The sequence below is a fragment of the Aotus nancymaae genome, unplaced genomic scaffold (assembly GCF_030222135.1).
Source record: "Aotus nancymaae isolate 86718 unplaced genomic scaffold, 86718_ANA_hifiasm-v0.15.2.pri h1tg000003l, whole genome shotgun sequence".
In the NCBI taxonomy this organism is placed as follows: domain Eukaryota; kingdom Metazoa; phylum Chordata; class Mammalia; order Primates; family Aotidae; genus Aotus; species Aotus nancymaae.
This window is the reverse complement of record NW_026988414.1, coordinates 32,437,397-32,509,485: the sequence shown is the minus strand read 5'-3', so window position 1 is coordinate 32,509,485 and position 72,089 is coordinate 32,437,397. Positions and strand designations below refer to the sequence as shown.

The following is a 72,089-nucleotide window of genomic DNA, read 5'->3' as shown; positions in this document are numbered from 1 at the left end:
GATCAACAAATAATATCCAACTTGAAGGGGACAGCATGCCCATTGTCCCTTCTTCTAGGGACCTCCTGCTTTATGCCTGTTCTCTGGAGTCTCCCCAATAGTTGGCTTAGCGGGGAGGAGTCACTTCTCATTATAAACATGGCACTTTCCACAAGACAGATGCTTCTGACCCTAACTCCCCTCTTTCTCCCTTCGCGGTCATCTCATGAAGATTGAGAAGGAGGGCTGGGGGAAGCCTGGTAGGGATAGATCTGATAGGGATAGCCACCTCCCAGGATGAGCCCTGGGAGAGGAATCTGGCACCATGGTGGACAGCTGTCTTGAGAGGGTGGCATGCTTAGAGCCTGTTTGTTATCACATCTGGGCTTTAGTTGGAATTCCCAAACAGGAAAATCCTCATCAAACATCCTGTTGCATTTGAACAATGGAAAGGAGGTGGGCTTGCAAAGATCTCGGAGAAGAGTGTCCCTGAAGGAGGAACAGCAAATGTCAAAGCCTTGACTGCAAAGTAGTTTGCTGTGGCTGAGGGGCAGAAGGGCGCTGGTGGATGCCGGAGCAAGAGTATGCATGGGAGGAGATAGAAAAATAAGGGAGGATGGGTAGGCAGCTGTGGATACCTAGGATCTCATAGACTGTGGTAAGGGCTTAGATTTTTATGTCTGGTTGCTCTGAGAAGCTACTGGGTGTAGCTTATATAACTGGACAGATTTTATTTTTTCAAGGCAGCAAATTCTTAAGTGGAGGGATCATTATGACATTTTCCACTGTCAGAAAAAATAAAACCAACATTGACTACTTACACAAAGAGAGTCTGACGAATGCATATTCACTTCTTCTGGCTAACATTCATTTCATTGTTGAGATGGATACAATGATCTAGAGTTTTGCTCTCTATAGAACTGTCAGGTTAATAGTGTATGAACTGATCATTATTTTGGAGCGACCACTGTGACTGTTCTGTGTGTGGAGTAGAATGCAGGGACAATGCTACAGGCAAGTAGACCAGTTAATAAACTGATGCAGTGATTTAGCTGACAGAGGATCATGTCCTGGGTGCTGGTTGAAGCAGTAGAGGTGGTGAGAAGTGGGCAGATTTGGGATGAATTTAGGAGGAGGAGCCTTGCTGAAAGGTCTCAGCTATGAAAGAATGATTCCTGGGATTTGGACCTGGCTGGCCAACTCCCTGGAGGGTGAGGCTACCTCCTGGGATGAGAATGACTCTGTAAAGGCGAGATTCATTTGTGGTTATTGTGCTTTGTTTCTTAACAATTATAGCCCCAGGGTCTATAAGAGCGTCTGCCACCTTGTAGGTACCCCACAAATATGTGTTGAATAAATGCAAAAGCAAACATTTGATCAGGTTATCACTGAGAAGCCTAGACTCACGCTCTTGCCACCAAGACTAAATAATGCGTGCAACCGCTGTATACAGACGGTCCAACTTATGATGGTTTGAGTTATGATTTTTGACTTTATGATGGTGCAAACATGACACACATTAAGTAGAAAATGTATTTCAGATTTTGAATTTTGACCTTGCTTCAGGCTAGTGATAAGCAGTATGATACTCTCTTGTAATGCTGGGCAGCCGTAGTTGCCACAGCTCCCAGTCAGCCACACAATCACAATGGCAAACCACCATGAGATATTTAATACTTCATTCTAAAATAAGCTCTGTGTTAGATGATTTTGCTCAACTGTAGGCTAACAGAAGCATTCTGAGCACATTTAAAGTAGGCTAGGCTAAGCCATGTTATCTTAGTTGAGGAACACCTATATATGTTTGCAAGATTTCCACTTAAAAAGGAGGAATGCACTGGGCACAGTGGCTCACGTCTGTAATCCCAGCACTTTGGGAGGCTGAGGTAGGTGGATCATCTGAAGTCAGAAGTTCAAGACCAGCCTGACCAACATGGTGAAACCCTGTCTCTACTAATAGAAAAAATTAGCGGAGCATGGTGGTGCAGGCCTGTAATCCCAGCCACTTGGGAGGCTGAGGCAGGAAAATCCCTTCAACCTGGGAGGCGAAGGTTGCAGTGAGCTGAGATTGCGCCATTGCACTCCAGCCTGGGCATCAAGAGCAAAATTCTGTCTCAATAAATAAAATAAAATAAGGAGGAACAGGGAAGCAGTTCCAGTTGCCTTCTGGATAGGGACAGCACAAACTCACTTTGCTGTCAGAGGAGCAAGTTCTTTCTGCCCTCCTATTTGTCCCGCCCCTTGGAGAACTTGGGAGAATGTCACTGAGCAGCAGTAAAATTGCCACCATCCTAGAAGGATTTCTGCTCAGGCCTAGAGAAGTGTTCATTCTCCAGGGACTCCGCTTCCTGGCCTCAGCTGCCTGGGCTCAGCTGCCTTGAAGCTCTGCGTGATGAACACAGCCCTGAGCAGTGTTCCCATCAATGTTGCTTCAAGATGAGGAGCTCCTCTTTACTCCAGCTCCCACAGGGATCCCCCTTCCCAGTCACAGAGTTTTCATCTGCAGTTCTTTAAGGAAGAAGACCATCAAATGCTCTACAGTCTTGGAATCTTGCCGCAGGTAGCAGGAGCCTCTCTTTTATCTGCCTGCTGTTCCTCTTCTGCTTTCAAACAGCCCAGCTTGGATGGAAACATCCTTTTTGGCAGTGACTCCTTAAAGGGCATAAGAAATAGTCAACCTATTCTGACATATTTTGACCTTAGGCCTCTTGAAGCAGCTCCTCACTACCTTGCCTCAACCAGTTCCACATTTCAGGGACCATTCCTACAAGTCCTCATTTGCAGGTATCAGTTTCTGTATTATTCAGGCCTCTTTAGTTATGGAACAGAAATCCAAGTAAAATTAGCTTACTAATAAAGCACAGTTAATGGCTCTAGTAAAAAGAACCAGTTGGGTCTGGCATCTGGATCACTGTGTCTAGATAAACAAATAATATTGTCAAGTCTTTCTCCTCCCTTCTCCCATCCTTTTCCTTCCATAACTAGTCTCAACTTTTCTCTGTGCTTGGGCCTCATTTTATCTGACCGCAGATGGCTTCATCTTGGCAAGGGCAGAGCTTAATCTCCTGGTTCATCTTATGTAGCTCAGCTCTGCCAAAGCAAGAAGAGGGTTTCTCTCTCCTCCTCATGCTTTACTGAATGTAAGTTCCAGCCGATTGGCCCAGCTTTGATCAGTTTCTTCATTCAATCTTGGCTGGGGGATGATCACGCGTAGGTCAAGTCATTGTCTTTGTGGCCAGGTGCTAAGAATCTGTGATTGGCAGTCCCGCCAGAATCAACCACCTGGTTGGAGTAGGGGAGAAACAGGTATCAAAGGGAAGAAGGGGAGGGCTGTTGTCTGCATTAAGAAAGGAGAGAGAAGCTGGTCAGGCAGAGACAACAGATCCCTCTTATAGTGAGTCAGATTTAATGCGAAGACCCAAAAAAAGAGCGAGCATTCAAAGAATTGTTTTTGTTTTCTTTCCTAACTTACACAAGAAATGAAGTTGGTGGACAGGAATCGTAATGAGGAAGTGAGCATTTCTTCCTTTGCAGAAAAGTATACTAAGGCAGGAGTTTGTAAGAGCATGCCCTGCCTTTGCTCGTTGGGCTCTTGGAGGCTCTTGAAGAGGGAAGCCATTTTAGGTGATGATTCAGTGTGGTGGATCAGGCCTTCCTCAATTCTGCTCTGTCCAATTCTCCAAAGCCAAATAAATAGGAAGCGTGGCAGACGGATTCTTTTTAGTAGCAGTACACTTGGGTTTGTTTACATGGGCATAAGTCCACGGGAAAGCCAATTATTTTCTCTTGCTTCTTTGCTGTATCAGAGAAAAGGAGCAATTTTAACGAGGAATTTCAAAGAAACAACATTGTAGTTTACAAAAAAGTGGGACTATGTAGTGACTGCCAAATCTGCTTTGCTGAAATATCATGATTGTTCTGAACATAGTGTCCGTTAGAATCTTACTATGCCAGAATCAGAAGGGATCAGAAGAGATCACAGCTAACCCTCTCACACCATAGAGAAGGAAACAGACCCAAAGTGGAAAATGGAGTGACTTAAAGGACCCAGTGAGTGAGAGGAAGCACAAAACCTAATACTGAGGTCTTTTAAATCCCTGCAGAAGGATCTTTCCATTAAGTCATTCAACGATGCTTAATAAAGTAAATAATGGAGTGCCTGCTACAGATTTGCTTCTAAATGTCCTTGAAAGCAGTTGATGGGAAAATTCAACCTGGTGCTGCAAGTGAAATTGCTAAATGAATTTGATTTTTGCATGTCAAGAATCTCTCTACAAAAATATGACTTTGTCTTGGTTTAAACACCACGGGCAACTGAATTCAGACATCAAGGTCATGGCTTTGCTGATCGTGCCTTTGCCTTCCAGTGGCCTTTTTGGTCTCTGAATTCCGTGGTCTGAAGTTTGTCTTACCAAGGAGACTTGACCGTATTTTTGTCATCTCTGGTACCGTCCCAGTTTCCCATCTGTGCTACTCAAGTCCGATCATCCTTGTGGACCCTCGTCATCACAGCAAGGCTGTGTGGGGTCATTTGCTCTTCCACATTCCCCTTGCTCTGTGTCCTGCAACCCGGCCTATCTGGAATATAACCCTGCAGCTTCCAGTTGGGCCCAGCCAACTGACCAGAGGTGGAAAAGAAGAGGGTGAAGTTGAGGTACTTATTGCCTAGTTCCCTCTCTGTGAGATCTCCAAGGGCTGGCTGCATCTCTCCATTAAAAATCTCAGCCTCCGCCAAGTGGCTCCTCCCATCACAGGATTCTCTCTCCAGGTACCAGTAGCTCTCCTTCCACTCCCTGGAGGCCTGGGCAGGTAACAGCACCTGCTGTTACTTGTGTTTTGATGAGCCCTTTGGGGTTCCGCACTGTCTCTTATGGTTTCTCCATACCCTGCCATCCCTTTCAAAAATAATCTCTTTATTAAACTCATCTCAGGTTACCCCATTTGAGTGTGCCAGCTGTTCATCTGGGACTCTGATATACTACCTGACTCCAACCTGAGACTCCATCTGTCCCAGTCTCTGGAACATACTCTGTCCCAAGAGGGAGAATGTTTGGCGCCTACTTCCAGGAGTCAGTGTGTCTGCAGGTTCCTTGAACCTGAACTCCTAAGTCTGAATTGCAAATTCTCACCTTACTTCTGAGAACAAGCCCCCAAGAACTTACAGTAGGACCGCTCACATGGAGATGGCAAGAGGCCAGGAAACGAGGACCTTGAGTGAAGAGGCTGCGGAGCTGTGCTGGCTGGCTGGGGTGGCATTAGGTGTCTCATATAGCAGAGGGGCAAGAAGAGGGGGTCTGGGGCAAGAGAGAGCCCACTGTGGCAACATCGGAAGCCAGAGCGTTCCTTACATTTGGCCTGATGAGAACTAGGGGGAGGGATTTGTGTCATGCTTAGGCCAGAGTGCTAGGAGGGGAGCACCTGCCAGGGTCCAGCATGATGATGGCAGTGAGGCTCTGCTAACTGGACTGAGAGAGGCACCAGGAATGTGAAGCAGAGTACTCTCCTCTCAGCATTAACCACTGCCCCGCCCCCTGCAGATTGCCCACTGGTTCAAACTCCTACATCCCCCAGCTGAGCCATCTCACGGGTCTCTTAAGCTCCAAGTCCCTGTTCTGACAATCACAAGCTATTCAATAATAGCCAGTGTCTTCTTTATTTCTATCCCTCATTGTGCTAGACACAAAATATGTTTGCTTAAGAAAAGTTTACAGTCACTTACAACCTGCTTGCTGCAGGCTGCCACTTGAGCCCAAAACTGTGTGGGATGGCAGTTTCACAGAAGAAATAGTTGCAAAGATGCTCAAAGTGTTCATATCATCTCACATTTTTTCAAAGTGCTTCACAGTTTGTCAGATGTTTTCTCATGTATTGTATATCAGTTAATTCTCACAATAAACCTGTTACACATATGTACATATACATGTACGCCTATTAGATATCATATACATATTTAACAGATAAAATTTTTATATCTCTATATATAATGTATCAGAAGTTCAAGGCTTCAAGAAATCAAATGACTTACCCAAGGTGTTACAACAATTCAGAATGAGTGGCCTCTTTAGATTTCGTATGACCTCATTGCGTAACATTTTCTTTGTGACTGTGTCTACCTTCCACCTGAGTCTCTTAGCTCATTAAACAGAATCTATGGCTTATATTTTTTGTCCTACATTCCAACAAACCTGTGCACGTGTATATGAGTGTACACAATGCATCTTTACCATTAGCTGAATACCAAAACAACCAGCCATGTATCCACCAATTAGATTAGGAAATCAAACTTCACTATTACTGTCCAAGGCTTCTCTGTGCCCCTTCCTTGTATCTTAACCTCTAACCACTATTCTGAATTTCATCTTTATCATATGAATGTATCTGTATTATTTAATTGTGTATGTAGTTTAAGTTTAAATAAATGGGTAAATGGCTTATTTATCCTCACAACCATCCTCTGTCCCCACACACCCTCCACGTACATGCACAGTGTCCTACCCACAGTAGGCCCTTGGCCTGGCCTGGCTCTAGCATGACCAGAAAGCATCTGGCTGCCCACCATCATTTCCAAGGGCTTGAAGAAGTCTGGTCAAAGGTTGGCAGTGGGTTCAGGGTACAAAAATCATGGGAACACTGTATCTTGGAGCACCTAGCTACATTACGTGCCCATGCTGCTACTCCGGTGGAGTCTTTTTGTAATCGTTCAACAGGTTCTTCTTGCCTGCTGCACAGACAAAGCCAGTTCACGGAGACAGTATTATGGCAGTAAAGGTTTTCAAGGATAATTTTGTGGGCAGGGGGCTAGGGAATGGTTGCTGCTGATTGGTTGGGGTTGAAACCCTAGGGGTATGAAAATAGTCCTCATGCATGGAATCCTCCTCTGGGTGGAGGCCATAGGACCCCATCAAGTTTACTCATGAGTCACAGGTCAAGGTGGGATCAGTTGGTTGCCAGAATCAAAAAGTCTAAAAAACATCTCAAAATACCAATTTTTGATTCTGCAATAGGGATGTTACCTATAGGAGCAAGTTTGGAGCTCACATATCTTGTGAGCTCTGGCCCCATGACTCTTGAGCAGTAAAGGATTGTAGAAAATACACCCACATTTTAGCAGAATTCAGGCCCCTCCCATAATCCTAATCTTGTGGCTTTTCATTCATTTTACAAAAGAGTCTTTGGTCCCTCAGCAAGGAGGAGGTTAGTTTTAGGGAGGGATGATTATCATTCTTGTTTCCAAGTTAAACTAGAAACCAATTATTCCCTGGTTAGCTTGGCCTACACACAGGAATGAGTGCGAACAGCCAGGTTGTAAGGCAAGAAGCAAGATGGAGTTGACCATGTTAGACTTCTCTTGCTGTCATGATTTTTGCAAATGCAGTTTTACTTTGTAGCCACAAATCACGTCTATTGAGGGGGAAGTCCTAGTGACTGCCTTGCTTGTGGAGCTAAAAAATCTTTTCTCTGTGGGCCTTGCTTCTGAGTCGCTGGTGACAAGCACCCCCGACCCCCTTGATGATCCACCAGTAACCGAATTTTCATTTCCTTACGCGCGTCCCTGTCAAATTCTTGGAGAATTTATGCCACATTTTAACAATGATTTCAACAATGCAAGTGGTTTATGCAAACCTTAAGAATGACATTTTTCCATCTGTAGGTCATGACCCATTAATAAATTGTAAAGTCAACTTAGTGGGTTCAGGCCAGGATTTTTAAAAAATGAAATAGAACTGGGCATTACCTCATCAAGCAGCCAGGATTACAAAAAGATCAGAATGTGCTCCCAGTAGCAAGGTAGCAAATGGTAAATGTTATTTTGTGAAAAGTGTGTGTGTGTGTGTGTGTGTGTGTGTCCTGGGTCACAATGTAAAATGTATTTCTTTCTATAAATTGTGTCCAAAAAATGTTTTTAAGCCACTGCTCTAGAGGAACCTTGCCAGGGACATTGGTTGCTTGCTCATCTACCCCCTATTCCACCTCTCCTTATGGTAGGATAATCCTGTGGTTTGGATGGGCTGTAGGAGTGGCCATGAACGGCCTGAGCCAATTACCGTAATTTCAACCCAGTTGCTACCAAGATTGGTTCAGGGATGGTCAGCAATCCAATGCCTAGACCAACTAGGACATGTCATTCCCTGGCCATAGTCAAGGGACACATGACCCAATTAATGCAGGGATCCATCTTCCAGGAAATCCAACCACATCCTTTGATGGGCCTGGAAATCTTACAAAGACATGCTTTGGAGAGGCCCTGTCTTGCCTGAAACACAAAAGGGCTATTCACTGTCCACCCCACCCCACCCCCAGACCAGAGCCGGCTAGGGAGGGAGAAGAAAAGACCAAAAAACAAACAAGTAAGACACAGGATAATTTTAAGTGACACCATTAATAACCTACTTATAAAAGTCATGGTTTTGCTACCTTAAAGAGAGCTTTGTAGGTGACCACAGGTCCTTCTCAAGCACTGGGTTCCCTCAAGGAGTAGTTTACACATGGAAAAGACTGGGTACTTAGGAGGCTGAATACCTAGGGAAACAGATTTGAGAATCATCAGCATGTCCATGCCAGGAAAAGCCAGGGACGCATTTGAGGCTGTCCAGGGAGAGGTTCTAGCCAAAGGGAGAAGACCTGGGGCAGACCCTGGGGAGCAATAGTGCCTGGAGTGGATAGAGAAAAAGTGGTCAGAGAGAAGACAGATACTACAGCACTCGTCCTGTTGCAGTGTGGTGGACACAAATGAGAACCTCATTCCCTCCTGTTCTCCTCTGTTAGTCTATCAAGACCTGGTCTACACTGACCTCCAGACTCCCAGGGCTCTTGTGATGGAACTCTGGGCAACGGGAGCAGTGGAGGGAGAAGGCTAACAACTGGATACACTTTCGAATGGTCAGAGAGCCTCTTGAAGGAAAGAAGACATCCAGGAAAGAGGATGCGGTGGCATAAACCACATTTTGAAAGAAGGTTTAACTGTAAACCCCCTGGCATCATTAAAAATGTTCTGACTGGGCATCATCGCTCAGGCCTGTAATCCCAGCACTTTGGGAGGCCAAGGTGGGTATATCACCTAAGGTCAGGAGTTTGAGACCAGCCTGGCCAACATGGTGAGGATAAAAACACAAAAATTAGCCAGGTGCAGTGGCACTCGTCTATAGTCCCAGCTACTTAGGAGGCTGAGGCAGGAGAATCGCTTGAACCTGGAAGGTGAAGGTTGCAGTAAGCCAAGATCTCACCAGCCTGGGCGAAAGAGTGAGACTCCATCTAAAAAAAAAAGTTCTTTTCAATAAAAACTTAAATGACTTTTTCATGTGTAGGGGAGGAGTCAGACTGTTGTTTCTTTTGATGAAGCATTACGATGAGAGGGCTCAGGGATGATCAGCTATACTGGAGTTACTAATACAAGGCTAGAGTAGGTAATTAATTGTATGTAGCCATCTCCCTCACTCAACCGTGAACTCCTAGAAAAAAACACAGTTGAGCTGAGAGCAGACGATCTAGCAATGCTTGAGGGAGGAAGGAAGAAAGGATGAGTGGTAAGATCTCCTCCTTTATTTAGTCCACTTCCCTGAGGTGTACCTGCCCTTCCCAGCCAACCCTACTTAGAAGGGCTGGGAGAGAGACAACAGTGCAGTCCCCCGGCCTGAAGAATCGAGAGGCAGGAACCACCTCAGAAATAACATGGAGTTCTCTGTAAATGAAACACTAAGATCAGGTGTGGGGCCGAACCTAGAACCTACCAGGAGCTCAGCCATACATTCTATAAGGATGACGGATTTCCAGCATTTTCTTCTTTTGTTTCTCTTAGCTTCACAGCGAAGTTCCTTTGAAAAGTACCTCATTGTCTCACTATCTTACTGGAAGTGAGAAAGGGGTTCTGGTTTCATTCTAGGGCCTGAAGGAGGAGTCAGGAGCTGTACTTTGGGGGCACTGGGTATGATGACTCCGGGGCAGAGTTGGAGATGCTGGAATGGTCTGCCCCATCTGAGCACTGCTCAGCCTATGCCCAGGATCTCTGAAATCTCTCCTGAAAATTCACCCTGGCCTCTGCTTTTGACTTAGGTGAGATGTTTTCCAGAGTCCCACTCCTGCAGCCACATTCCTCCTCAGCTTGGTTCAGCTCAACTCAGCTGTTGTGCCAGGAAGACACGAGCCTCTTCAAGAAGAAACGTCACCTTCTTTTCTCAGAATGCGGAGATGGCCGGGGCTCTGGGCCTCTCCGGTCTTTCCTGGAAATACCATATGGCCTAGTTCCAACGGGCTCATGTGGAAAATGGCATTTGCCTTGGATGTGATGAATCCACAGAACCTCCCTTCTGGCTCTCGTTTGGTCCAGCATTTCTGAGCTGACCGCACTGCCACCCCACTCCTGGTGCTGAGCACTGGTGACATAGGGGGCCTCAACCATCTTGGAGATTGTAGGCCAGGGAACATGTGGAGGGGTCAAAAACAAAAGTGATCAGGAGGGCCTCAAATGCCTCAGTAAGGAGGCATGGTTTTGAGCTGGAGTCCTGGGATTTGGCATGTGGAGTGGCTGAGGCGTGGAGGATGGCTGATAAGAGGAGGGTGATCATCCCTCCCTCCTTGCGGGAGCACTCACTTTTCCCCTTGGGGATGGGGCAATCAACAGCTGCTGGTCTTTGTGTAGCATCCCTTCTGGTAACAGAAACCTGGTGAGGGTTCCTTTGGGAAATGACTCCAGTTCAACCACCGACGCCATATGGCTCAGGAGCACTGCAACTGGCTGTTGTTCTTAGGGCATTTATTAAGTTTCTGTTGCCTGGTCTCACAGAGCACAGGAAATGGGAGGCAAAGATCAGGGGTCATCCAAGGCCCCTGGACAAACTAAAGCTGCCAAACACAGTGGCATGTCCAACCTGATTTCCACCACGGTAGAAAACAGAAGACCCAGGTTCAGCCAATCACAGTGCCTCAAGACCCTGGCTTCAGTGATTGATGTAAGGCAGTGGTTCTCAGCATAAGGCTGTACTGAACCCCACACCTCTGGTGCTGAAAAAGCAGGGTGGCAGTTTTATTTTTGTTATTATTAGATCGGGGAGCATGTCTGACATTTAGTGACCAGGGTGCCGAACATCAGCAGCACCCAGGACAGTGTCTTATAACAAAGAACTGTCTTACTCCAAAGGCCAATACACTTTGTTGAAAAACCCTGACCTAAAGGATGGGGCCCTGGTCCCAACTGGACCAGTTAGTCTATTCCTGGGGTTTTGTCTAAGAATGTCTGGCAAGAAAGGGTGTCTTTCTCTGGGTTCCCCAGCTCAAGGTGAGCCTGAAGCACCTTGGCCGTTCCCTCTATCCTATAATGCACACAAGAAGATGTCTGAAGGAGAGAACAAGGCCAACAGAGAGAAAGGCTGGGATGAGAGATGGAGACGAGAGTGTGAGGCAGCCAGTGACATCATCTGATCATCTGCCCTTGTCCTTTTCTGTTATGATGGCCAAAACATTTTTTTTTTTTTTCTCTTTCGAGTCAGGTTTTTTCTATTGTAACCTAAAGAATGGGTTAGTCCAATCCCATGGCTGGGTGCGATGGCTCACACCTGTAATCCCAGCACTTTGGGAGGCCAAGGTGGGCGGATCACTTGAGCCAAATGGGGTATTAAGTTCAAGACCAGCCTGAGAAACATGGTGAAACTCCATCTCTACAAAGAATATTAAAAAATTATAAAAAAGAATCCTAACCATTCTGAGGCTTCAGGAAGCAATGTTCCTTCTCTCTGGTGATGAATGTAGGAAATACAAATTTTGGAAGGCAGCTTTAGCTCTCTCTATTCTCCCAACCCTCTCTCCACACTTTCTACAAGCAGGAAACAGCTCCAGAGAAGGATTACACAGCAAACTAGTGGCAGAGACCATATTGGAAGTCAAGTCTCTTGCCTCAGAGCTCGGAACAAACAGTCTACTCTTGTTTAATAAAATCAAATGTAAGCTCCTGTCATTGGGGTCGGGGTGTAACTGTGTCCTTAATACCTCATTTGGCATTCAGGGGAAGATACACAAAAGGAAACTTTGTCTGGGTCCACTAGGAACTTTCAAGCTGGTTGAGGCCACCATTGCTGCTGAGGTCCTGTTGATTTGGCTTAAAAAGTGGGATATTCAGATGAAACTGGGAACACAGGACACTCAAACTAAAGGGCAGGGAATTTCAAGCCTGCTGCGGTTCACCCTCCTTCCTCCTGGGTTTTCCAGGTGAGGCAGTGAAATTGCTCCTTGGGACCTCCCATTTCCTCTGCAGAAGACCATCAGGTGATAGTTAGCATCCCTCTTTGGCCCAGAGCGTTCTTAGAGATGCCTTGTGGCCAGGAGTCTATTTTATTGATTTATTTATTTGGAGATGGAGTCTCACTCTATTGCCCAGGCTGGAGTACAGTGGTGCGATCTCAGCTCACTGCAACCTCTGCCTCCCAGGTTCAAGTGATTCTCCTGCCTCAGCCTCCTGAGTAGCTGGGATTACAGGCATGTGCCACAATGCCTGGCTAATTTTTTCTGTGTTTTTAGTAGAGACAAAGTTCCACCATGTTGGCCAGGCTGGTCTTAATGGCCAGGACTCTATAATTAGATGAAGATGGATCTTCTGCCCTTACCCTTAAGTTGGAAGGATTTATGCAAGGCCTGATTTAGATGGGGGGAGACTACTCTGCAGAAAGTGGGGAACCTGCTCACTTTTAAGTGCTTTTCTGATACTGAACTGTCAGGGCTCCTAGATCCTCTGGCATGCCCACTATTCACCACCCCTGCCTGCCTTCCCCCCCCATTACACAGACAAAAGTCACTGTTGGGTATTTGCTGCAGCAGAATAAAGTCTTAACTGTGATAGGTATGGAAGGGATTCAAACTAAAGCTGTTCGACAACACAGCCCAAAGAAATTCAGCTTCTGACATTATCTCTTGTCTCTAATTCCAAAATACACTCGCAGGCTCTCTCTCCTCCCCTTTCTTTCAAGTTGATTTCTCCAAATGCTTGGGTTTCTGCAGGAATTTTTTTTAGTGTTTCTGAATATTTTGTTTTGCTTTGGTTTCACTTGAACTTTTGTTATGAATGTCCAGCTTTCTATGCAGTAGGAATCATGGATTTATCCTCTATTCTCTGTCTCAGAGGGACTTCTTGAGGTTTCTTAGCTTACGATCGAGTTTTGTAAGTGTCCCATGGATATTGGAAAAAGGAAGGAGATTCTGGTTTTTTGTGCATGTGAATTTGTGTGTGGAGAGTTGGGTATATGTGTGTGCACATTTAATCTTGGTAGTTATTCTTCCTTACTATTTTAGTGCTTGAGTTGCCAAATAGAGTTGGATTAAGCTCTCTGCAGTACTGCTGTACTTCTGTTGAATTCTCTCATCCAGTGTGAATGCTGTTTGGATGTAGGTTTTAAATGTGCAAGTGAATGTGTGTGTGTATGTGTGTGTGTGTTTGTAGAATTGAACGTGTTCAGGTCTCCTACAAAGAGGCCACATGGGCATGTGCCCCATGTCTTATGGCACTTTTTTTTCTTTCTTTCTTTCTTTACACTTTTTCAGAACATGTGATTAAACGGAAATTTGAGCCAAGAGGAAGGCGTAGTGGCAACCTACTGAAAATCCTCAATTTGTCTTGACCACAAGGGAATTTTCCTGATTGACCAAGGGAAAAGCCAGCCTCTCCCTGAGACAATGCAACTGAATAGGGCAGACTGACAGGGAGGAAGAGTGGAGAACAATAGCGAAGCAATGCACCTAGCCAGGCAGGCAGCAAACAAGGGCATACATGACACGTAGGCCATCAGCTCCGAAACTCTACCAAGAAAGCAAGAAGTTTCAACAGACAAAAAGAGTGGCAGTGGGTACTTGAAAAGCAGGGACAACTACATTAGGGAGGTTGGTCTGCATGGAGCAAAAACTCCCCCACTGGGCACAATTCGGGCCTAGGATTCCAGTCTTGGAGGGGGAATGGTAAGAGGGAGGTTGGGCCAGACTTGGCGGAATTGTGGATAACGCAAGGGATCACTGCAGAAGCGTAGATGTGCACACTGGCAGAAGCCTAGTGGAAGCTGTATCGCAGGAAGGCAGGCAGAGACTGCTTAATGTTCACGTGTCTGAGGACAGGAGTAGTGCTGAGAACTGCTGCAAACAGAGCCACAGCCTGCAGCTGTGGCACTGCCTCTCAGGACAAGAGAGAAGATGCTCAAGCCCGCTGGTCCTCCCCAGCCCTAACTCAGAGGGGCCAGGAAGTCTGAATCCCATTTTATTTCTCTAATGAGGAAGGGAGGGCACTGAAGGCCAGAGGATGTGTCTCAAGGGAAACAGGGAAAGCAGTGGGGAGTGGGGAGAGCTTAGTGCACCTCTTTCTGTCTTTGGCAGATTACGCAGTCAAAAATAAACAAGGATTAGCTACAAGGATGAAATAAACATACACATACACATTCACACACAAATTAAATATACAAACACATACAAGTTAATGTACACAAAAAACAGAGTCCACTTCTGTTTTCTAGTATCCATAGGGCATTTATAAAAATTAATCCTAAAATAAGAAATACATTTCCCAAAGGCAAATAAAAAGTGTTTATCCACAGGTCAAATTCTATATCCATAGTGTATTTAAAATTAGACATTCACAACAAATGTCTGTATGAAAACAAAACAACACAAAACACAAAACAAAATAAAACATTTTCCTAAAGTAACGCAAGCATTTGGGGAAACCAGCTTGAAAGACGGGGGTGGGGATAGACAGCCTGTGAGCATATTTTTAATGTTAGAGAAGCTGCAGAGACAATGCCAGAAGTTGAATTTCTCTTGTACCGTATTGGCAAAATAGCTTTTGTTTCAATCCTCGTTGATACCTATGCCAGTTACAATTGTGTTCTGCTATAGCAGAGAACTTGGTAATGATTTTTAAGTTTATCTGTGTAATGGAGGAGGTTAGGTAGTAGTAGTTTTGTTCCTGGTTATTAGTTGATTGACCTTTCCTTGGACAAAAAGTAAAAATACAGGGAAAATGTATCTTCCTAAATGCATTTATGGGATGGCAGGAAAGTAGGAGACTCTCAGGCCAAAATACTAAGTGAAAGAAAGAACTCAGGAGCACTACAACTGGCTGTTGTTCTTAGGGCATTTATTAAGCTTCTGTTGCCTGGTCTCACAGAGCACAGGAAATGGGAGGCAAAGATCAGGGGTCATCCAAGGCCCCTGGACACTTCCCCCATAAAGATAAGACCCCCAAAGTTTACACTTCCAATGAAAGGGTAAACCAGAAACAAATACTAACTCCATCAACTGCTGGGAGGCTGTGAAAACCCAGGTTTCTAGCAGAAAAGGAGAAATAATGTCATCACTGAAATTTTGGAACCACAAGCTCTCTGTCTCTCATGTTGCTTAAAACCCAAATGCATATTACTTATATGGGCCAAACAATAAACAAATTAAAAAACTCAAGTCTGGGAGGCCAAGGTGGGCGGACCACCTCAGGTCAGGAGTTCAAGACCAGTCTGGCTAACATGGTGAAATCCCATCTATACTAAAAAAAAAAAAAAAAAAAAAAAAAAAATACAAAAATTAGCCAGGCATGGTGGCTCATGACTGTAATCTCAGCTGTTCAAGAGGCTGAGACATAAGAACTGCTTGAACCTGGGAGGCAGAGGTTGCAGTACACTTAGATCATGTCATTGCACTCCAACCTGGGGGACAGAGTGAGACTCTGTCTCGAACAACAATAACAACAACAACAAAACTCAAGTCAATAATTTAGAGTAATCAAAGACTGGTATTGGTCCAGATGGCAAAAATAAATGCAAATCCTTGATAAAACTTACTTAGAAATAAATTGAACAAATGTTATGAAAGACCCCTACCAATAAAAACTACAAAACATTGTTGAGAAAAATTAAAGATCCAAATAGATGAAGAAATATATCGTGCTCATAGACGAGAAGACTCATATTGTAAAGATGTCAGTTCTCCACAAACTGATTTGTAGTTCAGTGCAATTTCAATAAAAAGCATAGCAGTCTTTTTTGTAGATATTGACAAACTATCACTAAAATTTTCTTGGAACTATGAATATCTTAGCATAGACAAAACAAAAGAACGAAACTGGAAAACTTGTTCCACCTAATTTTGAGACTTACAGTAAAATACAGTAGTCAAGTCAGTGAGGTTGGCATTAAAATAGACAGACCAATGGGGAAAAAAAGAGAGTCCATAAATAGATCCACAAACACACAAATGATTTTTGACAAAGTCACCAATGTAGTCCAATGGGGAAATTTTCTTAATAAATCTTAACAAATTATGCTGGATCAACTGGATGTCAGTATAGAACAAACTAAACGTTGATTCATACTTCACATCATACGTAAGAGTTAATTCAAGATTGCTTAAAGACTTAGATGAAAAAGCTAAAATTATGAAACAACTAGAAGAAGAACATATAGGAGGAAATCTTTGTGATTGGGGGGGTCAGTGAAAATATTCTGCATGATACTGTCACTGTATGTTCGTCCAAGCCCACAGACAACAAGAGTGAATCCAAAGGTGAACTATTGACTTTGGGTGGTAATGATGTGACAGTGTAGGTTCATTGATTGTAACAAACGTACCACTCTGGTAGGAGATGTGGACAGTGGGAGAGGCTGTGGGTGTGGGTGAAGTCAGGGAACAGAATGAGAACTCTATGTAATTTCACTTCAATTTTGCTGTGAAACTAAAACTGCTCTAAAAAAATGAAGTCTATAAAAAAAACAAACAGAAAAGACAGATTACTTACAAAGGAAAAACCGTTAGACTCCCATCTAATTTCACATAAACAGTGGAAGGCAGAGACAGTGAAAGGCAGAGACAGTGAAATGATATGTTCAATTTTTGAGAGAAAACAATTATCAACCTAGAATGCTATTTTCAGAAAAAACATTGTTCAAAAATGAGGGTTAAATAAAAACATTTTCAGTCAAACAACAACTAAGATTATTTGCCACTGGTAGACTCGCTAAAAGAAATTTTAAAAGGTACACTTCAGGAAGAATAATAGTAACAGTAATTTGAGGTAGAAAGTGTGAGAGGTAAAAAGAAACGGAGATCGGAGAAAGTGGTTAAAAAGTTTTTGTAAAAATGTACACACTTATTTTTCTCTTGATATCCTTGCCTCTTTGTAATGCGATTTTGCAGTTTTTATATAAAAAAAAAATTGAGTATTTTCCCCTACCCTTTGAATCTGGGCTCAGCCGCAGTTCATGGCCAAACCAATGGGATGTGGTAGAAGTGATGTGCCAGGGGCTTTTTTTTTTTTTTTTTTTTTTTTTGGTGACAGGGTTTCACTCTGTTGCCCAGGCTGGAGTGCAGTGGTGTGATCATGGCTCACTGTAGCCTTGACTTCCTGGTCTCAAGCAATCCTCCAAACTCTCAGCTTCCCGAGTAGCTGGGACTACAGGCATGAGCCACCACACCCGGGTAATTTTTGCATTTTTTTGTAGATAAGAGGTTTTTGCCATGTTACCCAGGCTGGCCTCAAACTCCTGGGCTCAAGCCATCACCCACCTTGGCCTCCCAAAGTGCTGGGATTACAGGCAGGGGCCACCATGCCTGGTCCATGACAGTTCTAAACCTAAGACTCCAGGGTCTTGCACACTTTCATTCATTATCTTGGACCTCTGAACTGTCATGTTCAGCTTAGGCTAGCCTACTGAAGGGTGGAAAACAACATGGAGGAGCTGATCTAGCTCATTACCCTCTTCCACCCCCTTCCACCTGACGGCTGACTCACAGGTGAGCTCAGCTGAAATCAGCATAAATTGGCCTAAACCCGAAAAACTGTCCAGTCTACCTACAGTCTCATGAAAAATGATCCATGGTGATCATTCTAAGCCACTAAATTTTTCAGTGATTTGTTATTCAGTTAGGAGCACCAAGAATTGGCAATAGCTAATAATGGTATAAGTCAATAATGTCTTACAGGTTAGAAAATAAGATAGAAATAAAATATGCAACAACAAATAGGATGGGCAAATGAGTAGAATTGAAATGTTCTAAGGTGAATAAAAAAGAGATTTACTGGCCAGGCACAGTGGCTCATGCCGGTAAGGCGGGAGGATCACTCGAAGTCAGGAGTTCGAGACCAGCCTGACCAGCATGGAGAAACTCCATCTCTACTAAAAATACAAAATTAGCTGAGTGTGGTGGCACATACCTGTAATCCCAGCTACTTGGGAGACGGAGGCAGGAGAATCACTTGATCCCAGGAAGTGGAGGTTGCGTTGAGCTGAGATCACACCATTGCACTCCTGCCTGGGCAACAAGAGTGAAACTCTGTCTTAAAAAAAAAAAAAAAAAAAAAAAAAAGAGGTTTATTTTTCTCATATAATAAAAAATAAGCATTATAGAGCTGGTGCAGCTGTTCAGGAAATTTATCAAAAACTTAGACTCTCTCCAGGTTTTGTCTCTACAGTCCTCAGTTTTGGCTATCACCCTTATGTTTACAAAATGGCTGCTGTACCTCCAAGCATTGCAACCGTGATCCAGGCAGAGAGAATATGGTAAGTCTCTTTCTTTTTTTAACTGGGAAATATGTACAGGCTCCACCTTGTGGAAAGTAGACTTCTGTTTCCATTTCACTGGCCAGAACTCTGTCACATGGCAATACCTAGGTACAAGGAGCCTGGGAAATTAATATATATATTTTTCTAGGTGAACTGCTTTCCCAGAGAAAATCAGGACTCCATTATAAAGCAAATGTAGGAATGGGTATAGTTTAGATGACTAGCAGTCTCTGCTCTCTATTTTGGCAAAAACATCTTACATAAGAGAATAATCCAAAAGGAAAAGCAAACGATGTCCTTGGCATAACGATTAAGAGACAACATTACATAGGGTACAAGGCACTGGAGTGAGACTCCTAGTACTAGCTCTGCAGCTGACTTGCTGGGGAACTGATCTAAGTTTCCCCCTCTTTAAATCAAGACATTGGAGTAAATAACAGGGAAGGCTTTTAAACAACAAGTAAGTCTGTAAAAACTGAAAGGAATTAACACTTATGTTAGATTCCTCGTGTGCAATAGCTCATTTAGACCTCACAACAATATCTCCCTTTACCCTGGGGATGATAAATCTCAGAGCGATCAAATAGTGTTCACAGACCCACATCTACTGAGTGGCAGAGCCAGAATTTCAAGTAGGGTCTGTAGGTCTCCAAAGTCAGAGGCTTCTTTCCACTGCCCATCCAACCTTTCTCAAAAGGCAAATAAGGTCATGCATTTTTATTTACTGAATTTTAAGTAAACCAGTCTTTTGAAGTGGGTCTAGTGCCACCTGCAGCAGAATTAACTATGATGTCTATTACAAATGCAGATTCCTGAACCTTCTCCAGAAGAACTGAAGCAGACTTGCTAGGGCCCAGTGACACCCAAGAATCTGCATTATTAAAAGCTCTCCAGGTAATCTGGAGAGACTTTACAATTTGGGAACCATGATTTTAAACTAATAATTTAGTGTTCCATTCTAGTGTAGTTTATTTATGGATCTGTGGTTCATGGAAATATCCTCCTAGTATCAGGATGATAAAATTTAAAAACCGGTCTGTTTTTCCTTCCTGTTGAATCCACTCAATTCCATGGAAAATGTTAAGGAACTGGAGGTGTGATTAACACTGATTAATCTAGGCTCTGTACGTCAAGGGCACAGACTAACACGAACACACATACTGATTAGAATCATACGGAGTTGGAAGGGGATGGGCAAAGAAATGGCATTAACTAAATATTTACTATGTTCCAGACACAGTACCAGACACATTACATCATCTAAGGAGCCCAAGACAAGTGATTCAATCCCTTTCATTTATAAACGGGGTAGGTACTATTATTTTTTACATTTTAGAGATGAGGAAGCTAAAGGCCAAAGAAAAACTCACTTTCTGAGATCATTCATTCATTCATACAATAAAAATCTCATTAGCTCTTATCTTATGCAAGACATTGCAAATAGAGCAGCAAAAAGGCAATCTAGAGACCTCAGGTAGCACAAAGCCCACCAAGTCTCCATTGAAGAAACTGGAACTGAGAAGCAAATTGGGACTGGAGCCTGCCAGAAACCGTCTCTCTGGAATCCTTTAGTCTGATCAAGAGGGGAGTTCGCTGCTGAGGCTGCTGGCGCTGCGGTCTAGAGCAAGTTGCAGGCCTCTGAGCCTGCTGGATACTCAGGTTAGCTGACTTGCCGAAGTAAGTGTCCCAGCCAGGAGGGAGAAAGAGCGCGGGTCTCAGATCCCAGCTCCAGTATCCACGCCTTTTCCCTTTTCATCTCCAGGAAGGAAACCTTCACAGGTGGAGAAAATGCTCACCCAGTGACTCTGAAGTAGTGCACAAGTTGACATTAGAGGCTGGTAAGGCTGGTTCTGATTCCTGCTATCAAGGTTTATTTAATTCCAAGCTCAAATGACACAGAAAATAAAACTTTCTCCTTAAAAGGTTCTGCGGGAAAATATTCTCTGTTCTACGTAACAGCCTCCTTGGCTGTGTTTGTGTCTGAAGAAAGGACTAGTCTGACAGGAAGAATTACAAATCTGGAGCTCATTTTGGCGTCGCGGAGGAAAGGTGGGTGGAGCGTCTCGCAGTAAATTAGGAATTCAGAATGAAAACGTAGAGTTTGGGTTTTTAGTGACAACTCAGGATTATTATACAGGAGTGTCAGACACAGCTCAAAGTAATGACTGCTCCCCCTCTACTCCGCGGGAGCTGGGTGCTAAGAAGGGGGAACCTCTCCTTTGAGGGGTTGGGGTGGGGACCCTCCCTTTCCAACCTGGATCAGGAAGGGGGATGAGGGGAGAGCGGCTTGGATCCCCATCCTGTGTCTGTTCCGGAGTGAGGCGGGAGGCTATTTGGGGGTGTGTTTGGGGTCAGGATCTGGTTCTGAGGCTGGCATCTGAGGACTTCCTAGGCTTGGAATTGGGTAGGGGAGCTAGGTTCGGGATGACCGCTGCGAGCAGGAGGAAACAGGAGAGTGAATCGCATGTGAAGGGCACCGAGGAAGGATCTTCGGGGGAATGCTGAAGTTGATGCGTGGACTTGAAGAGGGGAAGTTGAAATGCATGCAGGGGCCTGGCGCTGCAGCGGATCTGAGTGGCCTGTGCTGGGACTGCCAGTGCGGGGCAGTGAATGGGGTCAGCGCGGGGCTGAGGCAGTACGAGATCTTCCGCGTCTAGAGGAGGTTAGAAGAAGAGTCGAGCGGCCACAGCCTTTTTCCGAAAGCGACTCACACAGACACACCCATCGCTCTACCCGGCCCTCCGGGGCTAGCGGCTCGGCGGCGCTGGGTCTGGCAGATCCCGCCCCCACACGGCCTTGCGGAGCCGGGAGCAGCTCTGGCCAGGGCAGGGGTCTGGCGGCCCGGCCCCCGGGGAGCGTGGGGCGTGGCCAGAGGTCGGGGCGCGCGGCTGCGGATTGGCTGCTCGGTGGGCCCGCGGGCGGGGCTCCCGGCTGGGTCCCGCTCGGCCGCTCGCGGCGGCGGGGAGGCGGGGCCGGCGGGAGCCCGGCAGCCAATGGACGCACGTCCCCCGAGCAGTTACAAAGGGCCGGAGCGGGGCCGCCGCCGCGGCGGCGGGGGAGGTGGGGCGAGGCGAGGTTTGCTGGGGTGAGGCGGCGGCCGGGCCGGGCCGGGCCACAGGCAGTGGCGGCGGGACCATGGAGGCGGCGGCCGCTGCTCCGCGTCCCCGACTGCTCCTCCTTGTGCTGGCGGCAGCAGCGGCGGCGGCGGCGCTGCTGCTCCCGGTGGCGACGGGTGAGCGGTGGCGCGGCGCGGCGGGCGGGCGGGCGACTGCGGGGCGCGCGGGCCGGGCCCGGCCTCCGGCTCGCTACTGCTCTTTCTCAAACATGGCGCGGGGCCGGGGGCGCAGGTGGCAGCGCCGGGGCCCGGGCCGGGCTCTCGTGGTCTTGCGCGGCTCGGCGGCCGCCAGGCGAACCGCAAGCGGGGAGCGGAGGCGGGGCAGGGGCGTGTGTCTGGTCACGGGTGAACGTGCCTGGCAGCCCGAGGTCGTCCGGCTCGGGACTCCCCCGGGGAGGTGGAGTCGGGCGGAGTCGTCCGAGGGCCGGGGCTGCCCTGTGAAGTGTGAGTGGGCCAGGGCCAGGAGCGGAGGATGCGAGACGGGCGGGGACTGGCAGAGCGGTCACTGCCGGCCGCCGACCCCCAGGGAACGGCGTGGTCTTGGGGTCCCGGGCGGGTTTTGGGGTTGGGGGAAGGTGGCTCCCGGGCGAGGTGTGAGCTCCGAGCCGCGAGGGCTTCCCGAGGTGGGAGTCGGGGTCGACATGTGGTGAGACCCCCGGGTCTGCAGGCTGCCCTGACTCCCGCCCGGCCCGACCCTGCTGGAAGGGGCTGCTCCTTCAGCCAGGGGGGCTTTGTGTAAGAAGAAGGAAGCGTGGAGATGCGCGGAATATTCCTTCTTTCGTGCGTCTGAGGAGTGTTAAAGTGAGTCCAGTAACCAGAAGGCTACAGATTGTTTTCGTAGTGGAAACTTGAACGTTTGTTCACTCTGCAGTGTTTGGAAATTTGGGGAATGACTGTGAATTGATTAAACGCTTTTATTTCCTAGAAGGAACATCACTTGCGATGTTCCTTTTTTTGAGTGACAGTTAATAGTTTGAATCATACATCTATCTGGTAGCTGGTTTTCAAGGCAGAATGTTCACTGGGTTTTTCAAAGTATTAAATCAGGTCGGGGTAGGTGGTTGGCATCCACAAAGGGATGAGTGGAAAACTTTGTTAGCAGCTGAATTAAGACAGTAGAAACTAAAATCAGAGCCTCAGTCTTAGCAACTAAAATGCGATGAAATTACATTTCTGTTTCTGAAACTGTACAAAAAATGTTGAAAATTCTTTTAAAAATCAAGACTGAAGATGACGATTATAATTAGTCCTAATAGCTTCCGTCTATGTATTATGCATTACTATGATGTAAATGCATAAAGTACACTATTGCATACGTACATTATTTAATCACCGCAGGATTTAATAAACTCTCAGGACTTGTGGCATTTGCCCCACTTTACAGATTTGAAAAGTGGGGTGCAGATTTCTGGGTCTGCTTAAGTACGCAATAACTAAGTGCTAAAGCTAGAATTTTCAGTCAGATCTGTTTCCAAAACCTGTACATCATTCATATATATATATATATATATATATATATGCACACACACACACACACACACACACATATACATCATACTACCTGGCATAGCCCATTTTTCTTTTTCAGTCGTCTGATGAACAACTGGTCTTTATTATTCACTTTTAGATTCTGTCCTCATGATATGAATATCAGATAGGATTCATTCTGGCTCTTAGCACATTCCTGAGTCTCTTCATGTGGGCCTGCGTTAGAGGAAACAATGGGTTTTTGACATTGGCCTAGGGAAGAAGGCAAGATAACTGTGTGGACAGATTGGGAGAATCAATATAGTTAGGCATGAAACATAGGTAACATTTCCACACCACTATTAACTTGAATAACATAGTGCACTCTTTTCCACCAAAAGTAGCACAGGAAGTGTTCATGTATTCAAGTAACAGTAGTGGACTTAGTTGGATATACAGAACATTGCTCAGTCCATGTCCTGGAGGAGTTTACAGTCTCTATGGCATGTACACAGTACAAAGCTGTCCAGGTGCGTATTGCTCTAAGTCCAGACTGCCTCAGCTTCTCTACCTTTCTTACTGGTTATGATGACGTCTCAGTCCACCCTTAAAAGACATTCTGAAAAAGGTCAAATGCTTTTTTTCTCACTATAATTTGGCTTCCCTTTTAAAGATTTGCAGTTTCTTATTTTCTGAGTATGCTCTATTGTTCTCTGCCCAACTTCTCTCTCCAACATAGATTTCTCTAGGAAAATTGATTCCTTGTCACTAGTACATGGTTTAGTACCACTGTGTCTATATGAATATCCCTTGTGAGAATGCTGTTTGCTTCCTTTCTGCCATTTCATAACTTTTTTTCTTTGAAAACGTGCTCCAAATCCAACTCTTGTTTCTATTAATGCCTCTTGAATGTCTCCTCCTTTCTTGGTATGCAGCCTTCAGCTTAATCCTGCCTGTTATCCTCCAAATCTAGTTGCTTTCCCATGTTTCTCTCTTCTAAGCTTTTCTATGGGCTACTGCCAAACAATCTTCCTCAGCCATCCCCATAAAGGTTTATATGATTTCCCATTTGTATTCAGCACTTAGAGCAACACTTCAGCAGTTTATGATTGGGGCCATCTCTGAGTAACCTAGCAGGGATCTCACTTCTCATTACTGCAGACCTTCAAGCAATTTCTGTTTCTCACTGACTCCTGACTGTTCAGCCTTTTCACTACACATTTAATTTTGCCCTTTTTTTGGGAATGTAAGAAGTTCTTAGTCCTGACTTCCTGTACTGGTTTAGTTCTTGAATTCTTTGTCTTCCAGAACTCTGCAGCACTTACAGTTTGTGTTGTCCATTTCTACTGTCTGCACTGCTACTTAACTACACTTGAATATGTTATAGATACCTAGAGGACGAGATTCATGTCATTTCTTTCCTTTATGGCCTCAGAACTTAGCACTGTGTTTTATATTTTATTCCACATAGATGCTTGTTGATTTCTATTTGAGCATTCCTTTAATATTTGTACTGTTTTATCTAAGTCCAGTTTATGCAATATTAACTTATAATTCAGTATAAATAATCAGGAAATGTTGTATGGTGTGTTGAAGGCAATTGGTTATTAGTCCCACCTTCACTACCAGTTATGCAGAAAATAGGGGCAATATCTACTTTTGCCTAATTCATGAGATTGCGAAGATCACATGAGAAAGTGGTATTTGAGTTTGAGGTTGCTATTCTGTATTGTTACTAATGAGCAGGACTGATGTGCAACAAGCAGTTCCCACTGGGCCATGTGTGTTTTGGTTAAACATCCTTTCTGATTGGTTGGTACCCTTGTAGTGCCAGTTGTTAAATATTTTTAATGTCATCCCTGTAGGGAGGCATTAGTATTCAAAAAGGGAGATGATTAGTGTAGGCTGGAGTGATTGGGGGAGGCTTCCTGGACACTTTAGGACTTAAACTGACTTTGAAGGGTGGGTACAATTCAGAGAGGGATTTGATGAGTGTGAAAGTTCTCTAAAAGTGTGTCCCCAACTGTACTGGGACCTACTCCAAGGGAGGAAACAAGACTTTTACTGACTGGCAAGTTACTCTTCAAAGTTAGATTCCTTATTCTCTACTGTGGGATTTGGATGTATTAACCTCTATCATTTTTTCCCCAATCCTAAAGACTATAGTACATGGCTGGAAACAAAGCATAAAAGTAATCAAAGTGGAGTAAGTGAGAGAGAATAACATTATAGGATGCCCGCTAGGGCTAGGCATTCAACTGGTGAAAGTCCTAAGTATATTGTCACTTCAATTTACAGATGAAAAAACTACTCAGATTAGGTGAATTTCTTAGGGTGGCATAGGGGCAGAACAGAGACAGGAACTTTGATTTTCTGATTCCAAATCTTGTGCCCTCCCTATATGCTGCTTTAAAATGTGAAGGACTTGGAGGTGGGCGTGGGATGGGGTTAATGGAGTGACTTACTAAGTGAAATAGGCCTTGCACTTCACACAATTTATGAAAAGTGAATTCTAAAGGTAGAAGGGAGGGGGGATGATTAAAGGCTAAAAGTCCTCAAGGGAAAGGTCAGGATTCTTTTTTTTTAATTGCTAATAAAAGGACTTGGTATAATACTTATTGATTGAGAAACATAGGCCTATAGTAGTTTGGAAGATGGTCTTGGGTAAGTACTGTTAATTGAATTGGGTGTAATTAAAAGGCCTTGGTTTAGAATATTAGATGATCTGCTTTGTTGTTGAAATTAAATGAGGAATTGACATGATAAAAATGATCAAGAGGAAGATAAATCTTGTTCTTGTGACAAGGACCACTCATGTGGGGAAGACCCCTGTTGAAAGGTTCTAGGCCTTAGTTGAACAGTTACAGGGACTCAGCACCATTCTTGTAGTGTCATTTTATTGCATTAAATTTGTTCATGTGTAATGAATTGAGTTTTGAAAATGCTGTTATCCTGTGGATGGCCCTTTTGATGTGAGAATATGTCTCTTCAAACCACAGAGCCCCTTGCAAATGTCGACAAACCTCTTGCCTTTTGCTCTTCTTCCTTGGTCATGGCTTACATAACAGAGTTCTGAACAGATGGACTGTGGTTTGATATCATGTGATTGGGTCACATCTTTGCTTCCTGCTTCTAGAATTGAGGGCAGTTGCTGGCATGTTTCTCAGGGATTTTTTAATGCTTTGTCCCGTAGAACTAAGCTGAGGAAATTTTTGGAGTCTTCTCAAAATGTATGGTCTGTTTTGACCCAGCCTAACTCCAATACTTAGGATAATATTTAATGCCATTCTTAACCGAATTTTCAAATCCAGGCAGTCTCCATAAACATTAAAATTGTTTGCTGCTCTGAATTAGATCCAATTTTAGGTGTTTTGTTTGCTTTCCAGGTAGGTTTCTTGTGGCTACCCTTCTTCATCATGAAGAAGATTGGTAGACTTGTAATTATTCACCTCAGACATCACTTTCTTAAATACTAGTGGACTAAGTCCATTTGGATTTATGGTCCAAATTTTATAGATCAGATCAAGCCTTTTCTAAAGCTGCTCCCTCAAAGAATTATTTCTAATCTAACTTAAAAAAAAATTATGACTTGCAGAGAGTATACACACAGGTTGCTTCAAAATTTCTTGAAGGCTTACAAGAATGTGCTAGGCATTCTACCTGTCTTGTCTCATTTAATTATTTTCTCTCTCTTTTTTTTCTTTGACCATGGCTAGTACACCATCATTTAATTCTCATAACCAACCTTGAATGGTAGTTGTATAGTGGTACCAAAACTTTTTATTTATTTGATGGTTAATTTCCAAACTCTTAAGTCTATTTGTTCCTATATACAGGTGACTAGAGCTCAGAAGGTAACTGTAGGTTTTGATAACATCGGCTCTACCCCAAGATTGTTTTCAACTCTCTTAAACATTATCCAAGGGTGTTAGTATTTTGTTTTTCATCCTCTAATCATAAATACGTGTATGAAAGGAAGACACTGCTTTGAATGGCACAGATGCAGACTAACAGTAGTTCAACCACTGAGACTCAAATGATTTTGTATTACCATAAACCCCAGCTGCCTGGGTAGGCAGAATTGACAGAATTTTGCTCAGATTGGAGCCTAGTTCGTATCTATGAAAGAAGACGCTCTTTGTTTCCACTTTATAAACCAGGAAACTGAAGTTAATGCTGTTAATGAAAGGTAGAGCCTGCATTTGAGCACTCTAGGGTCTGTGCTCCTTTCCTGTACACATGCTCATCTGCTTATGATGGGGCCACGTATGTCCATGCTGCTCTCATATAGAGTAAATACATTGTTAGAGCCACTTCAGCAGAAAAGTTTTATTTTCCTTTTTTGCAAATCATGAGAATTAGCTTCAGATGATTACACTTTTAGTCTTTCTTTGCAATTGCAAGCTATTCAGATACTGACAATCTTTCTTTGACATTGGTATATTTGAATAATTTGAATCTCCCTGATGAGTCCAGTGGTGGTTGATCACTTACTATTTGTATTGATTATACATATATTCACAGCAAATTCTTTGCTTCTGTAAGTAACATAAACACAGAACTGAAAATAACTGAAAATTTATATTGGAGAAAACAAAGAAGCTATCACTAGCCATTATTAACATTTTGGCATATTCTGGACCCGTGCATTTGTTTTTTTTTACTATAAAAATCATTCTGTTGCAGCAGTTTATCAAAGCTAATAAGTGTTTAAATTGACAAAGAGCTTCAGTTTTACAGAGAAAATAGGTCATTTATTCTTAGCAAATATTTAGTAGTGATCAACATCATGAGAACTATAGGAAAAGAGGCAGTCTTGATTTTTAAAAAAAGTTGATGCTGAGGAAATATGATGACTACAGACTCAATAGTAGCAACCACAGGGCCTGCTTTACAGAGGAGGTAGGACTTATCTCTGTGCTTTGCAGGAGGATAGGGATTTGAGTGAATGCGTGATGGAAAGGAGGCACTCCTTGACTGGAGGGGATGGCACATATGGAGAAGGAACATTCTAAGTTTCAAGAATTTTGAGGGGAGAAATGGAAGTTCATGGTAGAAAGGGTGGGCTCAGAGAATTATGGGCCTTGAAAATCAGGTGGGTGGTTTTAAAGGAAAAGAATGTCTAGTTGTACCACAGAGGGAATGTATCAGGGTGGCTACCTAGGGAGATTTTGGAGTTGGATTGATGGCATTGGGAATGGGTTGAAATGGTGACTGTATGACATTTCAAACAAAGAAATCAGAGGAATTAGTAGTAGGGCCTTTGTGTGGCTGTTCCCTTGCGAGCGTGCTCTCCCCTTACATGCCTGCATGGTCTCCTCCCTCACCTCCTGCAAGGCTTTGCTCACATGTCACCTTTCTTTCAGTGAGGCTTATCGATAACTGCCACCTTTTGAAATATTGTCCTCATCCTACAGTGCTTTCCTTTTCTGTAAGACTACCTTCTAACATACTGTATTTATTTATTTATCATATATACTTAGTTACTGTTTATTATCTCCTTCACAGTCTAAGCTCTGTGAAAGTGGATGTCTTCATTTTGTTCACCAATGTATCTCAAGTGCATAGAAAGTGCCTGGTGCATCCTAGGCACTCAGTAAATACTTGGGTGGCAGTAGGTCTTAGCTGTAAAGAGGTGGAGTACAGAAATTAAGAGCAACTCCATGAGAGGAAAAAAGAATGACTCCAAGCTTTTTATAGCTGGATAATGCCTTTAACTTAATGAGTAATTTGGCACGAGAAGGATTAAGGGGAGATAAATTCTAGTTGAAACATGTTGAGTTTGAGGTGAAGGTAGCCAAATAAAATTGCTCAGTAGTCAGCAAAGATTAAAAAAAAATGAAACTTAGTTAGAAATGGAAGAGAGCCTTAAGCAAAGAAGTGGTTACTAGCATCTAGCATTCACCTCATACTGTCTCTCTCTCTCTCTCTCTCTCTCTCTTTTAGGATTCTAGTGTCCTAAAATGCTAATACCTTAAATGGAGTTTTTATTTAGACCCTGAAGTCCTAGCTTGTATCTGGAGTCCTGGTCAGTTTGCTGTGATATCATTCTCTCCTGTTTGCAGGTCTATGCTTTCTATTTTCCCCCACCTCTCTTAATAAAGACATATATATTCGGAATTACTTGCAATCTTCTGCTTGTATTGAAATTAACCTTCAGATGGTGCTGCTTTCTTGTCATACCTTTGATCTCTTGGGAGTCTTGAGGTTCTTGGCTGAGATAAAAGAGAGGAAGTTTCCTGCTTGTGGCCTAGGCCTCAGGTCATGGTTGCTGATGTTACAGGTGTCAGCTTTACTATCTCCTGGAGCTCCCTGATGGCTATCCTATTAAATGCTTTTCCTGCTGTTTCTCTCAATGAACCAGACGCTGATGCTGTTGTATACCTAGACCATCTTTATTTTTCTGTTTGGATTGATCTAACTTAAGTTTTTCTTCCAGTTTTGAAGGCAGATTCAATTCATGTGACTGGGTTGTCAGAAATTTAATGAAATCTTTGTTTATAGGAATTTTGTATATAAGCCCCAACATAACTGGCTGTAGAGTCTAGTCAGTGTATCTGTGACTCACTTTTCAAAGGAGGATAGTTCCTAATTTACCTGATCGTTGTGAAACTAGTGTACAGTAGTATTTAAAAGTACCTAGTACATAGCCTGACACCAGTAGGTGTTCAATAAATGGGAATTATATATTTAAATAAGTGAAAGACTGTCTTCTGGAAGAGGAGATACATGTCTATGTATTGAAGAACTAGAATTAGTTGGTAGACTGACAGGCAGATTTCAGCTCAGTATAAGAAAGGTCTTTCTATCTACCATAGCTATCATAAATGGAACATTGTAAGGTAGTAAGTTCCCTGTCACACTGGAACTATTCAGGCAGAGGCTAGATAACCTTCTGTCTGAGAAATTGTAGAAGAAATTTCTTGCTTTAGGTGGGAGGTTGGACTTGTTTATCTCTAAGCTCTGTTTCTCCTCTAGAATTCTGTACTTTTGGGTATAGTCCAAGCTTTCTTGCTTACCGATTTTAGGCAAATATAGTCTAAATATCCCTAGGATTCATGACTTCAAGATGAGCAATATCTCTTGTAATTGTAACTCTTGTATTGTATGAGAAATGTAAAATGTAAAATGTAACTCTTGTATGAGAAAAGTTAGTTTATTCATTGATTGGCGTGTATTCTGGTCATTTTCCAAAAAAGGATTTTGGAAGCTTGAAATAATAACAAATTCAGTAAGACCAAAACTACTGACCACAAAAGATAGGAATCAGTAAGTCAAAAAGGGAGAGAACAATTATCCTTAAGTTTAGCTGAGGAAAGCTTTAGAAGTTGAACACAATACTTAGCTCTGAGTTTTCTAGTAACCAAGGCAAATAAGGAAGCCTGATAATTTGCATAGATCTTATTGCCTATCAAGAATTCATGAGGAGGCTGCCAACTTCCTTAATAAAGTGGAGCCCCAAAGCCAAGATTGTAATACAGGGAGACTCTCCAGGTGGTAAGGGGTTATTGCTGGATCTGGCAATAATCTGATTCTTGTTCCCAGACTTCCCCTTTAACATGTATTGAGGGTTCAATTTAGTGCTGCTACCACCATCTTTCTTCTCCACTTTAAGTCTCTGATCCAAATTTGAACACATTAGTCTTTTCCTAGTGCCAATAGAACAGCTGATGTAAGGCTAGGACATTTAAATCAAGCTTTTCTAAAAGCTAGAGGATAATGACTAGAGAGCAACATGAAACTATTCAATCTGGCTTACAAAGACGTTTTTCTCATGCCCTTATCTTTTAGTGTGTCTCCATTTGATACAATTCATCTGAGTACTGCCACCAAAGGCAGAGCCAGACATTTACCTTCAAACAGGTCCAAGTCACCAAGATCTAGAGTGTCTTTGCTTGGGTTTCTTATTTGAAGAACTGCCTCATTTCTGAGTAATGGATATTGGGAATGATTACTTGAAGAGAGACCACACTTTGTGGCCCTACTGTACTAGTCTCACAGTAATCCCAATATTCATATAAAATATACACACATATATTAGCATGAAGGCATTCTTTGGTTAGAAGCATTCTGGTTTCATTGAGAAAAACAAGCTTCTGTCTGTTCTTGAGCAGAACCTTTTGTAGAATTCTTTGTACATGGGCCACTGGGAAATAAAGTGAACAATTTGTAGGGTTTATCACTCTCTATGATTTGTATGGATTCACTTTTTTTTTTTCTGCAGTTGCTGAGCTACTACTTCAATTTCAGGTTGGTTCCAGTGTTTCCTTGTTCTCACCACCAAGACTGAACCTTTTTATTTTTGTTCATTTGCTTCAGGAAAACCGTTCCATCTAGATTTCTTAGGTGTAAACCTCACTGATTGCATAATAGCATGTATTTATAGTTCTAGGACACCTTGTTCAGGCATCCTGTTACATTTCTACATTAAAAGATCCTTAAATATGCATTGAATTACAAATAGGTCCCCTGGGAAAATGCGAAAACAAATGGCTTTTTCTGCGAGAAACTAGGACTAACTAACGTAGATATTTGGGAGCACTGAACATGGAGGATAGAGTTAAAACTTGAAGAGAAATACAGAGATAGAAAAGCAGTAACTGGCCTTTCATTTGTACGCATGCACACGATGTATGTATGAGTTTTTATTTTTTGCTTGATGTATTCATTTCCAAATCAAACTATAATGTGCTCTAATTGGGTCTCTTTGTTCAGCAAATGGTTGTTGGTTTGAGTACTTTCTTCAATTGAAAAACTGACATTTTAATTTTGTTATTCAATATGCAATAGATTGAAATAAAACCACCAAGATTATATATTGTATATTTCCTTCCACAATAATTATATATAATTATTTTATCAAAATAAACAAGTTAAAGTAGTTTTAGTTATTTTGTCTCATTTTATGTTTGGGAAAAAAATTACAAACCAGGGGCCAGAGTCTGGTCATGTTTGTCAATGAGAAAAGACAGTTTCTAATTGCCAGTCCCGCCAAAGCATTGGCAGATTAACAGCATTGTAGATTACCAGGAAGAGACGTTCTTTTTTTTTCCCTTTTCATTATTTAGCTTTCCTCCTTTCCATGGTGCTTTGTCCTTTTGTTTTCTTCCTTCTTATTTTGATGCATATGTAAACTTGAGTCTTCCTGCTCTCATACTCTTTCTCCCCAAGATCATAATTGTTTCTTCCACTTTATTCTTAAAAAAAAAAAAATAAGGCCACATAAATATTTTAGCTAGATCTCATCTGTCATTTAAGTTTTGTCGGATCCAGCCTACTCTTGCCATACCATGGGAGAAGGGAAAGGGGGGAGGAATTTTAAGGGATTTTAGGCATTAGGCAGAAGCCTTAAGGGAAACTCTGCAATGACCAGCAGGCTCAGAATTAGCTGTGCATTGCAAACAGATGGTGTGTCCCTGAGGAAATAGTGTAGTTGCCCTAAGCAATTGGGTGCTTCCATCTGATTTAGTGTAGTCTCTCTAAGTGGGAAAAAGGAAAGTCTCATGGAAGAAATGGGTATAATCACTTGTGAACCATTCTAAACTATTATGTAGAGCCTAGTAATTACTGACTTGTAGATAGATTTCATAATTCTGTGAGATAGTCTTCTGTGTTGTATCTTCCATTTTCCAAGGGATAAGTAACATCAAGACCCTTATGCCTCTGAGCCTGGCAGATCCTTATCTTTTAGTTACCAATCCACCACTAGAGGCTTTCTTCAGTAGCCAAGATGCTTGTATCAATGTTACCAGCAATTGGAAACCCATATTCCTAATGCCAAGTCTTGGCATGTAGATTTTGAGGTCTGAAAACCTAATTAGGTTGGTTACAGCACATCTCAAGCTTAAGTTTTCATATACACATAGTTTAGTCTCAAAGGGCAAACATTCCCCTGAAAGGAGTTCAGTCAACACTAGATGTGTATCTTTATACCCCAAGGGACTCCAAAATTTAATGGCTAGAAATATTATAAAAATATGAATATTATAGAAAAAATACAAAATCTCCTTCATTTTGGCTGGCTTTTCTGTCCTTGCTTGGTTTAATTCAGCTGTGTTCTTCTGGGAGACTGCAACCAGAATTTAACTGCTTGCTTTGGCATTTTGTTTGACAAAGGAAATGAATATTTCAGATGAGGAGAGGCAAGAACATTAAAGCTTATGTAGCTCACCAAGTCTCCAAAATTTCTAACAGTGCATTTCTCTTGTGGCTACGTTCAGTAAGTTTTTGTTTTGCATAGGGATAGGAGTAATATAAAGCTGATACCAAGAGAATTCATTAGAGTAGAATGTGTTTGCTTCTGGAACAGGAAATGGAAAGAGTTGAATGTTGGAGCTGTTACTTTTTTATGGTAACAGTGTTGTAGAACCTTTTTTTTTTTTTTTGAGGCAGAGTCTCATTCTGTTGCCCAGGCTGGAGTGTTGTGGTACAATGGCTTACTGAAGGCTCCATCTCTTGGGCTTAAGCAATCCTCCTGAGTGGCTGAGACTACAGGCATGCACCACCACACCCAGCTAATTTTTGTAGGTGTTTTTTGTATTTTTTGTTGAGATGGGGTTTTGTCATCTTGTTCAGGTGGGTCTCAAACTCCTGGGCTTAAATGATCTTCCCACATTTGCATCCCAAAGTGTTTGGATTACAGGTGTGAGGCACCATGCCCAGCTTTGTAGATCTATATGGCACCATAAACTCTGTACCTATGTAACTTTGATAAAAATAAAACCTAAAAAAAAGTTGGTAATTCCTGGTAGCTGTAAGTCCATGGAGGCTGAGGGGTTAAGTTCCCCTGTTTGAAAATGAATTCTTAGATTGGATTAGTACACACACAGGCCTGCAAATCTATCTTTTTTTTTTTTTCCAAGAGTCACTTAAAATGACAGCAGAAAGTTGAAAATAATGGAAAAGGAAAAGGTGAATCTGACAATGTAAAGGTAGATATGGTAAGATTAATACCTGACAAGATAAACTTCATTACAGGGAAGAAAGATGTATTTTACATTGATAAAAGATACTGTTCCATAAGACATGTCATTAATCTTTATGCAACTAATAAAAGAGTTTTAAAGTATAGAAGACCAAAACTATTAAAAATTCAAGAAGAAATTCATAAAATCATTGTTTATAGATTAAGAAAACAAGATATAACCTAAAAATTTAACATATTCCAATTTTGTGATCACAAATAGCGTTCTTTCAGAATAATTCTGGAGTTTTCCAAGAAATCGATGATGTGGAGGTTCGTAACACTCAAATTAGAATCAACATTTTTTTTGTTGTTTTTTTGAGACAGAGTCATTCTCTTTTACCCAGGTTGGAGTGCAATGGCATGATCTCTGCTCACCTCTGCCTCCGAGGCTTAAGTGATCCTCATACCTCAGCCACCCAAGTAGCTAGGACTACAGGCACCCACCATCACACTTGGCTCATCTTTTGTATTTTTCTGTAGAGATGGGGTTTCACTTTGTTGCCCAGCTGGTCTCAAACTCCAAATAGATGGACTCAAGGGGTCCATCTGCCTCAGCCTCCCAAAGTGCTAGGATTATAGGCATGAGCCACCGTGTCCTGACAGAAGTCGAGTTTTTTAAAGCCAAAATAATAGGTCCAGTTGAAAGTTTAAGATTACTCTTCTCAATGATCCCTTAAAGTAGAAGTTAGAGTTACAATTATAAACCATCTAAATGGACAAGAGCTCTACATGCCAAAAGTAGTGGGACTTTTGCTAAAGTGGTACCCAATGGAAAATTTGAGAGCAAGAAATTTGAAAATCAAGCTAGAGAAAGAGCAACTAAGTAAATACAGAGAAACAGGAATATAGAAAAAAGTTAAGAAAAAAAATTTGATCTGTAGTCTTTGTAAATGCATTATTATTTAAAAACACATAAATATTTTAAAAGGACAACATGAATAGAAAAATTAATATCTAAAAAGAACACCATGAATAGAAAAATGACAAAGGAGAATGGTATCTTTCCGATAAACTTTAATGTATTTACGGTAGTATAGCTTTAATTTTTTTCTTTTTTTTTTTTGAGCCAGAGTCTCACTCTGTCTGTGTCACCCAGGCTGGAGTGCAATGGTATGATCTTGGCTCACTGCACCCTCCACCTTCCTGGGTTCAAGCAATTCTCTGGGCTCAGCCTTCTGTGTAGCTGGGATTACAGGTGCCCACTACCATGAGACTGACTAATTTTTTTTTTTTTTTTAGTAGAGATGAGGTTTTGCCATCTTGGCCAGGCTGGTCTTGAACTCCTGACCTCAGGTGATCTGCCTGCCTCGGCCTCCCAAAGTGCTGGGATTACAAGCATCAGCCACTGTACCTGGCCTTCAATTTTTTTCTTTAAGGTTAAGTGCTTTGTGAATCCTGTTTGCTTACTCTTTCTGACCCAAATGATGTTTGTTTTACCTTATAGTCCATCTAGAGTTGGTTATTATGGTATGAGGTTTTTATTACTTTTAAAATATGGATATCCAGCTGACTCAGAACCATTTATTGTTAATACCTTCTTTCCCCCAGTGTACAATAGAATCACCTTCATCATAAATCAAGAGGTTGTGTACATGTGAAAGTCTATTTCTCTGGAATCTCTATTCTGTTTGCCTATTTGTCCTTGTGCCATTACCATACTGTCTTAATTATTATAATGTTAGGAGTCTTAATATCTAGTAGTATAGGCTTTCCAAAGATTACTTTGGTTATTCTGGGATGTTGTTTTTCCATATAAATTTTAGAATCAATTTGTCAGTTCCCACTGAATAAAAACCCTGTGGGGATTCTGATTTGATTTTATTGAATCTACAGATCACTTTATGGAATATTGACCTCTTTACAGTATTGAATCTTCCAGTTAGGAACTTGTTATTTTTCTCCACTTATAAATACATTTTTAAATTTTATTTTATCTCCTTTGTAATTTCTATCAATAAGTAATAGTTTTTAAGCTTTCTGTGCAGAGGTCTTACCTGTCTTTTGTTAGGTTTATTCCTAGTTTTTAGATTTTTAAAAAATGTTTTCTATTTGTTGCTGGTTTAAGAATGATTTATTTTGTTTTTGTACAGTGAGTAACCTTACATTAGTGACCATGCTAGATTTACTAATTGATTCTAATAGTTGATCTGTAGGTCACTTTTGGATTTTCTGTGTACACAGTTGTCATCTGCAAGTAATGATAGTTCTGTTTCTTTCCAGTCTATCTTCCTTTTGTTCATTTCTGACTTATTACACTCAGACCTCTAATACAATGTTGAGGAGGAGTGATAGATATCCTTTTCTTATTATGATTTCAGGGGGAAACTGACAGTCAGGCAACAAGTGTAATGCCTGCTTTATGCGTTTTCCTTAATCTGATTATTTCAGAATTTTTTAAAAAAATTCTACTGTTCACTAAGATTTTTAAAGATCATGAAGAGCTGTTGAATTTTATCAGTTTACTAAGATTTTTAAAAATCATGAACAGCTGTTAAATTTTATCCGTTTTTTGGTTTTTGTTTACATCACCTAAACTGCCAAACTCCCTTACTCCTTTTTTTTTTTTTTTGAGACAGGATCTCACTCTGTTGACCAAACTGGAGTGCTGTGGCCTGATCACAGCTCACTGCAGCCTCAAATTCCTGGGGTTCAAGTGATCCTCCTACCTCAACCTTCTAAGTAGCTGGGACTACAGGCGTGTGCCACCATGCCTGGCTCAAACTTTTACTTTGGCATCTCTGTACAATGTTTTTGTGTATCCTCTCCCTGAAATGACTTTCCTTTCTTCACTAGCTTTCCTTAAGTCTTAGTTTAGGTGTCGTCTTTCGGAGAAATCTCCCTTCTCTGTCCTCTGATCTGTGCACTTTGCATCATCATTTATCAGTGGCATGTTCTCTACATTGTGAACTTGAGGGCAGATATATCCTAATTATCTCTGTCCTCCTAAAGGTTTTCTCTTTCTTTCTACACAGGTTATATACACTGTTCTGTTCTGAGAAAAGGTGTTCAGGCCCTGCTTTCTGCTTCTAAAATTACTAACTGCACAGCACCATCAGTTCAGTTCTTCAACTATGGCTCCAACAGATCTTTTGCTGTTTGCTGGCCCAGGGTTGCTCTCCTCTGCCCTGAGTCAGTGGCAGCTGGGAGTGGTTACCACTTCCTTCTCTTACCACAGTTCCTTCTCTACCACAGTTGTGTTTTGTATGTTGTTCCTCTAGCTCAGGATGATTGCCACTTTCATTTACATTCATCATTACACCTTATTATCTGTGCAGCCAAGCCAGTGTCTCCTATAGCCACTCATGCTTTCCAAAGGGAAAGGTTGAATTTTTCATTTTGTCCTACGTCGGGGGTTGTGGGGAGTAGGGGTGGAAATCACCGGATTATCAAGTAATACTTTCTTTCCTTTGTGTACTTTTGGAATAAATCTAGATTATGTTGAAGTAAGTGTTAGGACATTTCTGTTTCTTCATCTGTAAAGGGACTGGGATCTTATATTTCTGTTCACATTCCTTCCAGCATGAATATTTTATGGCTAATTAGATAACTTACTTATTAGTTAGAGATATTACATAAACACACTGGATATGTCCCTACACTGTTAATTTGGGTTGGAACTGAAAATATACTTTCTGTATGTGCCTAATGCTACTACAGTGAAGTTCTTGAGCCAGGTCTGTTCAGTCATATTGCTAAAAACTGTATGAATATTTGTGAAGGAGAAAGAGATAATACATATCATGAACATTCGCTGTTTTATGTACATGTGCTTTATATTGTGTTCTGTGCCAGTATTGCCTCCTAGATCCATCTCAACATTAGCTCTGATTCTGTCTAGCATCTAGAGCAGGGACTGGCTAAAGAAATACTTGTTGAAAAAGTGCATAAACTAGTTTTTGAGCATTTTATTATGTACTGGGCACTGTCCTAAGTGTTACATTTATGCTATCTCATTAACTCTCAAACCTTCTGAGATGGTACTGTTAGTATGTTATAAATTTAGGAAGCGAAGAAATTTAGGTTCAAATAAGTTAAGTGACTTCCTCAGGATTACTCAGTGCCTGACTAGCAAAGATAGGATTTGAACTTAAGTCTTTTTGTCTCTGAGTTCCATCAACTACCATATCCTTGTAATACCTACCCACTAGTCAAATTAAAATCTAAAAAGAAACTGTGTAAAAGTATGCTTAGATGGAGGGGAAATAAGAAATTTGGTTATTGTTTTAGCACTTACCATTAGACATAGAAGTTTCTCCATTTCTTTTCAGGGCCTGGGGTAAGGTAAAGTACACATATCTGCTTTGTATATTAAGATATCCCCTTAACTCATTAAAGTGGAACAAAAACAAGGTAACTTGACAGGACTGTAATTGTAATCACACTATACAGCTTTACTTCCTGCCATTTAGTAGTAGGACCATTTCCTTGTCCTTAAACATGCTTCTAAAATGCCAGTTTTAATGGCTATAGTCTTCCATTTATGATTGTATCAGGATTCATTCTGTCATTGTATTGTCATTCACATAGGTTGTTTTCAGTCATAAAATACTGTAATGAGCATCTGTGAGCTTAGATTTTTGCTCTCACCTATTGTGTTCTTAGACTAAACTCTTAGTAGAATATTGGATTAAAAGATACTTTTTAGAGGCTCTGATTCTTTTAAAATGTGTTGTTAAACTCCTCAGATCCTCTAAGCAGATCTTTATGCTGTAATTGTGTGATTTATTTTGAATCTAAATGAAAGCCTTTGTATTAGTTGCCCTGTTAAATCCCATCTTGCCATTTGGGCAGCCTATTCTTAGTGTTTTTTCTCTGATATTAGTTAACATTATATCGGCTAATTCCATAGAGACTGGGAGACTGGAAAATGAAGATAATGTGGAAAAATGAGTGCTTGTGAATTTGGGAGTGCCTTGTTCTTTTAAGATGTGATGTGGGTTAAATGACAAACGAAACATCTTAAATTCTTTAAAAGTAGCAGAAGTAGGATCGGCACAGTGGCTTATGGCTGTAATCCCAGCACTTTGGGAGGCTGAGGCGGGCAGATCACCTGAGGTCGGGAGTTTGAGACCAGCCTGACCAACATGGAGAAACCCCGTCTCTATTAAAAGTATAAAAAATTAGCAAAGCATGGTGGCATGCACCTGTAATCCCACCTACTCCAGATGCTGAGGCAGGAGAATTGCTTGAACCCAGGAGGTGGAGGTTGCGGTGAGCTGAGATCCCACCATTGCACTGCAGCTGGGGCAACAAGAGCAAAACTCCATCTCAAAAAAATTTTTTAAAAAAAGTGACAGAAGTAAATGGAATTTATCTGGAAAAAACCAGATGTTTATTCTGATGCCCTAAATTCAGGGGTGAAATATTACCTGGACTAGAGGAAAATTTTGTGTACATTATATGGTATCATCTATTTTGACAAGCTCACTTTGATATTACTTCTGCAGGGTAGCCCAAGAGGGTTGAATTGAAAAGAGTATTTTGAGGAACAAAACCTAGGATAGTAGGCTGGAGGGAGTTGGACATCAGGGTTTTAGCCATGTATACAGAGATAAGTAACATATTTAATACAAGAAAGAGGAGAATCTATATAGTATGCTTTACTTCAGAGGTGGATGAGGGAGAAGAGAGGACACATTTCCTTGAAAAGGTGGCACGGTGTTGAGAATGGAGAAAAGAGGGAAGGCAGATTACTCAGAAGAGCTGGGGTAGAGGAATAGGTTGGATGATAAAAAAGGGCTGACATTAGTCCCTGAAAGGATTTTTTAAATAACTTCTAACTTTTGCCTTCACCTTTGCCAGCAGTGGTATGATCTGCTTTCAGCTGTAGAGAAGCAAACTGAATAAAGGACATTGTGCATGTTAGGTCTTTTATCAAAAAACAATGTCATTTATTTGCCTGTTGGCACATGTTTGTAATATTTGGAAATACTCTCACCGCAAAGGAAAGTATAGTTGTGCTGTAATGGGCAGGGTGAGGAAAATAAGGGTCATCACCAGCAAAGTCAGAGTGGTGAAAAGACTGGATTTTAAACACTCAGCTTGACTTTGTATAGATAAGTAAGCCAAGCAGAGTGTTCCCTGGATGCAGTTAAAATACAAGTTTGGAGCACAGGTAAAAGGCCAAGTGCAAAGTATTGGGAAGTGTAGTGTCATATAAACTAATAAAGGGTGGCATTCTGTCTCATATCCTGAAACATTTTGAAAATACTATTGAATTTGACCAGAAGGGTATTGCTAGTGAATTTCAAAGAGAGATTTCAGTCGAGTTTTGAATCGAAGGAAGATGTATGATGGAAGAATGGAAAGGGCCAATAACGAGGGTTGAAAAAGGAAAGAGTATTCAAGCATATGCATAAAAAGAGTATGGGTAGGTTGTATAGATGATGACACACTAAGCCCGGGAAGACAAGGTTTCTGGTGCTAATTTTTATTTCTTTAACAAGGGTGATAGAAATGTTTGCTCCATATATTAGTACTATGCACAGCTGTCTACCTCTTAGCTTTTCTAGCAAGACCTATGGGCTTGTAAATTAACCTTGGGTATCCCTGGCATTAGGTAGAAGTAATAGTACTTCCATGTGTGACCTCAAGACATATTGAAATGAGGCAACCAAGGAAATCCTTTATATTGGGACCAAGAGCCAAGATCTCAGCTTGGGATGTGTTACAGTGAGAGCTGTTAGCCTGATACTATAATTCTGTGAATAATAATCCTAAGGGTCCTGTTGTCTCTTTTTCCTTATGTCATTTCCTTTGATGTACTAAATGTCGCATGCTAACATCTGCAAACTTTGAAAATTCTGATTTATTCTGCAATGTTTGGAAATTTCACTGCTAGTAATTGTATTTCCTGGCATGGGTCTGATATAATTTTCTGTGTACACATTAGCTTTTCCTTTTAGTGCTGAATCATACTGAAATCCTTGTTCAACCTAAGTTAAAGTCTAGTTGCAAGGGAGCTACCAAGGCAAATAATTAAAGTAATGGTGAAACGAATACAAGTCAAACACCCCAATCTGAAATTCTGCCACAAGTGGAAAATTCTACACATAAGTACTTTAACACAAACTTTGTTTCATGCTCAAAATTATTTAAAATATTAAATTACCTTCAGGCTATATATGTAAAGCATATATGAAACATGAGCAAACTTTATATTTAGACTTGGTCCCATTCCCAAGATGTCTCAATGCAAATATTCCAAAATCTGAAAAAAAAATCCCAAATCCAAAACACTTTTGGTCCTGAGCATTTTGCATGAGGGATACACAACTTGTAATACCTTCTTTGTATAGCCAAGTTTGCATATACATAGGTTACAGCAACTCATCATGTCTTAACCTTTCACTATTTTTACTTTAATTGTAAATTGTATCCAGATTTTAGAAATGTAAAGCTTAGAGAAATGTGCACCTCAAAATTAAGAAAGCTGTGCCCACTGTTAGAGATTGGGGCATGGAAACAAAGTTGAATAGTGTAATAGAAAGGTATGTAACAGGGGATTTGGTTCTTATTTTTGTTATCAAATGGAAGAGTCAACTGTAGGAGTCTCAACCAAATCAGGTCCACCTGGGAGTCTAAAGTTTAGGGTTACTTAGCATGTGGATAGCGATACAGCAAATAGTTGCATAGATTTTACTCGTGGAGTGGTGATGATAATGTAGTGGGAATTCACATCCACATCCACCTTGTAATCTGGATAGAATATTGGTATAAATCATTTTGGTTTTCTTTTTTTTTTAAAATCATTTTAGTTTTCTTAAGTTTTGGTTTCTACATTAATAAAATGACAGAACTGAATTACCTAGATGATATTCAAAGTTGCATGTGGTTCTGTTAGTCTGGGATTCTACAGTGGAATTTTGTCACTACTTTTGGGAAGAAGTTTACCTTTGGTGGCCTACAAATAAAAATCACATTGGAACAATGCCATTTATCATATGGGATGATTCTCTGTATTTATATAATCATTTATGTTAGTTTCCAAATGTGTTAATGTACAGTATCTCTTTTGATTAGCTCAGTCAGGTGATGAAATAGGTCAGAAAGGTATTATGTTCATTTTCCTGATGAAATGAAACATGGTGGTTAGCCTCTTGAACCATTTAAATTTGATCATCTTACTTGGTATGCTAGCCTCTAAGAATGAAATCCTGCCATTGAGAAAGAAAACCCAGTCAGGAAAGCTTTCTTACCTTCATCTATCTAGCAAATTATACATATTCTCCAAGTTCTGACTTGAATGCTGCCGAAGCTTTTCTTGATAATCTCGTCTACCTCAGCAGAGTAGAAATACTTTGATCATTCTCCTCAGGACTCAGGATTTTAATTATCTGTTTAATGCCTTTCTCTTCCACCCTAGTGAACTACTCAAGTGCAAATACCTTGTCTTATTTATCCCTAAACCTCATAGCCCATACTGTACCTGGCATATAGAGATGCTTAGTGAATAATTGCAGAATCAAATGAAAGAGTTAAAGTGATGGGCTGGAGTTGTGGAGTAAGGAGAACTTGGGCTTTGGGCTAATGGGAAGATGTCATTGTATCCCTTTTTTAGATTGAAATTTTGCCCTGTATGTGCATTTAAAAATTAAAAACCTAGTTGAATAAAAGGGGTGGGTAACCAGGGGCCAAATCTCTCTATTGATAAAATAAATTTGAAATTGTTAAGAAAATGGCAATTAAAACCCATATGTTCATGGAAAAGTTTAAATTCCTGTTTTAGTTTTTCCCTAAATGATTTTGCCGTATCATGTAACAGCAGTCTGTAGTCAAACAAGACTGATTTCAAGTGGAGAAATAGAATTTTAAAATTCCCTGGAGGGAGAAATCTTTGCCCAGTTAAGCTTTGTGTTATCTAGATGTTTTTATTTGTCTAGTGACCTCTTCTTATTATTGAAAGAGTAGTTAAGAGAAACCCTTTAGCACTGACTTTTTCAAGTTTACCGTAATGTAATGACCTCCTTGAAAGAAGTACAGAATGTATTTTTCATATGTATTTTTCATAATGTTACTTAAATTCTGTAGACATGAAACTAGATATAAAACCCTTATGTTCTTGGCTCATGCACCACTATAAACCAAATCTGCAAATTAAATACAAAGGCAACTACCAAAAAAACAAAATTCAAATGAATACAGTTATTCAGTGTGACAGAGGATGTTTAGGTTTCACAGTAGAAAAAAGTAACTTTAGGTCTAATTCCATTTTAAATCTGTTTCTGTATTTTAACTTCAGTGATAATAAAAGCTGTGAGTAGTGCCTCTTCTCATCAGTAATATTATGCAGGAGAGTATTAATGACTTCAAAGCTTTATTGATAAGTTCAGAATGAGACATCATACCTAACCAAAACACTTGCCAGCAAGCATTCCTCAAATACAGGCTTATAAGTTTTACAGAAATGTCAGCTGTTTTGTTTATTGGAAGATATGGTTAATATTATGACATTATTGAAATCTTCATTAAATGATTTTCTAAACCAGTTATTGCTGGAAGTGAGAATGGAAAAACATCATTGCATACCTACAATTACATTTACTGCTAACAAATATTTGCAGATTTTACTACACATATAGGACCCATATAACACTTGCATATAATAAAGTGCACATATGATATTGGCTGTTAGGCTATTGGCTTTTGAATATGCATGCCATGCCTGTATTGCCATATACTCTGATGATTCGAGTTCCTTTTATTTTTTACTCTTTCTTTTAGAATGACCATGAAACTTACGCTGTGTGTAGTGTGCCACAAGGACATTTGGCCTGAAGGAGATCTTCACACAGCTGAAGAAGCAGCAGTGAAAGCCTAGTGCCAGTGTTTAGATAGTGGCTACTCATGATCTTGAATGTTTATCCTTGTTTTTAGATTATCTTTGAAATGAAAATATTTGTTTAAAACTTGTATACAACTTATACATCCTTTTATCTCCCAATATATTTCAGAAACATTGTTTTAGCAAATATTTTTCTGATCACTATCTAAGGAACCAGAATTCAGAGATGTGAAAAACAAAACAAGCTTGGCCCTTCCTAAGGCAATGAAGGACACTTTAACAGCAAACTATAAATAGATTGATTTTCACTGTCCTAAAGGTATGCAAAGAGCGCTATGGAACATATTGAAAGGAGCTACCAATTATTGTGAAGGTAAGGGTGAGGTTTAGAGCACATCATGGCAAAGATCCTATTGGAATAGGGTCTTAAAGGATGAGTCAGATAAGAAGATAGGTTTAAACTAGACAGAGAGATGGTATATGTAAAGACCAAGGTCATGAAAGACATGATTATGATAATGGTGAGAGGTGTGTGGCCCTAGATAGCATTTGTCATGTGAGAAGTAAATTGGAACCCCAGACTAAAAGTCTTGTTACGCCAGGTGTTTAGCCCTTATTTCATAAACATAGGGGAGCCCTGGTGATCTGAGAACTGGGAGAGTATTCATGGTAGTATTTTTTATGTATAGTGGTTGACACATTGTATTACTGTGTTCTGCTTCACTTGTCGTTGGAGCTTTTCAAGGGCCGTGACCATTAGTTATTATTAATCTTTGTATGCTAAGCTTTTGGTAGAGGAACTGATAAAAGTAATGCGTAGAAAACATGGGTTGAATGACTAATCATGAGTAAAGAGGATTTAGGAGAGAATTATGACAGTCCCCTATGGTGATAGTTTAATGCTTTGTGGGTCACAGACTCCTTTGTGAGTTATTTTGAAAGCTTTTCTGTGAAAATGCAAATACATATAACATTAGGCTTATAGTTTTATGGAATTCATGTACCTTTGAAGCCAGTCCATGAATTCCTGGTTCAGAATTCCTCCTTAGGAAATTATACCCAGATAGCCATCACCATCACACGTTGTCATGAATAATTACTATCTCTTTTAGCAGTTTTTAAATATATTATGATTGTGTCTCTTGTAATTCTGTTTCTTTCATGCTTAGGAAGCAAATACCTGACCTGTTTATGAATAAAGCATTTTTAATAATGATTAAGGTAAAACTTTACTGGTCTGTAAAGATAATAGACAAGTGTGTGAATTAAGCAGCAACCAAGAAACAACGACTTGAGGAGAATCTGACATTCCTGAATTTGAGTTTAGCACATGAGTTGGGAGTCTCCAGGGCCACCCTCAGACTTGATTTGCTAGAAGGACTCACAGGACTCAGAAAAGCTGTTATAGTCATGGTTATAGTTTATTACAGCAAAACCAGACAGATTAACATCAGCAAAAGGAAAAGGTACCCAGAGTGAAGTTCTAGGAGAAATCAGGCACACGTTTCCAGGTGTCCCATTCCAGTAGAATAGCATAGATGGCCTTAATTCTCAAAAATGTGTGACAACATGCACGAAGTTGTGAACCAGGGAAGCTCACTTGAGCCTTGGTGTCCAGGGTTTTTATTGTTGGTCAGTCGCTTAGGCTGGCAGCACCTGCGTGACAGACTTCAGCCCCTCAGACATCCCCCACCCGGCCCCCCAGCAGTAATAGGTGTTCACTGTAACATTGTTAGAATAAGCTATCTGACAAAATTGGTACCATGTGACCCAAGGCCTCAGGCATATAGCAATATTCTTGTCAGGGAGAATATTCCAAAAGTTTAGAGCTCATCTACCAGGAGCCAGCCAAAGCCAGTTTTAAAGACAGATCTTTCTTGGGAATGTGCAGGGTTTGAGCAATTCAGTCCTGCTGAGTTAACCCTTTCTTGTACAACAAGTTAGCTGTTCAGGGAGTTAGCTTCTCTATCCTCCCTCTGTCTACCTAGCCACTCATTTTCTAGATACAGTGGACCTCCCTGTTCTCCTCATAGATGGCCATTCCACATACCAAGACTCCTTTTTTTTTTTTTTTTCTCTTGCCAACAAGTAATTGGAATGTTTGGATTTAAGACTGCCTTTGCTTTGCAATTTCATGATACCATGGTGAAATTATGTACCCATTCTATCATTGTGATTCAACAAGTATTTTTTGGATGCTGCTGTGTATCAGGCATGGTGTTAGATGGCAGATACACAGAAATGACTAATACAGGTGTCTGGCCTCATGGAGTTTACAGTTTCATAGGAGAGAGAAAAACAAAACTAGCAATTCTAGTAAGCAGTGTGTTTTAGCATTTCATCAGAGAGCATGGTTGAAGATGTGTGTATGCATGGGAAGGTGTTGGTGATGTTTAGAAGGCTTCCCTAAAGAGGTCACTCCTGGGGTTAAGCCATAAAGATCAAGTAGATATAAATGGGTATGAAGCTAGTGTTTTGCCGCCAGTCACTTCTGTAGTTAGGTTGCCTATGTGCTTGGAGCATTTATATATTGTTACTGGTGTAGTCTGCCTGGCTTCACTAAGAGAATGCCCCAGTTCTGGCCAGAATATACATGTCTTTTTTAGGGTTTGCACCAAGGAGAATAGAGAGTGTCTGGCTCAGTATAAATCTGTTTCCGTTACTCCATTACCCAGAAACCAACTGAAATGGCATTAGCCTACAGTTAATGGATGGTAGTATTTTCATACATTGCTCCTCAAAGGAGGAGTATGTGAATGCTTAGTTTGGGGCTGGCTTAAAAGAAAAAAGTATAACCTTACAAATTTAAATGTACTTTGTTTCTAATGGGAAGGCAAATGCTTGCTTTGCTTTGATGAAATTGCATGTAACAAAATTTTTCTATACTTGGAAGCAAAAAACTTTAGGAAGAAACCTGGGTCCAAGTGTTACTACATTTCAGGCTTCTACATGTATGTGGTTCTTAATAGAATTTGAAATTTCTAGAGCAACAAATAGTTGTTTTTTGAACAGTGCATATAAATTTTGTGATAAGGTCAAGAATGTATTATTAGAGTGAATATTCGATAATTTCAAACTGTTAACTTTTTTTCTAATAGAATCTTTTTCTTTTCCAGCATTACAGTGTTTCTGCCATCTCTGTACAAAAGACAATTTTACTTGTGTGACAGATGGGCTCTGCTTTGTCTCTGTCACAGAGACCACAGACAAAGTTATACACAATACCATGTGTATAGCTGAAACTGACTTAATTCCTCGAGATAGGCCATTTGTATGTGCACCCTCTTCAAAAACTGGATCTGTGACTACAACATATTGCTGCAATCAGGACCATTGCAATAAAATAGAACTTCCAACTACTGGTAAGTTGTTGTATAAAATTTTTTGCTTACATATTACGAGAAAAACTCTCATACTCTGTGATTTTAGAACTAGAAGGGATCATAGAAACTGTCTAATCCAACTTGTTCAGTTTAGAGGCAAGAAGAGGAAAGAAGTGACTTGTCCATTGTTATAGACTTAGAAGAGTAGCCAAGATCCTGCCTCCTAGATATGTGTTGTTTAAGAAGGTGGTTCCAAGGTGGACCTCCTCTGAGGTCTGTTATACCTAAAAGGATAGATAAAAGCAAATTCTGACAAAGTCCACAACAACATCTTCAGATTGTCTCTACTTTCTTCTCAGAGTGGATTTCTTCTTCCTTATATAATACTCCTATCTTTTAAATCAATCAACAGCAGTTTAATGAGTGGGGATTCAGAGCAGCACTAAACAGTCTAGATGCTTTTATTTTGTAATTTCAGCTTATTTTATGATCTTTATGAATAAAATAATTATACATGATTTCTAGATTTTTGTTCCTTCACTTGTAGTTTACATTTAAAATTTCCTAGGGCTGGGTGCAGTGGCTCATGCCTGTAATCCCAGCACTTTGGGAGGCTGAGCTGGGCAGATGACTTGAGGCCAGAAGCTCGAGACCAGCCTAGCCAACATGGAGAAACCCCGTCTCTTCTAAAATAACACAAATAAAATTTCCTGGCAGAACCAACAGTTTGAAAGCTTCATAAACTTCTTAGTTTCAAGATGCTGGTTTAAGATGAAAGTCTGAGCACATGTGTATCACTCTTACCACTTTCCCCAGATCCCAAAGGAATGTAAAAATGAGGGCAACTTATATTAATGCTAGTAGAATTAATGGTAGAATGCCACCCACATGCAGCCCTTTTGAGGAACTTCTGCAATTTACAGTACAGATGACACCAGACTAGTGAAGAATTTACTAGTCATATAAGAAAGGTTAGTCATTGAAAAATCTGCCCCATAACTTAGATGAGGGACTAGGGGAAAGTTAGGGTATGGGGCAAACTCTCAGTTCCCTTTTAGGAAGCACCTGGCTTCAGTTCTCAGAGGAGCAGACACAATTGCTCACTTTCCACTCAGAGTTGGTCTAGCCCTTGTGCTGATTAAAAGAGGAAGCATTGCTGTAGCACAGAAGGAAAAGGCCAGTCCTCCTGGTTTCAGAAGGGAGACAGCCCTCCACCTGTTCAGCATGATAATGCAGCTCCCTGTGGTAAGGGCTGGTCGGACTGTTATATCTTTGTGACTTTGATGAAGGCATCTGGAGTTATAACATGGCAAAGAAAAGGATAATTCCAGAATTTCCCATTTCTGTCATTTGAGCTCAAAATATCTGAGTAGAGATTTGCAAAACCTTGTGAAGAAGTCACTTCATTTCTTATGTTTCTAATGAACATATATACACTTCTCATTTCCAGCTCTAGGATAGGAAAACAGCAAAAAATTACCAATGAAAAGTTAGGAGTTCAAAAAAAGTAGTCTGAACTACATAGATTAGATGTCATCCTAAGAACTAGGCTTACCACATGATAGGAAAGAAGTTTCAAACAGTTTAAGGTCTATTTTCAGTTATTGACTATGAAATGAGAACATTTCACAGTTGTTAAAAGTTGCTTTCAGAGGAAAAGTCCAACTGATGAATGTTTTTAAAAATGTACTATTGAGAGCGAACAACAGACTGGATGCTATAATTTTATAGTCAGGTTTGGGACAAGCTTAAGAAATTGTGTTACAATTCAGAGAAAAGACAGTTGGTGAGCATATTAAGAGTTATAGGGAACAGATTTAGACTAATATGCTTATTATCAGAATTCTAGAAAAAGGCATGAGACCAGAGAGAAGACAGAATACCACATAGAATTAGTGAAAAATATTAATCCAAACACATATAATAAAAATTATCAATTTCAAGAATAAAAGAATTATGTAGGCATTTAACACACGTAAACATTGGTTACCTATAAAAGGCAAAAAAAAAAGTTCACATTTTCTGCTTAAATATGAGAGGGCAAATGGAACATTCTTGCTGTCACCCAAAATTCTTGAAATAGACCAAGATTTTTCATATAGAAAGGCAACAGCCTTCTTGCCACAACTAAGTTCAGTGTACAAGGACCCATAGACTCTTCCTGAAAGAAATTACGAGAAATAGGATTCTGTGTGAAAAGAGATTAATCTACTAAAGATCTTGAGAATGGGAAAGATGTGATATGAATGAAGTGGTGGTAAGCAGTAAACCAGTAAGGCTCAGGATGAATGTCAAAATAATTGTAATGTTCCAAAGCAACCAGAAAATCTTAATTATTAGTAGAAGTTACAAGAAAATGATCTGGACTTAAAAGTCCAGGGGGTTAAAATAATCTAAATATATATATATGAAAACTCTGTTAACAAAACAAAGGATATGTTTTGCCTTTAAAAAAATTGGTGGAGAAATGGGCTGGGCACAGTGGCTCACGCCTGTATCTCAGCACTTTGGGAGGCTAAGGTGGGTAGATCACTTGAGGTCAGGAGTTTGAGACCAGCCTGACCAACATGGTGAAACCCCATCTCTACCAAGATACAAAAATTAGCCAGGTGTGGTGGTGCATGACTGTAATCCCAGCTACTTAGGCAAGAGAACCCCTTGAACCTGGGAGGCGGAGATTGAAATGAGCTGAGATCGCAATGAGCTGAGATCGCGCCACTGCACTCTAGCCTGGGCAACGAGAGTGAAACTCCCATCTCAAAAAAAAAAATTAGTAGAGATATATACTAAAATGTGAGTTGTTTGGGAGTGATGAAGACGTATGTGTTTTGGTTTTTTCCTTTTGATTTTTTTGTTGTTGTTCGGGTTTTTTTTTTCCTTGCCATGGGCATGTACTGGCCTTAGAACAAGAAGACAAACCAAACATACTTTACAAAAACAAAATGATTATTAAGGAGATGTTAATGGGTATTGTTACAGGTTATTGGTATTAGTAACCTGATGTGATAAGTGGGGAAGGTCCTATAATATTGGTGGCAGCTGACCTTGTGATGATGGCTGAAGAATACAAGAAGAGTAAGTGGGTACTGACAGAGCTGGTGGTGTTCATAAAAGGAGGCCTAGTGGGAGAAGACTGAATGATTCACTTGTTCTGGGTTTGAGCCCTATAAGCTGTTGTAATGAGGCTCTTCGGCTAAGTGGTGGCAGTGGCCAGCTGCAGGAATTGTGTAGGATTAGGAAAATGGGAGTTGCCACCTACAGTGTTTTTGTTGTTGATGTTTGTTTCACTCGAGGCCCTTTTTCAGTGAAGCCATCACCTGGCCTTGGTCCCGTGGAACTGGCAGCTGTCATTGCTGGACCGGTGTGCTTCGTCTGCGTCTCACTCATGTTGATGGTCTATATCTGCCACAACCGCACAGTCATTCACCATCGAGTGCCTAATGAAGAGGATCCTTCATTAGATCGCCCTTTTATTTCAGAGGGTACTACATTGAAAGACTTAATTTATGATATGACAACGTCAGGTTCTGGCTCAGGTAATGTAATTGTTTCTCCTTTTTCCTAAGAAGTCTTTTAAAAATTAAGTGGTATTTATTTTATTAGTTTTTTTAATAAGCCAACTTGTTAGAATGTGAGATAAATAATATTACAGGTTTGAACCTAATAAAAATCTTTAAGCTTACTATATATATGCCTATGGCTAGTTTAAAATAGATTGGAACTTACTTTAACTGTTAAAATGAGTCAGTAAGTCAGCTCCATGGTGCTATAAATGTCAAAGCATTCTCACCTGTATCATCAAATTTGCTTTTCATCACTGTAAGGTAGAAAGGATAAAAACAATTATTCTCATACAGATGAAGCTGAAGTTCAAGATCTTCAAACCATCTGCAGCTAACCCATTCTATTCAGGATTATTTAGCAGCTTGATGTTTGTATTTGAAAACAGCCATGACAGAAATGTATTCTGAATTGTGAAGGTTATTTGCTTTTTAAACATTATATGAAATTGTCTTTAGTACAGGCCTCATTTTAAAAAATTAAACTAATGAACTCTTATGTCAATTTCTCACTTCAGAAAATGTCTAGCCACCTTCTTATTTAATGTAGTTTTGGCCCCTAATGAGGTTTGCCTTTCTCAGTTCTGTTTGTTGATATTTGTGGAGAGCTAATTGTTAGTCATCCCAGGGTGGATTTTGGCATAGCAGTGCTTCATGTTTAAACTGAAGGACGGCTATCTTTTACTTTTTCTTGCATGAGGTTTGGAAGACTGTTAAGGAACACTCCTATCTCCTATGTTTTTAGAATTTGATACTTGACTAAGAATAAATAGAATCTAGGTTCCAAGGCAAGCATTGTCATAGATTGGCTATATAATCTTGGTTAAAACATGTTTCCTCTTTTGGCTTCTGTTTCCTCATCAAAAATATGGAACCCATACTGTTGATAAAAACACTTCAAGTGGTTTGTTAAGACTTTTAAATGAGATATACCGTCCTTTGAAAAGTATGAATCATCTTCAAATAAGGGCTAAATTCAGGAATGAAGTGGAAATTTGGAAACCATATGTAATGAAAATTTCACTAATTTTGGTGAAACGCCATCTCTACTAAAAATGCAAAAAAATTAGCCAGGTTTGGTGGCATGCACCTGTAGTCCCAGCTACTCGGGTGACTGAGGCAGGAGAATCACTTGAACCTGAGAGGCAGAGATTACAGTGAGCCAAGATCGCTGCACTCCAGCTTGGGCAACAGCGTGAGTCTCCATCTCAAAAAAAAAAAATTGCCAATTTTATAATTGAATGATATTAAAGGAATATTAAAGCAGAAGTTGTGACTGGCTAAGAATATAATTCTGAAGCAAAAATCACATCTAATGTTGCAGAAAGCTCATGTAATGACAAATGTCTATTTATCTTAAGGAAATGAATGTATGTTGGTATGTATGCATATCCATTCATTTAAGAATGAAGAAACTGATTATATTACCTGAATTATTCTTCTGTAGAATTTGACCATATGTATTCAATAAGAGAGCTCTCTACTTGACTACTAGGATACATACTTGAGCCCAAGTCCCAGAAGGCAACCTTAGAGACACCTGAGACAGTTGTGCAAGGAAGGCAATGAGAGTTTGGACTTAGATGGAGCAGTCTTAGTACTGAAGGTGTCTTTGGGCAGGAATGATGGAGAGAGGTTATTTTAATAACTTTCCTGGTACTTCCCATTTATTCCTGGTTCAGATTTTCCAAGGAAGATTTTGCTCATTCTAGAAGTAATCCTCCCCAAAACAGTCATAAGCAAGGACCAGAGTCACAGCAAATCAGGATGGCTACAGATCATTTGGAATTAATTCCTCAGACCTATTCTCTTGTTGCTAAACTTCTACTCTGGGAAGACACAGCAGCTCATGCCACTTTCCACAGTGGAATAAGCCCACCGGATTAAAGGAATTGGTGGGTGGGTGGCAGTTGATTACTGAATAAGAATATTTTCATTTACCTTTTAAGATATAAACATGAAAAAGAATGATATTATTGTTTCCATTTTATATATATTTCTAGATCCGTCAGGGACTATAGCTCTCTGTTGTCTGAAAGCTTCTCTCCCTCCTTTATGCCTTACCCTGCAAAATTGTCTGCATTGCTTGCTAGTTCTTTGGCTTTGGGCAGTTAACCAATGTCTCATGCTTGAGTTATTTCATCTTTAAAATGAAAGTGTTGGACTCTGTGCTCATCATTGGATTGTTGTGAGTTCAAGTGAGACAAAATGTTTGCATGAAAGTACTTGGTAAATTGTAAAGTTATGTCCAAATGACAAGTGTTACTCTTATTGAAAACATATTTGGAAGAAAATCTCACATACAGTATCAGTTGACTGCATTGTACAAAACTTAGTTTAAGACCTCCTTTGCCTGTCATAGTTCATTGTGTACTGAATTCCCTTCAAACCTATCCAGGCAGAAGTCATCTTCTGTTGAATATAGCAGAAAATGCCATCTGTTTCCCTTCTATGCATTATATATCCTTAATGCCATCTTAGGCATGAGACTAGTGCCTGTGAGTAAGTAAAATGTGTGTTTATAATACTTTGTTTTAGTTCTTTGATTAATTGAGAAAAAGATACAACAATTTCACATTCTGAATTCATGTGTTTATTACTCAGTACCGTGACCATAATTAAGGAAAGGCCCTATCTCTACCTCTAAAGACTATGCTTTTAACTTGGGGACTTCAGGGAATACAATGAAGAGCTGGGTTCTGGCAGCTGTACCCCAAGTGTGTGAGTGTGCACATGTGCATATGTGCCAGCTTTTGAAAGTGAGTCTCCTAGGCCAGTGTTTGCTATAGCTTGGGCAGCTTATGAGCGCTTGTAATATATGCATGTTGTTCAGGTCTTATTTCCTGTTCACTGCATGTGAAGCTACACAGCCCCTGTTTCCCTTTTGAAGTTTTCTCTCTAACAGTTCTAAAGGTGCAAAAGAGTAGAGCAGAGAATATAGAGAGTAAATTAGGCTTGTTCAGTTTTGTCTTTAGAGGAAAATGGTTACTTTTTTTTTTTTTGAGACAGGAGTCTCTCTCTGTTGCCCAGGCTGAAGTGCAGTGGCACATGAGCTCAGCTCTCTGCAACCTTCATCTCCCAGGTTCAAGCGATTCTCCTGCCTCAGCCTCCCAAGTAGCTGGGATTACAGGTGTGTGCCACCAAGCCTAGTTAACTTTTGTATATTTAGCAGACACCAGGTTTCACCGTGTTGGCCAGGCTGGTCTCGAACTCCTGACGTCAAGTACCGCCTCGGCCTCCCAGAGTGCTGGGATTACAGCTGTGAGTCACTGTGCCTGGTCAACTGTTACCTTTTTTAAATGCTCAACTATTCATATGAAGTAATCTAATAAAGATAATATAATGGATCAAAATTTGCTTTTTAATTTTAATTCTACCTCTAGAATTCAGTGATAAGGGGAAGACAAAAATTTTCTCATCCTGTTGGCCTTTCTTGACCATACCATCTACATAAGTCCTGAACCTGTCAGGTGTTTTCAGACTTTATGTTTGTGATTCCTTTTTCTTTTTTATTGCTGGCCTTTGTAATTTCCAGATTAGTCTCCTGAAAGTAACTCTTAAGTATACTTTTAAGTCTGTAGTGTGACCCTCTACAAGGCTTTCAGACAATGCTATAAATTAGTATCTACACCAAAAAACATAATTAGAATTGATTATTCATAGTACAAAAGAGCTCCTTGATTCAAGTAAGGATTTCTGACAGATCTAACTAGCAGTCTCCTTATAAACACAAACAGTTATTTATAGTTAGACTGCTAACTGCTTTGCAGGAGGTGGGGAGGGTAGAGCAAGAGGAATAAAGGAACCCATTTGAGAAACATAAAGATGAGAGAAGAAGAGCCTCTGATTGCTTTGAAGATTTAACATATGGATTTATAAGCATTTCACATCAGGGAACCAAAGAGATCAGATAATTTCATTTACTATCATTGGGTTAATTTGATCTACCGAGCAGCTTTGAGTATAAATTATAAATGACACAAATTTATGTGCACATAGATGGTATAAATAAGATACTAGTGAGGAGCATGATGAACACTGGATTTTCTTTGTTAGTGTCAGTGTAATTTAAAATGACAGTTGTCAGATGGGGGATAGGATATTGAGTGATTGTCTCACATATAGTGACACTTTAATGTTGCAGGTAGGTAGTAAATCCTTTTAAATGAAATAAGTATGGCAATACTTAAAAATGCATATTTTGGAGAAAACCAGGTTCAATTAGTGGAAAAACAGTGCTCCATTACCAAGGTAAGTTACTCGGCATTGTTCTGTAAGATACTAATGTTGCCTGTGTAGCCAGTTGTTAGCAAGTAAATTGCTTGCCTTGAAATAGTTTCTGTGGTGATTTTTACTGATTTATTAAAAAGCCAGAATTTACTTCTGTGTTTCTGTGTTCACATCCTTTATTCCCCCCCATCAGTGAAACCGTTACCAGACTCATCTTTCTAAAAAAGATTTTAAAATTATCTCACTCCCAGCCATGGCCCTTTTCCTCAGAAATCTTTAAAAGTTCCTCTTTTACCTAAAGCTCTTATTGGTTATTTTGAGCTTGATATACAGTACTCTTCATCTTCTGGTAACAGTTTACCCTCTCTTTCACTGCTTTGCCACATATATCCTCTCTCTGATTACCCAAGCTGGTTCCCTAAACATGTGTCATTCATTTCCTTCTACTTTTGCTGCACATTCTTCCTACCTAACCACCGTACTTAAGGGATAGTCAAAATTCAACTTACTTTTACAAAGCCTACCTTGACTCTCTAGCAGGAGTTTCTGGATTCTTTTATTATATTTATTATCTTATTTTCCTTTTTTAATTAGTTATTTTATTGCAAATGTAATACATACCTCCCCAGTGAAATAAGTTCCTCACGGGATAGTTTTCTGGATCACTCATTAGTGCCTATCGTGAAGTTTGAAACATGTAATACTGTTGTGTTGAGTACTATTTATTTTTATCTTCAGGTTTACCATTGCTTGTTCAGAGAACAATTGCGAGAACTATTGTGTTACAAGAAAGCATTGGCAAAGGTCGATTTGGAGAAGTTTGGAGAGGAAAGTGGAGGGGAGAAGAAGTTGCTGTTAAGATATTCTCCTCTAGAGAAGAACGTTCATGGTTCCGTGAGGCAGAGATTTATCAAACTGTAATGTTACGTCATGAAAACATCCTGGGATTTATAGCAGCAGACAATAAAGGTCAGTAACATTAGCTTTTCCTTATCTTGTCTATAACAAAATCTCTTCAAGTCTTTACAGATATGGTGACTAAACATCATCAGAGTAGATGAGAAACCAATGTCTGTCATGTAGATTAGACCCATTAAGTCAAATACAATATATTAATAACTTTTAGAACTAGGAACTTCTTAAAAATTTTCTTGACTCTTGATAACATATTCATAAAATCCCTTATTGTTTTATAAAATGTGAAAGAGCTATTTAAAAAAGCTATGTACATAAAATCCCTTACTGTTTTATAAAATGTGAAAGAGCTATTTAAAAAAGCTATGTACTTTGGTTGGTTTAGTTTAGGGCAGTTAGTTATTGAGAATAGTCGTTATATAGAAAAAAATGTATAAACTTGTTCAAAATTCTGAGAATAGGGCTCAGATAGCCATTTCTTTTTAATCTCTTCCTGACCAGTAGGATGTTTTAATATAGACTATTGACCTCATTTATGGGGAGAGTAAAAATAACTTGTCAGTGTTCTGAGTTGCCAAGGGCTAAGTAGATGAATCTTTTGGTAAACTCAAAGAGAGAAAAGGTTTCTTCAACCACCCTGCCATTGGTAACCATATGGACGCTTTCTTGCGTGTCGTGCCGGTGCCTGAGGCCCAGTGTCAGGTCAGATGCTGAAGAAGGAAGGAATCCTGTTGGTAGGGAGTCCAAATGAGTGGGGACTGCAAGCAGTGATCTCAGACTGCTGCTGCTGCCGCTTTCTTAACTTCCGTTAATACCTTTATGCCCACGATTCCTACTTTCACTGCCTCTGTCAGAGACTTGTATTTCAGCTCCACACTTGTCCCTACCCCTGAGTCAAATGTATTTCCCATCTTTCCTATTTTTTTAAAAAATGCTGTCATTATTGCTTAGCTTGGCCAGACCTATAGTCATCTTTTTCCTTATCTCACCTTCCATTTTCTTAGCAATATTTATTTATTCAAATATTAATAATTTTTAATCTCACTTGGTAATTATGGGTGATTTTTATGATTTTTCTTTTAGTTTCTCTGGGTTTTCAAATTTATTTACAACATGTATTGCTTTTTTTTTTTTTTTTTTAATTTATTTGTAGAAAATTTCCAATATGTGGAAAAGCAGAGTAGTTACAGTGATCCCTCATCATCCAGCTTCAACAGTGTCAGGTCACTGCCATCATAATTGATCTCTAGTCCTGCCTACTCTGCCCTAACTGCGTTATTTGAAGCTGGTCCCAGATGACATCTTTCATCCATAAACACTTATAAATGTAATTTGTATCTTCAAAGGATGAGGAAATGTTTTTATGAAACAACCATACTACCATTGTTAATTTTTAAAATGTTATCAAATATCCATTTAGGTTCAAATTCTGTAATTGTCTCTTATTTTAAAAAATTATTTATTCAGATTATGATCCTAAGTCCACACGTTGCATTTGTTTGATATTTCTGTCTCTTAAAATCTGTAGGTCCCCCTTCATCTTTTTTCTTCTCTTGCAGTTTATTTGTTGAAGAAATTGGATTATTTGTCCTGTAGGGCCTATCACATGCTGGATTTTGCTAATTGAATTTCCATAGTGTCTCTTAACTTGTTCCTCTGTGTTTTGTAAAAACTAGTAGTTAGATTTACAAGCTAAACCTAATTGGAGTTTTATTGGTTTTCTCAAAATACACACTAAGGATATTATATACATCTTATTGCATCATATGTGGAAGTATATAGTATTTGATTAGGATGGGACAGTGATGTATGTGATTGATGTAGGTCGTGATTATCAATGGCACACGACAATGCAATATTACTTAAGTTAAAAATAAAACAAACAAAAATAGTAATCAGTCTGACCAAATCCTTGGTTCTCATTTTCATTTCTGCCTCTGACACCATTTATTTCCTCCCCCAAGTCTTAAAACAACCTTTTCTTTATTTACTATGTTCGGTGACCCTAGACTTTCTTTGTTCCTTCTTATTTCTTTATAGTTGTCTTTGTTTTCTCTACTCTTACTCTTCTCACTGGTTCATATGAAGGTACTGATTCTACAAATGGTAATTTCTTCTTCAAGAACATACCCACATTCATGGTTGCAAACTCTGCCATGTTGGCAACTCTTAAATCTGCATTTTAAAGCTTAAACCTCACCCGGTGTCTGGTTTTTGTCACATTCCAAGTTACAAACACAGCAGCATAAAATGTTGGTGAGTCTGTGCCCTGAACTTCTAACCAAGCTGATGCTGTCATCTGGTGGTCACCATGGGAACTAGCTGACCCTACTGGCTCTTCCCTACTCCCTTTCTTTCTTCTTTGTCAAGGCTTAATGTATTTTCTCTGAGCCTAGCTCCTCCATCCTAGTTCTTTATCTTCTCCTGATTTAGTTAATTCCACCCCCAGCAGCCCTTTATATGTATGACCCCTTACATATAACCTTCCTTCTGCCTTTTTTGTCAGTAACCTGCAGTCTCCCTTTCTTCCATCTGCCTGTCTTCCTGTTTATTTCTTGTATTGGTGAACTTTTCAAAATTCAGTAATAGATAAGAGGCATGCAACTAAGCCAGTGATGTACCTAAAGCGAGGGTGCGAGTTTGGACAGAATCAGTTTATAAAGTTCATGAAGGACAAGTAAATACTAAGTCCTTTAAAATGTACCCAGAAATCTCTTCCAAAATCTTCTGAAAAGTTCCCATTCCTTTCTTAATCTCTTCTAATTGGAGTTGCTTTTCTTCTTCAAGTAAATACCTTCAAAATAGAAGCTGTTTCATGTCAATATGGATTTTTTCTTTTGTTTTACAACCAGCAGGGAAAGAAAGAGCACAGTTTAAATTATGTACTTCTTGCCTAAAGAATCTAGTATTTTGTTTTTTAAATCTTAACAGTCTTACAAAGTAAGATGTTATTCTTGTTATATAAAAGGAGAAACAGAGGCTGGTTGCCTAAGAAAGCATCAATAACTGGCAGGCCATGGATTCCAATCCAGGTCAGAATGACTCTAAGCATGCATCTTTTACTGGATTGTGCTATCTCCTAATGTTGTAATGCTTTCTTTCCTCATATCTTAATTAAATATGTGGTTTTCTAGCTACTTCCAGGTTAAATTAGACTTTTGTGGACCAGTATAGCCTAGGAGCCTAGCTAGTAGCTTTACCATTATTCCTATGAGAAAACATGTTTTAAAATCATGTATTGGCTTACAGAGGAAATTTTGGAACCCACATTCTTAGTTGTTTTAGTCCCAGCTTTTCCAGCTTTTTCTCCTGACATTTCAGTTCCTATTTCAGCTTCCCCATGTGTTAGAGGTATCACTATTTCTGTTTTTCTAAGCTATCAACCTTGGAATCATAATCATCTTGTCTTGCGTCTTTGTGAACTATGTATACAATCTGTCACTAAAGCTTATCATTTCTCATCGAAACTTGCTTTCAATTTTGTCCCATACTTTTCCATTCCCCCTGTGGCCCCACTGGGCTCCAGAGACTTCTCACCTTCTTCCTTTCTTCTCTGTTCCCTTCCTTTTTTTTAGCCTTTTTTCTTTCCAGGGGCAGCCACTGAGCACCCAACCCGACCCAGGGATTTTTCTAGGCAGTTAAGAGTGCCAGCTCTGATACTAATTATCTGTGAAGACTCAAGAAAGTCACCATCTTTGTCTCTTAAATGGGATTAATTATCCTCGCCTTATCTCAAGAAGAGGGACTTACTCTGAGGAACTAAAGGATGTGTATATAAAATATAAGATAAACTGAATGTACAAGAAAATGTGAAGGAAATACAGACTTAAGTGGCATTATATTGCAGTGTGTGACTCAGGATTGAGAGTAAAAAGTGATAACCTTTGAAGAAATAAATCATAAATGGTCTACAGCCCAACCAAAATGTTGTTAATTCTGTTTACAGACAATGGTACTTGGACTCAGCTCTGGTTGGTGTCAGATTATCACGAGCATGGATCCCTTTTTGATTACTTAAACAGATACACAGTTACTGTGGAAGGAATGATAAAACTTGCTCTGTCCACAGCGAGCGGTCTTGCCCATCTTCACATGGAGATTGTTGGTACCCAAGGTAACTCTTATTAGCAATTCTATTATTTAAGCTTTAAATTTCCATGAATAATGTCTATGAAAATAGAAGGTGGAGGCCAGGCCTGGTGGCTCACTCCTGTAATCCCAACACTTTGGGAGGCTGAGGTGGGCAGATCGCTTGAGCTCAGGAGTTCAAGGCCAGCCTGGGCAACATGGCAAAACCCCATCTCTACCAAAATGCAAAAAATTATTTGGGCATGGTGGCATGCACCTGTAGTCCCAGCTACTCAGGAGACTGAGGTAGGAGAATTACCTGAGCCTGGGAGGTCGAAGCTGCAGTGAGCAGACATCATGCCACTACACTCCAACCTGGGTAATACAGTGAGATCCTGTCTCAGGAAAAAAAAGAAAGAAAGAAAGAAAATAGTAAGTAGCCTAACTGGAGATATGTAAAACAAAATTTTTAGATGAGAACATTTTATCTTTCAGTTTAAAGTTTCAAGTAGAGCTAGGAATCTGGAAATTTGTTTAGAGATTCTCTAGTCATTGTAACAAAACTGTGATTTTTTATTTTTAGTTCTTAAAAGTAGCATTCAATCTTTGATTTTTGAGGATTTTAATTTCAGAATTCGAGTCTAAGTTAATATATTTTTATGTGTAGTATCAAATGAGAAAGTGCTTTGAAAACTTCAGCATGTTACATAAATGTTTTCTGGCCATCTAATAATTATATTTGACCTTGAGATAAGGAGACTGCATGAGATAGTTTTACAGTTGAAAAATTAAATACTAAGTTTTAGTTATGTAATTTTATGCTATGGTTTTTGTGCCATGTAGGATTTCAGATGCCAGTATAGCTCTTTGCTCTAGCAGTTTTCCACTTGCAACCCAGTGGCTCCCCCATTCCCCACTTTACATACAGCAAAAGTGCTAGTTCACATCTTAACCAGCTCCATCTTTGTAATTATTATTATTATTGATTATAGCAGTTTTATTGAGTTATAATTCACATCATACAGTTCACCCACTTCAAATTCAGTGGTTTTTAGAATACTCAGAGTTGTACAACCAACAAAGACTACAGTCGATATTAGAATATCTTTATCACTCCAAAGAGAAACTTTGTAGGCACTAGCTGTCACTCCCCTTTCCCCCCAAACTCCTAGTCCTAAGCAACAACTGCTGCTTTCTGTCTATAGATTTGCTTATTCTGCACATTTTATATAATGAATCATACAATATGTTGTCTTTTGTAACTGGCTTCTTTCACTTAGCATGTTTTCTTTTTTTTTTAACTGTAATATTTAATAATATACACATATACATTGGTATTTACACTTCATAAAAAAACCATTAAACCTGAAATTAACTACCTTAAACACATTAACTTTCAGTGCTAATGTATTAATTTCTTAAATATAAATCAAAGTAGCTCAATATCTATTTTAAATTACTGATAACTAGATGCAGATGTAAGGAATTAAGTTAAAAATTTCAATTTTTTTCAACATTTCTTCTTTGTTTTTCTTCTTTGTCTAGAATAGTCTGTTTTAAGCTCAAAGTAGCATCTTGAATTCCAGGATTTAAGTCTAGTACCTTCTTGAAATCTTCCAAAGCATCATCAAAATATCCCAGCCTATACAGTATCAACCCTCTGTTGTAATATGGAACTTCAAAATTGGGTTGGACTTCTATGGCAGATGTGTAGTCATCCATGGCTTCATAAAAATCAACCCTGAAGTACTTGATTTGCCCCCTGTTGTTATATGCAGTAGCCAAATCCTCAGGGCTCAATTTGCGGCAGATGGCCCCTCACGGGTGGGCTCCCTCCCCGTGTTCTCTGCTGCCCTCGTCCTAGGCCTCGCCTCGGCCTTTCTAGAAAAACGAACATCAGCCTGTTCAGTCCTAGTGCTGGGTTATGATAAATGTCGCCGATGAGCTCCAGCTGGAAGCCCAGACAGCCCCAACGTCGCCCCAACCCCGGGGTCACCGCGGCCCCCACTTAGCATGTTTTCAAGGTTCACTTACGTTGTAGCATGTATGAGTACTTCAGTCATTTTGATGGCTGAGTAATACTTCAGTGTATGGATATACCATATGTTGTATATCCATTAGCCGATGGGCATTTGGTTTGTTTCTTCTTTTGGCTATTGTAGCTAATGCTGTAATGAACATTTGTGTATAAGTTTTATGTAGGTACATGTTTTGGGTTATCTTGGGTATATACCTAGGAGTTGAATTCCTGTAGCATATGATAACACTATTTAATGGTTTGAAGAACTGCTATACTATTTTCTTAAAGTGTGTGAACCATTTTACATTCCTGCCAGCAGTGTGTAAAGGTTCCAAGTTTTCCACATTATAATTTTTTTTCTTTTGAGACCGAGTCTCCCTCTGTCGCGCTGGAGTGCAGTAATATGATCTCAGCTCACTGCAGCCTCCACTTTGCAGGTTCAAGCGATTCTCCTGCTTCAGCCTCCCAAGTAGCTGGCATTACAGGCACATGCCACCATACCCAGCTAATTTTTGTATTTTTAGTAGAGATGAGGTTTCACCATGTTGGCCAGGCTGGTCTCGAACTCCTGACCTCAAGTGATCCTCCCGCCTTGGCCTCCCAAAGTCCTAGGATTACAAGCGTTTTTAATAACACATATTCTAGTGGTTAGTATCAAAGATAATACACTTAATACTGAGTACATTTCAATTGATAGGGAAGTGATAATCTACATGCTTGGTTCCTGGGCTGCTGGAATATCAATCTATGCTAAGTTTCTTATAAAGAATTCATAAGGCACCAGCAGATAAACTGATAAGATTTTTTGCCCCCAGTCTTGGAGTTGTTAATCTATTGTTATTGTCCCCATTCTCTTTAAAGAAATATAATTTCAATGACTGTAGGTGTAATGATTCACTTGAGTTTATTTAGTAATGGCTTAGGTGTTGTTGGTCATGTGGGCTGAAATGATTTGATACATTTGGGTTAGGAGAAGAGACTTTTGAACCTAAAGATATGAGTTGTGATTGGTATTACCTTTTAAGCAGTCATGTTTAATTTTCGATTCTTTAGGAAAGCCAGCCATTGCTCATAGAGACTTGAAATCAAAGAATATCTTGGTAAAGAAGAATGGAACTTGCTGTATTGCAGACTTAGGACTGGCAGTAAGACATGATTCAGCCACAGATACAATTGATATTGCTCCAAACCACAGAGTGGGAACAAAAAGGTATACTTTCAAACAAATGTATTTAATATCTTCTGAAATCACCTTTTTTCCCTTCTCTTTTATATGTACATATCATCACTGAACTCAGCTTAAGCTTGTACTTTATTAGATTGCCAACAGGCAAGAAGATCTCATGGTCTTGCCTGCTCTGAAGCCAAAGTTACCTGACTTAAAAAGATACCTGCTGATGGAAGATCACCCTTCCAGAAAATGTTATTAGTCATGTTAATTATAATAACAGTAGTAACTCACGTTTATAGGGCACTTATTATGTGCCAATCATCTAGCTAATAGGTCTTTTACATATATTGTCTCATTTAACACCCTTCTCAAATACTGTGCTATAGCTAGCCTGCTGTTTTAATATTTCAGTCCCTGAAAATATGTCTTTCTTGCTTTCTTAGAACTTTTGCACATGCTGTCACCTGGAGCATACATTACCCTACTGTTTCTCAGCCACATACCCACCTTTCCCGTAGAAAGTTTTTTCTGGTCCTCAAGACTCTTAGGAGTCCCTCCAAGGGCTGTCATAGCACACTGAACTGGGACCATTGAGGCACTTACGCATTATGTTGTAACTGTTTATTTATTTGCCTGCATATTCTATTAGGTGCAAGCTGCTTGAGAGCAGACTTGTATTCTCAGCATCCTTCACAGTGCCTAATACATGGTAGATCCTCAGTAGATATTTGTTGAGTCCACGAGTCTTCAAAAGAACTTAATTAGGTAGGTGTTGTTACCCTTAATTCACAGATGAGGAAACCACCTTGTGGAGGTTAAATAATTTGGCCACCTTCATGTGGATGATAAGCCAGAGAGCTGAGATTTGAACCTGGGCATTTCTGACACAAAGCCCTTTTCACATGTTGTCACAGCATTTCTTCAAACCTACTGCCTTGGCCTTGGAGAGAGCTGGAGAGCTGGCAGCATTAGTCTATTCAAATTGCATGTATGATTTTGAGATTTCTGGATTCACTGGGGATTCTCAACTCTCAACCAGCTAAGGGGTCCTTGGCAGTGGTTGCTGCAGGTCTCTGTGGGTCCTGACCCATAATTTTAGTAGTTTTTTGAAGCTTCAGAACCCTCTAGTGTAGCATCAGTAGGAGAACTGGCATTCTTTTCTATCCATTATCTTTTTCCCTGGAGTATATTCCTGCCCTTCGTTTCATCCTCAGTGAGAAGACTTCGAGATTCAAATGCATGGTTTCTGCCTAGTACATGTATAGGTGGTGTACATTAGGACATCTTAAATGGTTACAATGGTTATATGTGTGTCTTTCATTGGAAACCAAGATCATGAGGCAGATAGCGTGAAACTGCTGTTTCAGCATTTTGTGGGATTTAGTTGACATCATTAATGTGCAAACCAGTGTGTGTATTTAATATTTTTCTTGAGTCTAATGTTTGCTCTGTAATACTGTGTGCAGATGTCTATGTATAGAGAAATGTCTGAGCAGATGTTCATCACAATGTGGCAGTAAGGGCATGACTTTCAAAGTTCTTTTTGCAAATTTTCTTTTAGGTACATGGCTCCTGAAGTTCTCGATGATTCCATAAATATGAAACATTTTGAATCCTTCAAACGTGCTGACATCTATGCAATGGGCTTAGTATTCTGGGAAATTGCTCGACGATGTTCCATTGGTGGTAAATTGCTCCCCTTTCCCCCAACAGTTTGTCATGAACAGAAGTTGTTCAAGAATTGTCTTCTTTTTTTGTTGAATGAAATTATGTACAGTCCATCATCTGAAACAGGAGGTCACCAAGTGCCAGAGAAAACAAAGGCGATGAAACCTTTGGGAGGGGACAGTGCCGTGGTGTACACATGCACAGCTCTAGGCTAGTGTATTCTCTAACTGTTTCCATTTGAATCTTGAGACTCATCAGAACCCAACCCCTTGTTATATTGGAATATAGTTCTTTAGAAAGGACAGCTGCTTGAGAGGCTCACCTAGGAAGCTGTTTCTAGCATGTACCTGGGTGACAAACTTATTTTTTTTCTTTGAGATTGTGGCTATTTTCTCCAATTTGATAGTTGTAGATTACATACACAGAATACAATTACGTTACCATTGTGTTGTTTTCTAGAGTTTGTTTTAACTTCTAACTTTTTAGATGGAACACTTTTTAATGTTTACCCAGGAAACAGTCTCTTAGGCTTGGGGACCTAGGCTTGGCTGAGACCTAGTGCCTTAGGTTTTTGAGGCAGTGAGGGACAGAGTATTTTTCTGTATTGTAGTAAATAGGACATATTATTGACAGATGCAAGTAGAGAAAGCAAGTAGAGAAACCTTAAACTTGCCTCATAGGATTCATGTCTCACTGAAGTGAGAGCCTGTTCACTCACAGAATAGAATCTCAGTTGCTGCACAATCGGGCTCTAGGGGAAAATGTCAGTCTGGTCATCACAGCTCATAGTTTACTATCATTTCAAATAGGCTTTATTGATCTCATGGCAATACTTAGTTTCAAGATATGGGCTCAATATCAACTCAGGGAAGTGGCCTGTGGATACAGATGTAGATGAGATAGAGAAAGCTATCATCTCAGTTCCACCTACCTACTTTAGTAATGAGACACTGTGCTAGGGCTCTCAGGTGATCTTTTTAATGGTTTGGCATTAGCTGAATAAATTCTTCAAAATCTAATTTTCTTTTAAACTAATACAGGTATTCATGAAGATTACCAGCTGCCTTACTATGATCTTGTACCTTCTGACCCATCAGTTGAAGAAATGAGAAAAGTCGTTTGTGAACAGAAGTTAAGGCCAAATATCCCAAACAGATGGCAGAGCTGTGAAGTGAGTATTTCTTTTTGATATTAGGCAATTTTCTAAACTGTTTCTGCTGAGTAAGTGAAAATTTGCTACTTTTCTTTAAGGAAAACAGACAAGAATTTTCTTTTTCATAGCAGTCAAACCAATGTGTAAAAACAGAATAATTTTTGGTTTTCATATTCAATTGTAAGCACATTGAAAGGGCCATGGAACATTTGCAGTGGCCTGTGATCAGAACAATTTAGATCTTCCAGGCAAACTTAAGGCAGATACTTTTAAAATGAATGCCTCCCTTCAGCCAGGACAACCCAGAATAGTGGACAGTTACTGGACAGGAATAAGGAGACATGTATTCTAGACCAGCCTGCTACCATTTTAAGGATCTGACTTTGAACAAATCACTTCAGTTCTCTGGACCTTAATATCCCTTTGTAAGGTGAGGAACTCAGATAAGGTGATTACAAAGGTGTTCCAAATGATTTTCCATTTCATTCATCTGATTGCCTAGATGACCATTAACAAGGAATTTGGGGAAAATGCTTTTTTCCAGCAGTGTCTGAGCTTCTCAACAGCTCTAACAAAAAGTTTTAGAAATGTTTTTGTAATTGCAAATTTAAGGATTCGTAAGACAAATTTTCTTTAACCTCTCTCTCCTTAATTGCTAGCTGTTACTATTATAATATTGGTAAAGCAGGGAATATTCCTCCAGGTTTGAAGTTTTGTAGCTTAAAAGGCTATAAAAAGCTGTTCAGTTCAGTAGCTGATTTTACATCTTAAACTATTGTAGGACTCAGCAGAACCTCTGATAACCAAGAGAGCTTGCTACCTCCAGCAAAATCACATCTCCAGGCCCAGATAAAATGTATTTCAGCATGCTCAAAGGATTTGCATGTGACATAAGAGTGCTGCTAGATTTTGTCTTTTAGAAATTTTATCTACTCGGGAGGCTGAGGTGGGAGGATTGCTTGAGCCTGGGAGATCAAGGTTGCAGTGAGCTGAGAGCATGCCATTATATTCCACTCTGGGCGACAGAGTGAGACCCTGTCTCAAGAAGAAAAATTTGATCTGGATGCTTCAAAGTACAAACTTAAAATTTTAATGTGAGGTCAGGTTTCTTCTTTGCTTTGCCCAGCTCTGGTTTAGGATTTGGCCTTTTCAGGTTTGCTAAGTGAGTCACTCTTTGTCCACCTGCTTCCCAGCACTGACACCAATACTCTATTGATGGAAATTTATGTAATTGCTACTCATTTGCTATTACAAATAATGCTTCCACAACAACAACAACAAATGTATATCTGTCATTTAAAAAGAAAATTTACAGGTAAAGATTCTTATCCAGACAAGTAGAAAATGGTACATGCGTTAATTATTTTTCTTGTATTTTCTTGTAGGCCTTGAGAGTAATGGCTAAAATTATGAGAGAATGTTGGTATGCCAATGGAGCAGCTAGGCTTACCGCATTGCGGATTAAGAAAACATTATCACAACTCAGTCAACAGGAAGGCATCAAAATGTAATTCTGCAGCTTTGCCTGAACTCAACTTTTTTCTTCAGATCTGCTCCTGGGTTTTAATTTGGGAGGCCAATCGTTCTACCTCACTGAGAGGGAACAGAAGGATCTTGCTTCCTTTTGCAGCAGTGTAATAAAGTCAATTAAAAACTTCCCAGGATTTTTCTTTGGACCCAGGAAACAGCCATGTGGGTCCTTTCTGTGCACTATGAACGCTTCTTTGCCAGGACAGTTACAAAATGTTGTGTAGTCTACCTTTATTTTTTATTAACAAAACTTGTTTTTTAAAAAGATGATTGCTGGTCTTAACTTCAGGTAACTCTGCTGTGCTGAAGATCATCTTTAAGGGCAAAGGAGTTGGATTACTGAGTTATAATAAAACATTTCTTATTATTAAAGAAAGTGATTTACTCCTGGTTAGTACATTCTCAGAGGATTCTGAACCACTAGAGTTCCTTGATTCAGACTTTGAATGTACTGTCCTATAGTTTTTCAGGATCTTAAAACTAACACTTATAAAACTCTTATCTTGAGTCTAAAAATGACCTCATATAGTAGTGAGGAACATAATTTATGCAATTGTATTTTGTATACTATTATTGTTCTTTCACTTATTCAGAACATTACATGCCTTCAAAATGGGATTGTAGTATACCAGTAAGTGCCACTTCTGTGTCTTTCTAATGGAAATGAGTAGAATTGCTGAAAGTCTCTATGTTAAAACCTATAGTGTTTGAATTCAAAAAGCTTATTTATGTGGGTAACCCAAACTTTTTCTGTTTTGTTTTTTGGAAAGGTTTTTGTGGTATGTCATTTGGTATTCTATTTTGAAAATGCCTTTCTCCTACCAAAATGTGCTTAAGCCACTAAAGAAATGAAGTGGCATTAATTAGTAAATTGTTAGCATGATCATGTTTGAATATTCTCACATCAAGCTTTTGCATTTTAATTGTGTTGTCTAAGTATACTTTTAAAATAACAAGTGGCACTCTAGATGCTTATAGTACTTTAATATTTGTATCATACAGACTAATTTTTCTAAAAGGGAAAGTTTGTCTAGCTGTTTGTGAAAAGTTATGTGGTATTCTGTAAGCCATTTTTTTCTTAATCTGTTCAAAGACAGTGTTATTTTTTTAAGAAAGGAATTACATTTAAAATTAGAATATGGTTAATGTTAAATAATAGGCCTTTTTCCAGGAAGGCAAAGGTAGTTAGTAATTTGAATAGATAACAGATGTGCAAGAGTCACATTGGTTATATAGGAATGTTTGGTGGATCCTCTGTCTTTGTAACTGAGGTTAGAGCTAGTGTGATTTTGAGGTCTCACTACACTTTGAGGAAGGCAGCTTTTAATTCAGTGTTTCCTTATGTGTGCGTACACTGCAACTGCTTACTTTACATGTAATTTATGTAATGCATTCAGTGCACCCTTGATATTTGGAAGAGGTGGTAGCTAAAGAACATTCTGAGTATAGGTTCTTCTCCATTTATACGGATGTTTTTGTCAAGTTAAATATTGAAAGCAAACTTGTCATGGTCTTCTCACATTAAGTTGAAACTAGCTTGTAATAACTGGTTTTTACTTCCAATGCTATAAAGTCTCTGCAGGGCTTTTGCAGTTTTCAAAGTCCTTTTATCACTGTGATCTTATTCCAAGGGGAGGAAAAACTATCCTAGCTGTGAGCCAAGACTTTGACTTTATAGTGCTGTCAGTTCCCCGATACAGGGTCAGAATAACCAATACAGATTTTAGTCAGGAAGAGAAAGTGGCCATTTACACTGAATGAGTTGCATTCTGATAATGTCTTATCTCTTATACGTAGTATAAATTTGAAAGACTATTTGTTCTTAAAACCAAAGTAATTTTAGAATGAGTGACATACTACATAGGAATTTAGTGTCAATTTTATGTGTTTAAAAACATCATGGGGAAAACGTGCTTAGAGATTACTATTTTGACTACAAAGTTGAGTTTTTTCTGTAGTTACCATAATTTCATTGAAACAAATGAATGAGTTTGAGAGGTTTGTTTTTATAGTTGTGTTATATTACTTGTTTAATAATCTCTAATTTTGTGATCAGGTACTTTTTTTGTGGGGTTTTTGGGCCATGTCTAAGCTTACCAGATCTGCTTTATGAAATCCAGGGGACCAATGCATTTTATCACTAAAACTGTTTTTATATAATTTTAAGAACATACCAAAATTTGTCTGATTTAAAGTTGTAATACATGATTTCTCACTTTCATGTAAGGTAATCCACTTTTGCTGAAGGTATTTTTTATTGAATCAAAGATTGAGTTACAATTATACTTTTCTTACCTAAGTGGATAAAATGTACTTTCGATGAATCAGGGAATTTTTTTAAAGTTGGAGTTTAGTTCTAAATTGACTTTACGTATTACTGCAGTTAATTCCTTTTTTGGCTAGGAATGGTTTGATAAACCACAATTGACTAATATTGAAAATGAAAGTAATTTATAAGATGGGATGGATCATGATTACTGTCAATAACTGCAGATAAATTTGGTTAGAGTGATAATTTTGTCATTTAAAAACACAGTTGTTTATACTGCTCATCCTAGAATGCTCTCCTTCCAGGGTTCAACTTGGCTAAAACACCTTTAGTAAATTGTGTGTCTACATTCATTTTGCCAATAGCCAGGAGGAGTGGGGATGGGGGAAATATGACTTAGTGGGGCATAGACATCCCTGCTCCATCCTTTCTGGCTCCAGCTGTTTCTTGCAACCTGGTTTCCTCCTTGCTGGTCCCTGACACAGAGACCGTTGCCGCCCCCACAGCCTTTTGACTGAAGAGCTGCTTTAGAGATCTAGAGTACAGTGGCTGATGGAAGTTGTGGGACGTATTTCCTTTTTTCTTTCTTTTTTTTTTTTCTTGTCATTAGAAGTGGCAGGGAGGGGTCTCCACAGTTGGAGATTGAGCAGATGAGGCTTGAGATGCCCCTGCTGGTTGCCCTCCTTTGACGTTAGCCATGGATGAGGAATGGGATAGCAGCAAGGTGGCTGCTGTGGCAGTGGGAGTTGTGCCAGAAACAGTGGCCAGTTGTGTCCCCCATAAGACAGGGTAAGGTCCGAAGAGCTGAGCCTGTAATTCTGCTGTAATAATGATAGTGCTCAAGAAGTGCCTTGAGTTGGTGTACAGTGCCATGGCCATCAAGAATCCCAGATTTCAGTTCTTATTACAAAACCTAAGTGGTCACTTCGTGATTTTGTAGTCCATCCATGGGTTACCTCTTTTCTCTATGTCTGAGAACTGTCAGATACAGGCTATTTCATAAAACAAGATCATTAAATTGCAAAGAGATCATTAAATTGCACGACAAAATCAGTATGCCATTAGTCACATCATCAAAAACTTATTTTTATTCTTGCACTGGAAGAATCATAAGTCAACTGTTTCTTTTGTTTCTTGACCATGGCAGTGTTCTGGCTCCAAATGGTAGTGATTCCAAATAATGGTTCTGTTACAGTTAGGCAGAAAATGCCAACTCAGATATTTTGAGATACTAAGGATTATCTCTGGACATGTACTGCAGCTTCTTGTCTCTGTTTTGGATTACTGGAATACCAATGGGCCCTCTCTCTAAGAATGCTGGACTTCTAGGATATTGTGAGGATTGTCAGTACATTAAACTTTTCAATCCCATTATGCAATCTTGTTTGTAAATGTAAACATTTAAAAATACAGTTAATAACATTCAACTTGTTTCTTACAACTGAAAAAGAACTTCAGTGAATTTGTTTTTATTTTTTAACAAGATTCGTGAATTGAATATCATGAACCGTGTTTTGATATCCCTTTTTCACGTTGTGCCAATGGAATGGGGTGTTTGATATTTCTGTATATGTCAAGGAGATGCTTCAAAATATCAATTGCTTTAAACTTAAATTACCTCTCAAGAGACCAAGGTACATTTACCTCATTGTGTATATAATGTTTAGTATTTGTCAGAGCATTCTCCAGGTTTGCCGTTTTATTTCTATGAAGTATGGGTATTATGTTGCTCAGTTACTCTAATGGTACTGTACTGTTTATATTTGTACCCCAGATAACATCATCTGTACTTTCTGTTTTCTGTATTGTATTTGTGCAGAATACTTTTGGCTTTATCAGTGTAATCTCTGCCCTTTAAGATATGTACAGAAAATGTTCATATAAATTTCCATTTAAGTTGAATGATACTGAGAAGCCTGTAAAGAGAAAAAAAACATAAGCTGCATTTCCCCATAAGTTTTTTAAGTTGTATATTGTATTTGTAGTAATATTCCAAATGAATGTAAATAGGAAATAGAAGAGTGATGCTTATGTTAAGTCCTAACACTGCAGTAGAAGAATGGAAGCAGTGCAAATAAATTACATTTTTCCCAAGTGCCAGTGGCATATTTTAAAATAACGTGTGTATGCTGGAATGAGCCATGCCATATGTAGTTGCTGTAGATAGCAACTAGAACCTTTGAGTTACCAGAGTCTCTTTTCTAACCCTGCCTAGTGCAAGTTACAATATTATAGCATGTTTGAGGAGTACTCTCCTGTCTGCAGGTGTGACTCTGTGCCTGGGGGCTTTTCTCTACATGCTTAGGGGTGTGGGTCTTCCAAAGTGGGGCATGGTGGACCTGTCTACAGGTGA

The 72,089-nt window shown here is 39.9% G+C and overlaps 2 protein-coding genes across 6 annotated transcripts; one reads left to right on the top strand and one right to left on the bottom strand.

Moving 5' to 3' along the window:
• Positions 1 to 20,524: 20,524 nt before the first annotated feature.
• Positions 20,525 to 71,830, top strand: TGFBR1 (transforming growth factor beta receptor 1). 5 transcript variants are annotated; one of them, XM_064379542.1, is made up of 9 exons: positions 20,525 to 20,546; positions 46,946 to 47,191; positions 50,446 to 50,688; positions 55,681 to 55,911; positions 59,804 to 59,971; positions 62,999 to 63,155; positions 64,678 to 64,802; positions 65,825 to 65,955; positions 67,323 to 71,830. In XM_064379542.1, exons 2-9 carry the CDS (start codon positions 47,056 to 47,058, stop codon positions 67,446 to 67,448), a joined length of 1,317 nt encoding a protein of 438 aa, XP_064235612.1. In that variant the 5' UTR covers positions 20,525 to 20,546; positions 46,946 to 47,055; the 3' UTR covers positions 67,449 to 71,830. The 5 variants fall into 5 exon arrangements, with proteins under 5 accessions (XP_064235612.1, XP_064235620.1, XP_012331187.1 ...); XM_064379550.1 differs by lacking the exon at positions 20,525 to 20,546 and adding an exon at positions 21,715 to 21,729; XM_012475764.3 differs by lacking the exon at positions 20,525 to 20,546 and adding an exon at positions 22,366 to 22,413.
• Positions 61,218 to 61,969, bottom strand: LOC110567137 (tetratricopeptide repeat protein 32-like). Its single transcript, XM_064375452.1, has 2 exons — positions 61,960 to 61,969; positions 61,218 to 61,742 (listed from the first exon to the last, which is right to left on the bottom strand). Exons 1-2 carry the CDS (start codon positions 61,967 to 61,969, stop codon positions 61,426 to 61,428), a joined length of 327 nt encoding a protein of 108 aa, XP_064231522.1. The 3' UTR covers positions 61,218 to 61,425.
• Positions 71,831 to 72,089: the final 259 nt, after the last annotated feature.

Bases quoted from the DNA above. Each gene is read 5' to 3' on its own strand.
- TGFBR1 (XM_012475762.3), top strand. From the start codon at position 44,151: ATGCAAAGAGCGCTATGGAACATATTGAAAGGAGCTACCAATTATTGT. The intron at 63,156-64,677 runs GTATACTTTCAA...ATTTTCTTTTAG, and splicing joins CACAGAGTGGGAACAAAAAG to GTACATGGCTCCTGAAGTTC. The intron at 64,803-65,824 runs GTAAATTGCTCC...AAACTAATACAG, and splicing joins TCGACGATGTTCCATTGGTG to GTATTCATGAAGATTACCAG.